General features: G+C 40.0%; 1 protein-coding gene across 3 annotated transcripts; it reads left to right on the plus strand.

Moving 5' to 3' along the window:
- The first annotated feature begins 9,375 nt into the window (after positions 1-9,375).
- Positions 9,376-35,870, plus strand: LOC103697614 (Tetratricopeptide repeat (TPR)-like superfamily protein). Of its 3 annotated transcripts, XR_602593.6 has the most exons (11): positions 9,387-10,098; positions 10,177-10,648; positions 11,002-11,040; positions 12,703-12,824; positions 13,703-13,849; positions 13,965-14,054; positions 14,141-14,265; positions 15,365-15,570; positions 15,878-16,002; positions 33,909-34,086; positions 34,179-34,762. XR_602593.6 is itself a non-coding variant. In XM_008779520.6 (10 exons), the coding sequence occupies exons 1-10, from the start codon at positions 9,460-9,462 to the stop codon at positions 34,365-34,367; spliced, it is 2,154 nt and encodes a 717-aa protein (XP_008777742.3). In that variant the 5' UTR covers positions 9,376-9,459; the 3' UTR covers positions 34,368-34,762. The 3 variants fall into 3 exon arrangements, 2 of the variants coding, with proteins under 2 accessions (XP_008777742.3, XP_026657105.3); XM_008779520.6 differs by lacking the exon at positions 33,909-34,086 and having other exon boundaries at positions 9,376-10,098; XM_026801304.3 differs by lacking the exons at positions 33,909-34,086; positions 34,179-34,762 and adding an exon at positions 34,842-35,870 and having other exon boundaries at positions 9,400-10,098.
- The last annotated feature ends 36,219 nt before the right edge of the window (positions 35,871-72,089 follow it).

The following is a 72,089-nucleotide window of genomic DNA, read 5'->3' on the forward strand; positions in this document are numbered from 1 at the left end:
CCAATTGATGGTACTTGATCCAATTGGATTGGGCTTGATCCAAATCAATTAGAAAATCTTATTTGATGAGGATTATGAGTCCAAATAATCAGAATTGGATAAGAAGAAGAATCCCTAAATTTTAGGAGCATATCCTTATCTTCTTGGAGAAGAATGACATCTTAATTTATTCCCAATATTTTATATGCCTATCCTCTTTATTTTTGGCCAAAAATTGGCGTGAGAAGAGAGGAGGCGTGGGGCTATAATTCCTATAAAAATGGCGCCTTAAATCTTTCTAGAAAGATTTAGATGAATTTCCTAATTTGTAGGGATTGCATGGTGCATGAAATAGGGTGGTCTATGGCTGAACTTTGGATGCATGAATTCCTATCTTTTAGGAATCTAAAATGCATGAAATTTGGATATGTTTATCTCTTCTTAGCTGCCAAACCACCAGAATTTTTTGAGAATTTTATAAGCCAAATTAGTTGGCTAAATCAGGTGTGATACGTGGGGGGATCTTTTGGCTATAAAAGACCCCCATGCCTTGGGTTCAAAATATACCATATTTAGAGGTTTCAAAAAATTCTGAAAAAATTTCCTGAGGACCTCCATCCCTTCTTCTCCTTCTTCCTCACGTCCATCCTCCATCTCCTTAAAGAACAATCAAAGGTTGAGTGTTTAGAAGGAGAAAGCTTCAGCCATTGCTGCGTTCCTGCACGAGCTAGCACTCCCGTGGAAGACGATCTACCTAGGGTTTTGCGTGTACTTCTCATAGAGGCCATTCGTGTACGTGGCTACGAAGTCAAGGATCAGATCCATAAGTTTCTTCCATCATAAAAGGTATTAATCCCACATCAATATTTTATTTTGGAGTCAGGGTCTAGGTCTGATTCCCCGAGGCTTTACCCTCCTTTGAGGCTCCTCACGGAGTTATCTCCAGAATCCATTCGATGGATATTCGGAGATTAATTGGAATAGAGTTCTTGAGTTTCAGATCTGATAGTTAATCATGCATGAAAGTTTTAGCATAATTGTTTAAACGATTCTGGCATAATCCTATGTGTTCTTAAGGTGCTAATTTCTAGATTTGATCTTGTAAGCATGCATGAATTAAATTGTTTGATTCGATTTTTCCGCTGCGTTTTAAAACTTAAAAAGAACTACGTATGGCTTGATCCCCCTTATGAAGGGGTACGTAGGCAACCCGATCATGTTCAGCCATGGTTTTAAAAAAAAAAAATCAGCATGCTTAACACCGAAGAACCTAGGAATTTCAAAAATATCATAAGAACAAATAGAGATTTGTATGGTTTAATCTTGGTGTGGTAATGAGCGTTAGAGCCACTCTGCTAATATATCAATTATCAACGGTGTCTAGGCATATGCTGCTGCTAAAATCACCTATATCCTACCAAAAATGCTAAAGAAAAACTCTAAGATAATCATAGAGTCTAGAGAAAGAAATTGCTAAGATAACATAGGCTACAAAAGAAAGTTAGGATGCTTCGGCTCATTAACTTTCAAAAAGTCCAGAATGTCAATATATCACTTTGAGAATGAAAGTACTAAAGACATCCACAGAATACAAATGAAGGTTGAGTTGCTTTAGCTCATTAAATTTAAAAAAGTCTAAAATGTCAATATAGCAATCACTTTGAGAATAAACATACTAAAGACATTCCATTGAGAATTCTTTACTCATGTTACCATATGCTTGACTAGTCAAATTTTCTCTGTTCCTTCTCTATTGCTTAAATCTCAGCCCCAGCCATCTTTATCTAAAGCCCCAAAACTAATTGATTTTGATTTAGTCAAGTTAGAGACACTACAATTGATTTTTTTTTGATCTAATTGTAGGTTGGTTGTGACTTCGGCGGTTTGGCCTCTTCTCGCCGTCGAGTTCGGCACTATTCAGCCTCTTCTTGCCATCGAGTTTGGCACTACTTGTCGGGATCTGAGTTCGTTTTTCTTGACACAAGCAAGTTTTATCATTTTCAACTTTTTTATATTTTAATTTGTTTGTGGTGATTTTTTAATTGCTTTGTTTGATAATATTATTTTTAGATTAAAATGTCAAATAGAAAATATGAATGTGAGTATAAAAAACTCAACAAAAAAAAGAAAATTCGATAAACTCATTCAATCTCAAAAAGAAGCTCTAGATAGATTTGTTGTCATAAATAAAATTTTAAAGTATTTTATACTTATTAAAAAAAATTATCATTTAAATAAAAAAAAGGTCTTTTCTAGTAAGTTCGCCTTTGGTCCTCAAATGTATTGAGCTACCCTGCCGAGTGCTACTAGTGGTATGCAGTCAGTGAGTTCAGCAGAAGAAAATATGAGCAGGAAGGAGGCTGCCCACAGTATCATCTTTGCTCCAATGAACCTTGCTCGAATGCCTTTTTAGAAGAGACCACTTGCTATGCCTGAAGGAGTTTATCAGTGCACTCTGTCAACTTGTACATCATGTGATCCAGAGTCATGAGGAAGCAGCTTTCCAGGTAGAGTGTACATTTATATTTAAAATACGAGAAATTATGACACTTTTCCAGGTAGAGTCTATCCTTAAAAGGGTTATACTTACCATGTATTGCATGTTTCATGCAGGAGCTGACAAATGAGAGGTGGTCCAACTTTTGTGGATTCAAGGCAAGATTCTCAGGGAAACTCTATCACGGCCGCAGCAGTTGGTGCATCACTTGGAGCTAGACTTGGCCTTGTAATGGCCATAGTAATGGTTGCAGCATCTGCCTTGGTTTTGTGCAACAGTTAGTTATCTACATTGTCATTCAGTTTGGGCAAAAGCAACGCAATATGGTAGTGTGGAGATGTTCGATAATGTATGCTTGAGATATTTTGGAAGATTAGATTTTAATTAGCTGTGCTTTTTTCTGAGTTTAGTTTTGTGCATGAGTGGGATTATGAGTTCCCAAGACATGCAGCCTGCATTTTCTTTCATAGAGCTCATCTGTACATATAGAAATAGTGAACATGGCGCCTTGTGGGAGGGTGTGGTGTGTAAGCATCAGTTTTGCAACCCATTCTTTGAGAGAGAGAGTTAATTGTCTTGAACGTATATAAGTTATGAGATGATTATATGTTGTAAATACCAATTAGTCGGGTAATTGTTATTTTTCTTTGTTTTGTTTTGAAAAGGCACGTGAAAACCTGCGACCTGTATCGAGCATTCCCTAGTGAAAGGGGCTGCTATGCGGGTGGGCTAGTCCCTCCCCCCTCCCCCGTACGCCCCCCCCCCCCCCCCCCCCCCCCCCCCCCCCCCTCCTATTTTTGACCCAAAAAAAAAAAGTATCCCTCAAGTTGCATGGTGGGTATACCCATCCATGGGCCAGCTCGGGCTATCCTTTGCCCAAATGTGATGACGATTGATTTAGGCCCGCGCTTGGCCTGTCCCTCATTTGGGCTTTGGGCAAGGCTGAAACTTTATGGCTATTTTTAAATTTAAAAAAAAGATAATTATGAATAATTAAATATTGCCAGCAACTTAGAAGATGTCTATTATTCTAAGTTAACACAACAATAATTGTTAATTAAGTATACAAATATATCAAAGAAAAAAAAGTTAATGTTGCGTCAGGCTCATGCTAGGTTTTAATTGGCTGATCTAGGATCTTTCGTGGTGTGTGGTTTGCTTCACAGAACGTTGTAAATCACTTGATTGCTGCCACTAAGAGATGGATGGGTATCAACAACGATACGCTGTGTATAGCACGTAAGATTATTTTATTTGATAGCTATTCATCTTTTGATGGTGGCACAACACTTTATGGTGCAAAAAACAAGCTATATAGGATTCGTGCTCTAATTCGCAAGCTCGAGTCTCTAAAAGACTGGATGATCACTAATAAAGATTCTCAAAGAGATAGTTTGCCTATCGAACTCGGTGTAGTTCTTATATAGATTGATCACATTTTTGCTAAAGGTGCTAATAGTTTCTCCACCAATTTTATTCGTAGCTAATAGGGCAGAATTGTCTCTTGATTAAAATTTTGAATTCCCTCTAAGTCATATTAAAATATTATTTTTTATTATATGGGAATTTCACCAAGGATACAGCTGGAAAGTTTTAAAGGAGCAAAAGCAACTTTCTACACAATCGCATATTCTTACATAGAGTGTGTTTCTAATTGATCTATCCATTTGTTCAGCTTCTTCGCATGAACTGATCTATCACACATAGGTATCTTAATTCATGCTTCAAATTTGAAAGGATGAAGTAAGGGGATGTTGAGTTCTTGTGGGTTGATATTCTTCTTCACTGATTGTTTGGGGAGCATCTCTAGATGTTGGAGTAGTTTTGCAATAGAAATTACAAGTATTGAAGGTATCAATTGAGATATGAGCTTAGTAAGTTGAGCGCCCTACTCCTCTTGTTCAACAAGGTATCCTTTTGCATCATTATCTCCTGAGACAGAAGCAACAACCATCCTTGCCTTTATCCTTCAACATACTTTGAGCACCAAAAACATTCTTCGATTTGATTGTACTGCTTACAGGTTTAGGCTATAAATTAGAGCTTCGTAGAGTTATAAGCCTAGCCTCTAATAGCCACTTGATATGATCGAAGAGGGAAGGAAGCAATTCCTTTGATTTGCTCAACTCAGACCTCTCAAGAAAAATAATAAAGAATTAGAAAATCATGAAAATATGGTTCTAGTCTTCTTTTTTTTCATTTATTCTTTTTTTGAAGAAATGATTTACAACTCTATTTATACATTGAGGTTTGCTCTTTCAGAATCCGGATTAGATTTCTTTCCTAGTTAAAAGACATGGAAAAAGAGGATAATACCCTCTTTACTTTCTTTTCATTGATATATATATACAAACCTATGGTACAAGGTATCTATTTATATTAGTGAGGTTTGCCCTTTTAAAATTCGAGTCAGATTTGTTTCCTAATTGGGTTCTTTTTTTTTAAAAGAAATATTATAAAAACTCTCAATTTTAAACAAAAGCTATATTCAACTTCTATATCAACTTTGTTTTCTATCGCATCACCAATTTTCTCTAAGTTTAGAAGTCATGGCTTCTCAAAATTTTAGTTCATGATCAAGTTCTAGATGTAGTAGGTCTTGATCCCAAACCCCATCTAGATCCCTAAAAGTGACCTAATGCATCCACAGGTTGGTGAGCCCCTTATGGATCATTCAAACAAACCCTACTCCTATAATCCAAAAAAGTCCACTTATGACCTTAAACCCTATTGAACATGAAATTTGAACCTACATTTCTTGGTAGAATTTCTGGAGATTTTATTAGCAAATTAACACCTTCACAAAGGTTTGGGAAGTTTAGAAATCTTAGAGAAGACCTTCTATTGTGTATCCCATTGCTTACAGGCTCTTTTAGTAATTAAAAAAGAGAGAAATTCTGCCTAAATCTTACCGATCATCGTTATTGGATGAGAAAAGTTTATTGAGCTATTTTATCTTAATTCATGCATCCAAGAATCCTATAATCATCACCACCTTCCAAATAAATCTCAATCATTTCCTACCTTAGGTTCTTCTTCACTACTAAACCCTAGTTCCTACTTAGGCATGTCTTCATCCACTGAAAATATATAGCAAAGGATGAGAAAACTAGAAAAAATTAGCAATCTTAGGCAAATTCTACCCACTTAGGGCATATTGAAAATTCCTATAGGATGAAGTTGAAAATCATGTAAGATTAGTAGATGGAGTCGCTCATTTAAGCATAGTTCTATTAACCAGGGATTCCCTGGCTAAAATTCTATAGGAAGAAAAAAAGACCCAGGCCGTTAGAAGATGCGAGTTGGGCCATTAGGCTTGATTTCTATAGTATTTTCAGTCCAATCCTGTAGAAATATCTAAATAGGCCCTTAGGAGTTCTCTTATATTTAAGCTCTCCAATATCGACTCTCTTTCATGAACTCACTTCTAATTAACACTTTCACCCTTCATAAAACTATTGAAAAATGCACATCTAAAACTTTATTCTTCCATCTAATTTTTCCATGGGTCAACCCCATCCAAATTTATACTATTATACTAACCAAGAAGGAGAGAGAAGATGCAAGTGGCTAAAGAAATTTTCTCCTTTTTTTTCTAGAAAATAAGAAATGGAGAAATTTTTTAGTGTTGTGAATGATATAGTTGTGACACAGCAATATTACATAGCCATGGCCCTCTTCCATATAATTAATTTTTAAACTAAAATATAAAACTACCCTTAATCCATTCTTCATGTTCTACTTTTTTAATTAGATTCTTTAATCCCTCGAATCTCTCCAAGTCTCTCTTTAATCCATGCATTATACTCTTTCATCCTTTAAATTAGCCACATCTTCCTAACTCTGTTTTTTCTTTTTAAATTTTTATCTATTTAATCCCCTCTTCTCTAAGCTATTTACCAGTCCTCCACTCCATTTTACTAATCAAAATCTCTCTATATCTCTTTCTCCCTAAAATATCATTCTCAAATTATGGCCTCTCAATTCCTCTCTCTTCTAATTCCCTTTGTCTTCCCTCTACTTACTAGATTTACCTATCCGACTTTTATCAACATCCCCATAACTCTGACTTCCTTCTTATTTTAATAATTTTTTAATGAGTTTCAAAAAAGTGCCCCAATAGTTAAGTCATCTGTTCCTCATTAATTGCCAACCCCTCTCTTAAGACATGAATTGCCAACCCCTCTCTTAAGAAAGACTAGTAGTACGGTATTTCTCTCCTTGCCAATATGATAACATGATGGAACTAATCAAAATAAACTCGTTTTCCTTCATAATAAATCTACAGGTGTTTCATCATCCTTTTTGCTTTTTAAAAAAGACAAAAAACTCATGTTCTCCTCCTTTTGTTCTTAATCTCTAATCTTTGAATTAGGTTAACTTCTTTTTGTCTGCCCCCTCTCTATCTCCATCTTGTAGCTATGTAAAGATCTTGGGTAGGTTGTTCAAATCTTTTGAGTTCATATTAATCTTTTCTTTAGTTTTAGATTTTTCCAAGCTTATACTTTTCTCTTTTTTAGCCATGTAATAATGTATTGTTTAATGTTTATGTTTTTATTCTTTAAACCTTAATACTTCTCTTAGGTTATCTTGTTCCATATCCCCTTTGCATGGTTATATTACAACACTATAAATATAAGGCTGAATTCAATAAAGGTTATTCAACACTTAATCTTTCTACTAATCACTTAGTTCTTTTTCTATTTTTTTTTGAATAATTGAAGTCCTCTCTTTCATTTTTTTCTATTTTATTGTCACATAGTTCTTTTTTCCCCATGTATCCTGATCCTTCGCTTTCTCATGTTTCTCGTAAAACATAGTTTCGGTCTTCTTTTCTCCGACCACAACATAAAGATATTACTGTAATAACTTTATCTTTTTAGTGAAGTAGCAATTACTCTTAAGTTACTTTTTTAATCTACTTTTTTCTCTTTTTTTGTTATATGCAAAACCATTATTTTATTTTCTTTGTTAGCATAAAAATATATTCATTTTCTTTAATATATCTTAATTTTGTGGTCTAATCGAAAAGACATTTCTTCAATCTGATCAACTCAAACCTTGGAAAAAAAATAATAAACTATGAAACTAGAGATTGTTTTTGCTTTTCTTAACTCATCATAACTGATACATAGGTTTTCCATTTATATTAGTGAGGTGAATCCTTTCATAATCATGCCGAATTCCTTTTCTAATTAAAAAAGATGAAGGCTTTTCTAATATAGTAAGAAAATACTATAGGAAAATGAAACTTATCTTGGAGCTAGATCTCACTTCTATATCAAATTTGTTTACTATTGTCATCTAATTTGTCTCTGGTTTGAAGGTCTACCCCCAAAAAAATGTCATCCAAATAGAAAAGTTATTCTTTGATTAGCCCATTTCAAGATACACATCCACCAAACTCTCATATTATTATGATCGGATCAGAGAAAAGGAAGATTTTTCTTGAAATCCTTCTGGATTATAGTGGGACAAGAGTATATCATTTGCATACAAAAAAGATTCTCATTCCTTCGTGTGAATCTATTGTTGGATCATCAATGGATTGTTTTAAGATTTGTGCCGACATATCAATGAGGGAGTTCGGAGTGCTTTGAGATCTATGTGGTAGGTGATTCAATGGTGGTTTCATACAAAGGAAGAAAAATCCTTCTTTCACGTGAAAGATACAACCCGATGGTATATGAGAGTTTTGGTCTCTAGGAGTTAGAATTTGTGATTGAGTTTTGAATGTGCTGACTTGTTTTTAAACCCTATTCAAATCTAATAAAGTGGCCAAAATACTCCACAAGAGGATTGGTGAGTTTTCTGCATCACTTTTTTTTGAGAACTCTGCAATGATCTTTATTGGTTCAATCAATCACCTTAATGGACATGTGTTGAGTGGGAAAGGGTTGAGAGAAAAACAGCATTCGAGAGGAACACAAAGTACCAACTCCTTTGCACACTTGTTCTCCTTGATATAGCATTAATTTTAATATCCCAAAACACCTCCATATCTTCATATCCCTTTTACTTCACACAAGTCCTAGTAGGATTGGAAAGGAAAAGATGCATCATCTAGTAGAAGTATTTTAGAAAGATATATTTATGATCTATTTAGAGAACAATCATAGGCATCTATTATCAAAAGGTCTTTCATGTTCTTATCAAGGAAAACCTTCTGCTGCAACATTATCATTACCCTCAAGTGATTCAAGAAAAAAATGAGAGATAAAAATCATAGCTAGGAGAAACCAATAAGTTTCTTTCATTTTTTCTAGAAATAATTCTAACATATCACATGCATTGCACATGCTATTTATTTCTATTGAACATGGGTTAGTAATCTTTGTTCAATATTTTAACATAATAATTATTTTTTTTCTTGTTATTAAATTTTTCTAGAAAGTATCTAATCATTTTCACTCATTCTGCTATATGGAGCTTCCTCATCCTAAATTAACACAAAAAATTACTAAGATAGCCTAGCTTATAATGGCTGGATGCAAAAAAGAATTCGAACATTCAAAAGATGAAAGCATATGTAGATGGTCGTTTGAAAACACTTTTCTACAAAGAAGTGCATATGAAATCCTAGTTGCTTTCTCCCATGTGCATTACTTAGAATTCTGCATGAGGTGATTAACATAAGAGAAGAAAACATGGATAATATATTAGCTCACCTCTTCATGCAAGTGGTTTTCTAAAATATTATTATTTTTCCTTGACAAGGTTTCTAATGAAATATAGATGGTGGAATATCTCTTCCAAAGAAGAAGAAACATATAATAGATTTTGTGTGATTCTCTCTTTTGTGCTAGCAGGGACCCTTTCATTTAACTAAGAGAGAGGTCCATGGGTTCTCGTTTCCCGATTCCCATCATATTTCACACCCTTGTCGCTTCACCCACTTTTGGTTTGAGTAATATTGGAGTAGCCAGTATTTGACCCCCATCGGCCATCAGCGTAACACTGCAGCAGAGAAGAAAGCGGCGGCGATGGGGATGGAGGCGGTGGTGGAGGGGCTGTGGGCCCTTGCGGAGGAGGCTGAGCTCCACCATGACTACGGCGGCGCCGTCAAGTGCCTGGAGGCCGTCCTCCAGTGCGGCGCCTCCCTCCTTCCCCTGGTGGAGATCCGCACCCGCCTCCGCCTCGCTTCCCTCCTCCTCTCCCGCTCCCACAACCTTAACCACGCCAAGTCCCATCTCGAGCGCACGCTCCTCCTCCTCGGACCCGCCCCGCCCTCCGCCCTCCCCCTCAAATTCCGCGCCCATTCCCTCCTCGCCCACTGCTACCACCTCGTCGGCGCCATACCCCCCCAGAAGCACATCCTCCTCCGCGCCCTCCAACTCCTCCACCAGTCCTCCCTCCCCTCCGGCGCCGCCTCCCTCCTCTGGTCCTGCAACTTCCACTCCCAGCTCGCCTCCGCCCTCGCCATCGAGGGCGACTACCCCGGCGCCCTTGCCGCCCTCGCCTCCGGCCTTGCCGCCGCCTCCGAGCTCCGCCGCCCCGAGCTCCAGATGTTCTTCGCCGCCTCCGCGCTCCACGTCCACCTCCTCCACTGGGACGACCCCTCCTCCGTCGATGCCGCCGTCCGCCGCTGCTCCGAGTTCTGGGACTCCATTCCCATCGACCAGGTTCGACCATTTTCCCCATTTCTCCCTCTTAAATACCTAATCCCTCTCTGATTGCTTCTTCTCCTTCTTCTTCTACAGAGAAGGCACTGCCTCGGCCTGTTCTTCTACAATGAATTGCTCCAAACCTTCTTTCTGCTGAGGATTTGCGACTATAAGAGCGCTTCGCAACACGTCGAGAAGCTGGATGCCGCCATGAAGGACAATGTGCAGAAGGTTAATGTTGTCAAGGGATTGGTTGGTGAGCTGGACGCTGTGAATCGGAGCCTCTCGCAGTCTAATTTCCAGAGGAGGGAAAGGTTGTTGTTGTGCGAGAAGCAGGCTCAGCTGCAGGAACAGTTGAAAGCTCTTACCGGGTTGGACTCGGACCACCTAAGCAGCTGGGAATTTGAAGATAAGTTGCTGTTGGCACCTCCGCCATTGGATGGGGAGTGGCTCCCGAGGAGTGCTGTATTTGCTCTGGTGGATCTCATGGTTGTCATGGTGGGGCGCCCGAAAGGGGTGTTTAAGGAGTGCGGGAGGAGGATACAGTCTGGGCTGCAATTGATTCATGGTAAGTGCAAGTAAAATTAGGCAAAGCATAACATGTCTGCTGCTTTTCTGTTGTCTGTCTTGTCGCTTTGCTATAACTGACAAGCCAAGTTAACTTGGTTATTTGGTAGCTCTTGGGATCTCATCTTTGTGGTTTGCACTCCTTTGCATGGAAAATTCTTGTGCTAGTATCTGTTTTTGAGGTTTATGACACATAATTCTGAATCTTTGGATGTTATCATTTTCTGTGTTGAATGACTTGTTTTGCATGACTGATGAATTGGGAATTTGTTCCGATGAACGCAGAAGTTAAATTCTACTATAGGTATATTACCTACCTGAATTCTTACAAGCTGATTCTTCTATTGTCTGCAGAGGAACTTGTGAAACTGGGTATAAATCATGGTGTGAGAGGTATGGATTTCTTAAATCAATTCATGTTCCAGTTATGTATTTTACTAGAAATCATTAAACTAGAACACTGGCACTTCCAAATTATTTTCATAATATTATATAATCATATGCATTATGTTTAGTTGTATGTTTATTGATGCCCAAGGTTCTTGCAACTTATTTCTTTCTAACAACGTCTCAATTGTTCTTCTCTTTCCTCTTCTTAATCCTTGATATTTTTTATCTCTGCGAATGCTCAAATTCATTCAAGGCTGTGGCCTTTGTAAAGCTGCACATGACACAGCCACATCATAACTTATTCTGTGCTCATACATTGTTTTTGTGTTACCAATATAGTGCTAAAAGTATGGTAATAATGGTTGTTAGCTTTTGGGAAAATTCCTTTATGTATGAGAAGACATAATAGGAACACAGTAGTCTGTGAGATAATCAGACCTAACAGAGACCATCCATTGCATTCACATCCTAGCCTCTCAACTATTTAACCATGCTTTACGTTTGTTGACAAGTACTCATCCAAGTGCCAGTTATCAACTTCAGCAAATAGGCACAAAACATGGATGATGCGGTGTGATAATTGTCGGACAGATTAGCCATATTAGAATGCAGATACTGACAGTTGTGTAAATAAATAACTTCAATTTATTTTACAAGAAGTAGTAAACTGTAATTGGAGGAAAGAAAATATTCTTAAGAATACCAGAAAATTTAATTTATTTATCATTATATGCATTTAAGAAACAAGTGCATGAATAAGCTATCTTCATTAAATATATAAAATTTAGCTGATCAAGACATTCTATGATTGAACCGAAGAGCTGCTCCATTTTGTCTAGATTTCTAAAATATTGATGCTTCAAACCAAGCTACGCTATACTGTACCGAGCTAGACAGTGCGGAGCATACCATACCATACATACCATGCCACCAGTACCGAGTTAGCATGTGGTATAAGAGGCGTACCAACACTTGGTACAGCAAACTTGCCCCCGTACTGGGCGTATGGACATAGTAACAGCACTAGTATGGGGCTCGGTACTGAGATGGCGTACCTGCTTCAAACTAATCAAAGCTGTAATCTCCTGGTACCACTGTAGATGAATGATCAATAATCTCTCTTCCTCCTCCTTACCTGAGGCAATATTGTTCTGACTTTAGATATGTCAGTATCTTTCCTAGTTCCTCATCATCTTTTACTAGCTAGACATCTGCCAAACATTTTAAATCTTAGCCAGATGGCAGAGCACAGTATTAACCACACTTTGCACAAACTTGTGGGGTCTTAACACTTAAGAGGTTTCTGTGCTACTCTACTTTAACTTTACAATTTTGAAGATCACGTATGTAAAGTTTAAAACAGTTCTTTTCTTCAAAGATGATATACACATTCTTCATGAAATTTCATCACTGTAATTTATAGGGAAAAAAACAGAAAAATGGTTGCTTCAGAAACTAAATGCAAATCATGTAAATACGTTTATCCAATCCTTTCTTTAGTTGTCCTTATATGCAATAGTCGATATTATTAGAAGAATATTAGAACTGACAGCCTAATTTAGGTGTATCCCATCTCTAGATTGATTTAATTTTTCTGCTTCTTCTGTCAGGATTAGCTTCCTTATTTAGGTTATTTGTCATGAAAAATGATCACATGCTGTGCAGAGGTGGATTTACAACACTCATCGATCTGGATGTCTGGGTTGTATTTAATGCTTCTAATGCAGTTCTTGGAAAACAAAGTTGCAGTAGAACTTACGCGATCAGAATTTGTTGAAGCTCAAGAGGTAAATTATCTGAATTATCAACAAACTAACAATCTAATTTCATATTTATGTGATTCTCCATGTTTACTAGAATACATGTTTACCGGTGTACAAAATTATAAGATAGCCTATGTTGTTTGGATGCTGGTATGATATTAGTCTCAAACTCTAAACAAGGTATTGGAATTTGTACCAAAAAAAAACAAGGTATTGGATTTTGTACCCAAAAAAAACAAGGTATTGGACTATCAAAACACCAAAAATATGATTTGACAATATAACCATTAATGATTTGATATAGATACCTGCACGAGTTTTAATTAATAGTCAAAACAAACCTATTGTCATTATACTCAAAATATTAAGAGATATTAAATTAGGCATAAATATAAAATAGTTTCTTCTACGCCAAAAATCAATCCATAAAAGGGAACATGTAGGATAATTAATCCATCAAAATTAAATCCATATGAATCTTAATTCCATACTTGTTGCATACATTTGCTTTTGCTTAGATATAAAGCATGCTCCTCAAATATGTTATAATAAGGTAATAGAGAAAAAATAAAAATGTAATGAATTGTTAAATTTGATTGTATTTGTTATAAAGTTTCTGGATTCTTGCCTATAAAGTTTACATTTAAATTTGGAATTATATAATTAAATCAAGCAACTGACACTGGTGTAGGCTTAAAGGTTAGATTTTAAATTTAGAATAGTATAATTAAATCAAGCAAGTGATACTGATGTGGGTTTTAATGTGTCTGGCATTGATATCTTTGCCCAGCAAAAAAACTAAAGTAACATGGATGAGAATTAATTGTCCTGAAATTCCATGGACTTTTTGATTGCCATTATACTATTAATTCAAATTTCATGGTTCAATTTCATGTTTGCAGGCCTTAGTGCAGATGAAAAATTGGTTCGTTCATTTCCCAACAATCTTGCAGGGGTGTGAAAGCATTATAGAAATGCTTAGAGGGCAGTATGCTCATTCTGTTGGCTGCTTCCATGAGGCAGCTTTCCACTTTATTGAAGCTTCAAAGGTCTCTCCTTTTCTTCATTTTTTTTTTTTAACTTGCACATTGATATTTTCCTTAGAGGAGTGTTTTGAATATTCAGGTGCTTCTGATCTAACTAAAATATGTTAGTAATTTTCAGCTGACTGAAAGCAAATCGATGCAATCGATGTGCCAAGTTTATGCAGCTGTGTCCTATATCTGTATTGGTGATGCAGAATCATCTTCACAGGTGAAGTTCTCTTGCTGCACTTTGAATTCTATTAGTATCATCATTTCTATCTACAACTTCTAGCAAGGAAGCTTCTGTATGTGCAGGCACTAGATTTGGTTGGCCCAGTTTTTAGAATCATGGACTCCTTTGTTGGAGTGCGAGAGAAGACTTGCATTGTCTTTGTTTATGGGCTTTTATTGATGAGGCAACATAATCTACAGGAGGCACGGTAGGCACATTGAGGTGGCATTGGCTGAAGTTAATGTTTGTAAAGAAATTGATGGCCTACTGTATTTCATATATTTCATATTTAGTCTACACACATTAACTCATACGACTGTTATATCTTCTCTTCCCAAAGGTTCATCTGGTTCTTGAGTTCATTCATTAACCTTGAATGAATCCTTTGCAAAAGTTAGATGTTGTTAATCTCAACTGGTGTTTCATGTATCTTCGTTAACTCATATTTCTTGCACCTAATATTATATTTTATGTAACATGTAATATGCAAAAATCCATATATGGGCACTCATCCATGTACCGTATGGATAATATAAATGGTTCAGCAATTCTGATAAAATTGGATATTGTTTAGGTGACTAATAAATATTTGAATGCATATATCTTCAAACATTGTCCAAAGATTGAATCATATGCAAAATTACAACAAAATTGGATGGATCTAGTTGTAAAAACGAGTCAAGTTTTCTCATTCTCATAAGAATTGCTAATTCAGATCAAACTTTCGAATAAAAGAGAGTAGTTATAGCCTAGCTATTGATATTGAGGTTTGAGCACAAGAATTTTAGAGACTTATGTAGATACCATATTTGAAGAATAAACTTAAAGAGGTATGCACATCTTCATTCCATCTTCAGAACTACATAATTAGCAAGCAATACCTTTATATTTCTGCATTAATATGATGTCGTATATCTTATAATCTTTAAAAAATAAATTTAGTGGAATTATATTTCTGATAGTAGGCTAGGTAATATGTCTATTGTTTTTTGTTTAATAACACATATAATACTAACAAGCAAGGCATCCTTTTCTGACTAGATGTCTGTCAGAAATTAATATGATTTTGCATTTTTTTAAAATCTTGCATGAGAATATAGTAGTTTTCTTATAAGCTTGACTTTGAAGTTTATATTCTATCCACAAGCTTATCCTTCACAATAAAGATATTTGGACAATTTTCTTTGTTTTGGTCTATTTGGCTTATTATATCTTCTTATTTTCATGGTGAGCAACAAAATTGACTGTATTTGACTGTCTTGGCTAGCCAGTTTTTTTAAATGCATCGGTGTTGCTATGTCATGCAGCATTCGCCTTGCCAGTGGCTTGAAGATAGCACACCAACAATTGGGTAATATTCAACTTGTTTCTCAGTACTTGACAATCCTAGGTACGTTAGCACTTCAACTACATGACACTGGACAAGCTAGGGAGATACTGAAGTCATCATTGACATTGGCAAAGACACTATATGATATTCCAACACAGATCTGGGTGCTCTCTGTTTTAACAGGTATGCATCTTTCTAAGCATATTTTCCTCTTATTAAAATAAATTTCTCCTTGATATATAACTGCACAATTGTGCTTAGCATTCTGACTCTAATAAATCTTGATTTCTTGGCTGATGGGAGCACTATGTATGCTCGTGTTTATAACTAAATTCCTTTTGTGTTATTCATTTCTAGTAGGTAGTTCCAAAATTGAGACAAAACTGCTATAGCAATTAAATTTTTTGGTTATTTGACATAGTACTTTGTTAAGTAGAAAAGAAGCAAGGGTTAGTAGTTCAAATAAGCAAGTGATAGAATTCTAATGCAGCTTTATATCGAGAAGTGGGTGAGAGGGGAAATGAAATGGAGAACTCTGAGTATGAAAGAAGAAAGGAAGATGATTTGCAAAAGAGGCTATCTGAAGCTCATTCATGCACTCATCACCTTGACTTGGTATGCAGTTACCCTCAACTCGGACTTGACTTTTGTATTTATTAGAAGTGCTGTATACATCTATAAAGTCATATGCTGTATATTTTTTTAGACCTCCGTAAGATTTTTAACATACAATCATGTTAAAAGAGTCTTAGAATCCTTTAGTTTCCATTTTCTTTTACGTTTCTTCTTCAAATTAACAAACAAGGACATGTTTACAGCTTGTTCATAATGTTTCAAGGAATTTCTTGTACATGAGACCCTAGTATGTCTTGATTGAGCACTACATTCCGTAGTAGGTTTAATCTTTGGAAAGTCCTGTTTCAGGTGAAGAACATATTAGTATAGAAGGCTATGAGAAGATCAAGTCTAAGAATGTGACATTTTCCAAAGACAAATTGTTTCTCTATTTTGACAGGAAAAAAGATAAATATTTGCCAATTACCATCCATGTACCTTTGTGGTTGTGAACCCTTATGGATGGGTGAACTTTGATGTGTATTGCTACGGAATCTGGAAAACATAAATAAGGACATTTGTCTTGCTCTCTTTAGACATGTTGGAATGTGCATGTTTGACAAAGCTAAGGTGCTATCTAAGGGTTTTGTTATTTTAAAAAGTTGACAGTTTTCTTGATCTCTTGATAGAAGATGACTGTTAAAACATCTTTGAATGGATTTTAGCAAGTAATCTACTTGGGAAGATCTTCATATCCTCAGTATAGTTAAAGGGCAGTATCTTGGTGGAGTAAAACTACCTTTGACCGTGTAGAGCATAATGAGGAGAACAAGTATAGTGGTTGATTTTCTTTGATTCAGTCAACCAACTTTGCAGAAGATGTTGCCATTGTCAGTTCTCTTTGTTTTAACAATATTTTACTTGTCAAGAAAGAAGCCCGCCCATTCTTGGTTACATGTTAAACCTTAGAAGTTTAGGGAAATAATACAAAGATTGCATTTATCAATGGTTTGTAGGCTTGTATATCTAGATTCGAGGGATTCTGCAATTTGTATTTTGATTTTAATTGTTATGTAATATTTTTTGTATTCTAGAAATATTAAATTTTCTTTAATTCTTCTCTTCTTATTTCACCTTTCTTTTTAGTCATGCTTGTCTCTTAATTTCCTTTTTTCTATAACTTTTGTCTTTCTTATTGTCCTTTCTCTTCTGCCATTCCATTTTAACTTAAAAGTTTTTAACCAACTTTTGTTGTTCTTCTTTTATTTTGTCTTTTGTCATCTCATCAATAATGAAAGGTAGTTGGAGAGATCAAAAGTTCCTCTAATGGGCTCCCATTGTTTGGGTAATACTTATCAGAATCAAATTGGACCAATAGTAAAATCGAAAAATGGACCACATCCTTGGCCTCTGATTCCTCTAAAATATCAAGGATGCAAGAAACTTGGCCCCAGTATACCAACTGGTTTCTTCACCAAACTAGTGGCCTAATTAGTTCTCAAATAATTGGCACTTTTTTTCCCCATCTGATGTTTTAAAAGTTGGTTGCAATATGCAGATTGGTCAAGGGACCACATAGTGCATACGTATTATGTAGGTTGCATATGCGACTTAGTATTTTAAATATTGAATATATATGAAATACATTACATGCAGTAATAGTAGTAATGTTTTTTATAAATAATAGCAATATTAATAACAATTATATTTACCAATTAGTCTTACTACTTAGAACTTGATTCTTACTAGCAAAAATTATGGCATGATTAAAGTATTGATATGGTCAATATACATGTATCCGACCTGCTTGAAACCCACATCCAATCCAACCATTAGCTTGGACATGCCTTATTCGCATAGGCTTGTGTAATAGTGGCTAGATACAAGGTTTGCCGTCTCAGCATTGGACCCTGTATTGGTGCCACGCTAGTACTGTGTTGCTACAGCATGATACAGAGTCTTTTCGGCATACCGATTGTTGATATACCACCAGTATCGGGTATCGGTACCAAACCGGTATGGTACGGTATGCCCCATACTGTCCGGTTCAGGCCGATACGACGAACTATGCCTAGATATGTGGTTGCACAATGCTAAAAGAATTGTGTATCCAGTTACATTATGATAGCTAGGCTTAATGTGCAGTCACACAATGTTAACCTATTGTATACGTACCTATAGAGTATTAAGCAAACAATCTTTTTGGTCCGTATACAGCTCAACTGCATATGATAACTGCATATATGGTATGTGGTGCAATCAAGGGTGTGCATGCACACAGGCGGCTGCATATATGGCCTAATGCACTTTATTTTAAAACAATGTTCCCATCCACCAAATGATTATTTTATCCTTATTTTTTAATCCTTTGATTTTCACTTAAGAGGGCATAAGGTTAATTGGTTATCAAGGAAAAATAAGAAGAAAAATAAAAAACCCCTAAATTTTCATGGTTACCACAAATCTCTCTTCCTCTCAATTTTTGGCTTCTATGCCCTTCCTACTCTCGGTTCTTGACTAATGATGATATCTTTGGCAACTATGATGGTGGATGAAAACATAACCTAGTTTGGTACTCTTTCTCAATCTTCCCAATGTACCCACCATCTCCCCTCCATTGGTTTGGCTTCTATGCCTTTCCTACTCTTAGGTGTTGGCCAGTGATGATATCTCTGGCAACCATTATGATGGATGAAGACATGGCTTGGCTTGGTACTCTCTCCCTCTTCCTAACCTGCCCACCTTCTCCCCTCTAGTTTGGCTTAGGCTCTGCTATGCCGGAACTGGGGCCTGGACCGGTTTCCCGGCGACACAGAATGGTATGCTCTTGTATTGTTCCATGCTGGCCCTGTACCGATAGAGTAGAGGAGGCGGGGAAGAGGGCAAAAGGGAGAGAGGAAGAGAGAGAGAGAAGGGGGAGAGAGAGGGAGAGAGAAGAAGGATGGTGGAGGCCTGCGGAGGGCCGACGACCTGGGCGGAGGAGGTGGAGGGCTCTGCGGTCGGGCTCCTGTTTCGTTCAAAACAAGGGTCTGACCTCTTTTTTATTTTTGTGACTTTCAAGTGAAGTTGGCAAATTGCTTGCCAACTTCACTTCAAAATCGTCAAATTAAAAAGGGGTCCGGAGTTCCTTTTTCATTTCGCGATATTTAAGTGAAATCAGCACTTAAAAGTTGCGAAATAAAAAAAAGAGGCCGGACCACTTTTCGAATGAAATAGGGTACCTGATCGCGGAGCGCTCCTCCGTGCAGCTCGCTGGCCTCCGCTGGCCGCCCTCCACCTCTCTCTTCTTCTTCCTCTCCCTCTCTCCCCTGCTTGCTCTCTTTTTCTCTCTTTCCTTCTACTTTTCTCCTTTTGGCAACGGATTTCGTTTTCGTTGCCAGAACTGTCTCGGTCCACCTCCGGGATGGCTCGATACAACCCGAATTGCTCGGTTCCGGACGGTTCCGCCGACCCTGGTTTGGCTTAATTTTCTCTACTCTAACATATGATCCTCTAACTCTCCTCTCCACCTACCATTTCCCTAGCTAAAAAATGATATCGCTTAAGCCCTTAAGCCCTAACCTTTGACACTCATACCCTCTTTTGGTGTTTTGGCAGCCTGCAACTCGTTCGTCCTCACCTATGCTCTCCCCTCCTTTGGTAGTTCAACCTAAGTCCCTTTCCCTCAGCATCCGACTCTTATCTTTCCTCTTCAGCCACCTCTACCCTCCTTCGGTGGTTTGGCTTGATTCCTTCCCTAGGGTTTGAGCAAAGAAATAGATAAGAGGAGAATGGGATATATTAAGATCTTTGTTTTTCATTTTTTATTTTTGTGAGGAGGATGGGAGGAGAACTATGCTAAACAAATATGATGATTTACGACCAAGGAGGTGACAACATCTATTTTGGTTTTGAGGATGTTGAAATCCTCAGGAACTACTAATATAAATGACTATTGGATTATATATAGTTTGGCCAAGAGAATAATAACTTTTATATTTTTTTACATTATAACAAATATTGTATATTATTTTATTTTTTTTAAAAATTAATATGTTTCCATGCGAACTAGTTTCTTTGGTGGTTGGATCAGTGGCCTACTAACTTGGCTACTTGAGTGAGTTGGTGTTTAGTTCATTTATGATATCTATATTGGATTGCTAGTAAGCTGGCACATATTTTACACTTGCTTAATGAAGATACAAAAAATATGAATCTATAGGATGGAGGTTCTAGAAAAGTCAAGAAATAATAGCCCATACATGTTTTGAAGTTGGTATGAATATTAACATGATTTTCCATGTATATTCATAATAAATATGGCAATCTTATCTTTATCTTAACTACTCAACAGATAAGTGACAAATCTTTTGAGCAGGTGCTTGAATTGAAGTTGAAAAATGGAAATGGACATGAAAGCATGTGCTGTATAGACCTTCGTAATTTATGTCATCATTATTTCCTGCAAAATAATATTATTTGATTATCAAATATGAATAGTATTGTTATTTTTCATAATATGGACTGATAACAGCCATTTTAATAGATAAAAAGATGCAGAGTAGGGTTTTGAAGTTTTATGCCAAAGTAATTCTTCATCACAAATAACAATTTAATATTGGTTTTGGTGCATGATCATATATTTTTAGTGGTTCATAACTGTTGATTTGAGCTGGAATCTTGGCTTTTGGATGACATGAAGTTTGAAGTCTCGCAGCTTTATATTATGCATCAAAATCATCAACATTGTAGTTTGATAACTATGCCATATAAGTATAGGATAATGAAAATAACTGTCATTAACTTTTTTTTTTGCCATTCATCAGATTAGAATGATATTTCTAAATTCAGATTTCTGTACCAATATGTACATATACATGTACGTATGTGCGCATATATCTGTGAATGTGCGCCCATCTGGTAGGATCGGTCCAACCATCACACATCATCGTTAGTCTATATGTGAGCCACTTGCTCTTGTGTGAGGAAAGCCACTTCTCTAGTTCCTTATTGTTGTCAAGAAGCTCGCCATAGATGTTCTTTGGTCCTTGTGGATCTACACTGGGACCGATAGCCTGTATGGAGAAAATGGCAGACTTATAGTACGTATTCGTTGGGATGTGGCTGAAGTGGAATCGGGATCCAATAACTTGCCATATACCCTCTACTACTATGAATTCTTGCTGGAACGATATGCGGATCTAAATCATGGATGGCTCCTGATGGAATCTTTCTGGAGAACTTCTTTCTGCTACCAAAAGTGTCACGCCCCAAACCCATCACTCGGGTCCGGCACGTGACCGGCCGCATTAGCCCTAGAGCAGTGCCCTAAAGATCATGCAAGGCCTAAGATAAACAACAATTCAATAAATCCACAACTAATTAACAAATTCAAATTGACAAATCCGACATGTCCAAATAAACAATCGGTTCAATTACAAGATTTTCAAATGTTCATCAATAAAAGATAAGCTGCTTCTATCTATCTAGCAGTCTGACTCTAGATCGATCTCACTTCTTGTCCCAACCGACTGATCCTACGAATCCAGTGCCTCTGAAAAAAATATGTAAGTGTAGTATAAGCTTTTCCAGCCCAGTAAGAATCCCAACAGCCACACACAGTAATAATGGTAAAATCAACAAAGTAACAAATAAATGTCATTTCATCATTTCAAAAGCTCAACAAACAAGTATATATAACCAGTACATATACATAAATCCTCTTTACACATTATGTGATTCACTTTCGTATTACTCTGATCCCCAAGTTTTAAGACTTTTCACTTCTGGCTTTGGACTAACCAAGTTCATGTCCCAGTCCAAGACTGCACAAATCCCATGCATAAGCTCGTGGCAGCTATCCCACGCGTAAGCCCGTGGAGGCTATCCTACGCATAAGCTCATAGAGGCTATCCCACGCGTAAGCCCTGGAGGCTATCCCACGCATCAGCTCGTGGCAGCTATTCTACGCATAAGCTCGTAGAGGCTATCTCATGACAAGGTTAGTCCAACCCTTTTTTACATGTCTAGTTTCACATGTTTAATCCAATTTCAATCACATCACATATTTTCATAAATTCTCAAAAATATGTTAATTCTTCCCAATTGAATTATTTCAATATTTTCATAATAAACAAAATGCACACCTCATATGTGTCATATCAGCTCATAAAACAAATAACAACATAATTATAAAATAAATCCAACGATAAATCAAATATATGCATAGAGGTGCTCAGATGTGGGGATTCTTACAGAAATTGTAGACTGACACAAACACGGATTCGAATCACAACTTACGAGCTGGGGTGCTGAGTCCCCTGATCAAAACCTCCTGGCTCCGCTGACTCTTCCCCTACAATATCAATTATAAATCACAACTAAATTATTTAATATTTAAATATTCTAAACCATAATTCACATCTACGATGGGGTTCATCACCAGGTCCCCAAACATCTCAATCCTTCCAGATCTAGGGCAGTCGGGGTGGCCCGACCCCCACCCTTGTACCACCGGCCTGTATCGTCGCCAGCCGGGGCCGCTGCCATGCCGGCGACGATGGCCGGTCACGGTGAAGAGACCAAGAGAAGGGTGAATGAGAGAGAAAGGTTCTTCCCTTCCCTTCTTCCTTCACGGATGGGAGTACATCTCCCATCCTCCACCTTTTTGGTCCAAGGGCAACAGCCATGGTGGTTGTGCCCTCACCTTCCCCACCCTTGGCCACCACTGGCCGAACCATCGCCGGCCGCCTCTGCTGCAGTCGCCGGCGATGGTGGCCGGCCAAAGGAAAGAGAGAAGAATAGGAGACCTCTTCTACTTCTTACTTCCAAGAACCGAAAGGTTTTTCCCCCCCCTCCTGCATCATTGACAGAAGGCCCGCACGGATCCTCACAGCCACCGTGATGGTGGCTCGGCTCCCCCCCACCCGATAGCAGCCACGGTGGCCTACGACCGCCGCCGTCGCCGCCGGTGGCCAACCGACGAGGGAAGAGAAGGGGAGGACGGGATCACGAGGAAGAAGGCCTCGGATCCACCATCCCCCATCTTCAAATAAATCATAAAACCCCTCACAAATCCAACACACAATCCCGTTCATCACAAATGTTATGGAGCTCGGCCAATCCCGGCGGCCGACGGCAGCAAAATCCGGAAGAGAGGAGCCGAAACAAGGGTACCCTGTTTCGGACCCTTCTCTGACGATCTCACCGGCAAAATCCCCACCAAGGCCCTAGCCCTAGCAAATGCAGCGCAAAGGGAATGTGCCTCGCTTACCTCCGTCCGTTGGGTGTTCCGGCGACCTTTCCGCCGAGGAATCGGTGGAGAAAATCCGTGAGCAACCCGAATCAACGCGCACGACTCCAAGCTCTCTTCACCCGATTTGTGGGGATCTTCACCGAAGGGAGGGGCTTTCGCGGCCGGCCGGCTCTTGGTCGCCTCTCCCTGGCGCTCAAATCCCTCCGGTGAACCCTCTCCAACGCCGCCGCCCTCTCTCCCGTGCCCCTCTCTACCACGATCGTGCCTAGGGCACGATCGTAATAAGGGGATGGGCCCGGTCTTTTCGGGCTGGCCCGTCACCCTTTCCTTTTTTTTGGGTTTTACATTCTCTCGTAAAAAAAATTTCGTCCGCGAAATTAACGTACCTGGAATATCAAAGAGTTGAGGGTGTTTAGCTTTTATTTCTTCCTCGAGCTCCCAAGTGGCCTCTTTTTCAGAGTGGTTGCTCCATTGCACCTTTACATAAGGAATGGTCCGACGTCGCAACACTTGATCCTTTCTATCCACAATCCGTACTGGGTACTCGTCATAAGTCAGATATATTTTCTCAACATTAAAACATGAAATACATTATGTACACCTGATAAAGCTGGTGGTAGAGCCAAACGATATGCTACTTCTCGAATTTTATCCAGGATCTCGAACGGACCAACATACCTAGGGCTCAATTTGCCACGAACCCCGAACCTCGTCACACCTTTTGTAGGAGATACTTTCAAGAACACATGATCACCAACCTGAAACTCCAGTGCTCTTCTCCTATTATCAGCATAACTCTTTTGTCTACTCTGAGCTATAAGGAGCCGTTCTCTGATCACCTGTATCTTATTCACAATTTGCTGTACTATCTCTGGACCCAATACTTTTCTTTCTCCCACATCATCCCAACAAATTGGAGATCGACATTTCCTGCCATACAATGCCTCAAAAGGAGCCATCTGAATGCTGGCCTGATAACTATTGTTGTAGGCAAACTCAACCAGCGACAAATAACTATCCCATGCACCACCCAAATCCATGACACAAGCCTTTAACATATCCTCCAAGATCTGAATAGTGCGCTCCGATTGTCTATCAGTTTGTGGATGAAAAGCTGTACTGAAGTCCAGTCTTGTACCAAGAGCTTTATGAAGGCTTTTCCAAAACTGTGACACAAATCTAGTATCTTTGTCAGACACAATTGAAACTGGAATCCCGCGCAGCCTCACAATTTGCTCTATGTACATACTTGCCAATTTCTCCAAAGAAAAGCCAACTCTAAAAGGCAAGAAATGTGCTGACTTGGTCAGTCGGTCAACAATCACCCACACTGCATCATTATCCCGAGGAGTCTTAGGCAAAGTAGTCACAAAATCCATGGTGATATGCTCCCACTTCCACTGAGGAATGAGAAGAGACTGTAATGGTCTAGCAGGCCTCTGATGCTCAGCTTTCACTTGCTGACATACTAAGCACTGTGCAACATACTGAGCTATATCTCGCTTCATGCCATACCACCAAAAATTTTTCTTCAAGTCCCGGTACATTTTAGTACCTCCTGGGTGCACTGTATAAGCTAAGTTATGGGCCTCATCAAGAATCTCTTCATTTCTGGTACTTTTGGCACACATACTCTGTTCCCGAATCTTAAAGAGCCATCTTCATGCACTCGGAATTCTGACTGCACACCTGACTCTACTGTTTCTCTGATCTACTGTTTCTCTGATCTTCTGTAACTCTGATCTTGATCTTTTCAATCAGAGTAGGCTGCACTGTGAGGGTAGCCAAATGTACCTTAGGATCATGTAGCCGTATCTCAATCCCTGATCTCTCCAAATCTAATAAAATATGCTTCTGTGTAGTGATTAATGCTGTCAGCCCACTTGAGGATTTTCTGCTCAAAGCATCAGCCGCTACATTTGCTTTTCCTGGATGGTAACTAATAGTCAGGTCATAATCCTTCAGCAGTTCTAGCTATCTTCTTTGCCTCAAATTCAACTCTTTCTGTGTGAAGATATACTTCAAACTCTTATGGTCTGTGAAAATCTCACAGTGTTCTCCATACAAGTAATGCCTCCATATCTTCAAAACAAAAACCACCGCTGCCAACTCTAAATCATGTGTAGGGTAATTCTGTTCATATGACTTTAACTGTCTAGAGGCATAAGCTATCACCTTCCCATTCTGCATCAGAACACACCCTAGTCCTTTACGAGATGCATCACTGTAGATGGTGAAGCCTTCTGTTCCAGATGGAATAGCTAGCACTGGGGCTGTCACCAGACGCTTTTTCAGCTCTTGAAAACTCTGTTCACAGTCATCTGTCCATTCAAACTTTACTTGCTTCTGAGTCAGACGACTTAAAGGCATGGCAATACGGGAGAATCCCTCAACGAATCTTCTGTAATATCCAGCCAATCCTAAGAAGCTACGCACTTCAGTTACATTAGTAGGTCTACACCACCCAACTACTGCCTCCACTTTCATTGGATCAACAGAGACATCTTCCTTGGAGATTACATGCCCAAGAAAAGAAATACTATCCAACCAGAACTCACACTTTGATAGCTTAGCATACAGCTTTTCTCTAAGAATTTGCAATACTACCCTTAGATGTTCTTCATGTTCCTGTGAGCTCTTTGAATACACCAAAATATCATCAATGAACACTACTACAAACTGATCCAGATAATGTTTAAATATCCGATTCATAAGATCCATGAAGGCAGCCGGTGCATTTGTCAAACCAAAAGGCATGACCAAAAATTCATAATGCCCGTATCTAGTCCTGAAAGCTATTTTGGGTACATCCTCTGCCTTTATTTTCAATTGTTGATAACCAGAACGAAGATCAATCTTCGAGAAAACCTGAGCCCCTTGCAGCTGATCAAATAAGTCATCAATTCTTGGTAGTGGGTATTTATTCCGTACTGTTACCCTGTTTAGTTCCCGGTAGTCCATACAGAGTCGGAGACTACCGTCTTTCTTTTTCACAAATAATACAGGAGCGCCCCAAGGAGAAACACTAGGCCTGATAAAACCTTTATCTAGTAACTCCTGTAGTTGTTCCTTCAGCTCTTTCAATTCAGCTGGAGCCATTCGATATGGAGCTTTTGATATTGGACCAGTGCCAGGAATCAAGTCGATGGAGAACTCAATCTCCCTATCAGGGGGTAATTCTGGCAATTCATCTGGAAACACATCTGGAAACTCTGTCACCACAGGGATATCCTCTAACTTGGGCTCCTCTTTCTGTGTGTCTAACACGGCAGATAAGAATCCTTCACAACCTTTTGCAAGAAGCTTCTTAGCCTGTAGAGCTGAGATTAACTTCATTTGATGAGGTGACTTGCTACCCACCAAGCCAAACACTGGCTGACCAGGGATCTGAAACTTGATCGTTTTCTCAAAACAATCCACAGTAGCATGGTATGCTGCTAACCGGTCCATTCCAAGAATCAGATCAAAATCATTTATCTCTAAAACCAACAAGTCTGCATTCATTTCCCTGTCCTCAATGCCCAAAATACAGTTCTTGCAAACTGAATTAACTAATATAATATCTCCACTTGGCGTTGAGACACAAAGGTCAAATTCTAATGGCACATGTGATATTTCAGTATTCTTTCTAACAAAATTGACCGATATGAATGAGTGGGTAGGACCAGAGTCAAATAAAACATTCACATCATAAGACAATAACCTAATCATTCCTGTAAACATGGTAACAAGGCACCTAATCACAATCTTTAACCATACATGCACAAACATATATAACCTAACAAAATTTATGACATGCCAAACAAGAGAGAGTATTAGGGATGGATTTATTACCTATCACCACTGAATTAGAAGCCTTGGCATCCTGCTCTGTGAGTGCATAGACCCGCCCCTGGGTCCTAGGCCTCTGCTGCCCTCCCTCTTGTTGCTGTCCTTCCTGAGGTGCTCGGTTTACAGGAACTCTTTGAGAGGACTGTGGTGCCTGTCGCCTCTGCGGTTCTTTCCCATTAGGACAAACAATAGCCTTATGCCCTTCTTGTCCACAAGAAAAATATGTCCCTCCAACCCAAGTGCAATCTCGCTTGAGATGAGGTCCTCCACAGCGGTAGCATGTAATAGCACCTCGGGCTTGTCCTCTGTCCCTTGTGACAACTTGATTCGGTCTCTGATCCTTCGACTTGAAAGGTCTACTGTTTTGGCTCGGAGAATCAGTGGGTCGAAACCTTTTCTTCATATTCTTTTCTCTGACAGCTTGGGCATTGTCAAGTCCTTTTTCTATCACCAGAGCTTTGTTAACCACATCTTTATAACTAGACAGTTCAAAAGCAGCGACTTGTTGAATCCGTCCCCTAGTCCGTTTTCAAATTTTCTTGCTCGATCACTATCCTCTGATATCAAGGTCGGAGCATATCGGGACATCTCTTCAAACTTTGCTGCATACTGGGCAACTGTCATATCACCATGCTCCAGTCGGTCAAACTCCCTATATTTCTGGAATCGGATACCCTGGGGAAAATACTTCTCATGAAAAACCTTTTTAAATTCTTCCCAAATGAAGGGGGCATCATCCGGACCAAGCTTCCCTTTCTCCATCTCCCACCAGTCAGCTGCCTCACCCTGTAACATAAAGGTGGCAAAAAGGACTTTCTCCTCATCAGGGCACCTCAGAGCTTGAAAGACTTTCTCTATATGTTTCAGCGAGCTCTCAGCCTCCATCGGGTCAGCCGTACCTTTAAATGCTGGGGGTGCATATCTCTGAAAATCCAACAGACTGACTCGGTGCTTTGGCTGAGCTGTAGTACCTTGGAACTGCTGTTGCTGCTGCTGTTGTTGATATATTGCTTGCTGCTGCTGCAACTGTTGCTGCAAGAACTGTTGCTGTACCTCTACCATCCTCATCGTGTCTGCTCTGGCAGCAGCTTACTGTTGCACCATCATTTGCATCAACTGTGAAGCACTTATCGTCTCCTCAAGCTGAATACTTGGTCCTTCAGATGTCCCAATCTCCGGAGCTCCCATCTCTGGAGTACTGCCAGTAGGGTCAATAGTGTGCTCCTGCTGTGGCACACCCTGAGTCGGCGTGGATGAGGTACCTTCCTGCTGTCTAGAGGGAGCCGTGGAGCCGTCCGCAAATCGGGTCGGCCTTCTGGCACGCCCCCGACCACGCCCTCGCGCCATATCAACCTACACAATTTTTCCAGCATCAAGATTATCAGATTGAGAAAATTTTGCATCCTTCATATGCTAATCACACCATTTTAATATCTTACGTGTTTAGTGATTTTCCCCACTCAGGCTTACTCGAGCCTAAACCCTAGGATTCCTAAACCAAGCTCTGATACCAAATCTGTCACGCCCCAAACCCATCACCCGGGTCCGGCACGTGACCGGCCGCATGAGCCCTAGAGCAGTGCCCTAAAGATCATGCAAGGCCTAAGATAAACAACAATTCAATAAATCCACAACTGATTAACAAATTCAAATCGACAAATCCGACATGTCCAAATAAACAATCGGTTCAATTACAAGATTTTCAAATGTTCATCAATAGAAGATAAGCTGCTTCTATCTATCTAGCAGTCTGACTCCAGATCGATCTCACTTCTTGTCCTACCCGACAGATCCTACGAATCCTACAAATCTGTCACGCCCCAAACCCATCACCCGGGTCCGGCACGTGACCGGCCGCATGAGCCCTAGAGCAGTGCCCTAAAGATCATGCAAGGCCTAAGATAAACAACAATTCAATAAATCCACAACTGATTAACAAATTCAAATCGACAAATCCGACATGTCCAAATAAACAATCGGTTCAATTACAAGATTTTCAAATGTTCATCAATAGAAGATAAGCTGCTTCTATCTATCTAGCAGTCTGACTCCAGATCGATCTCACTTCTTGTCCTACCCGACAGATCCTACGAATCCTACAAATCTGTCACGCCCCAAACCCATCACCCGGGTCCGGCACGTGACCGGCCGCATGAGCCCTAGAGCAGTGCCCTAAAGATCATGCAAGGCCTAAGATAAACAACAATTCAATAAATCCACAACTGATTAACAAATTCAAATCGACAAATCCGACATGTCCAAATAAACAATCGGTTCAATTAGAAGATTTTCAAATGTTCATCAATAGAAGATAAGCTGCTTCTATCTATCTAGCAGTCTGACTCCAGATCGATCTCACTTCTTGTCCCACCCGACAGATCCTACGAATCCAGTGCCTCTGAAAAAATATGTAAGTGTAGTATGAGCTTTTCCAGCCCAGTAAGAATCCCAACAGCCACACACAGTAATAATGGTAAAATCATCAAAGTAACAAATAAATGTCATTTCATCATTTCAAAAGCTCAACAAACAAGTATATATAACTAGTACATATACATAAATCCTCTTTACACATTATGTGATTCACTTTCGTATTATTCTGATCCCCAAGTTTTAAGACTTCACTTCTGGCTTTAGACTAACCAAGTTTATGTCCCAGTCCAAGACTGCACAAATCCCACGCATAAGCTCGTGGCAGCTATCCCACGCGTAAGCCCGTGGAGGCTATCCTACGCATAAGCTCATAGAGGCTATCCCACGCGTAAGCCCGTGGAGGCTATCCCACGCATCAGCTCGTGGCAGCTATCCTACGCATAAGCTCGTAGAGGCTATCTCATGACAAGATTAGTCCAACCCCTTTTTACATGTCTAGTTTCACATGTTTAATCCAATTTCAATCACATCACATATTTTCATAAATTCTCAAAAATATGTTAATTCTTTCCAATTGAATTATTTCAATATTTTCATAATAAAAAAATGCACAACTCATATGTGTCATATCAGCTCATAAAACAAATAACAACATAATTATAAAATAAATCCAACGATAAATCAAATATATGCATAGAGGTGCTCAGATGTGGGGATTCTTACAGAAATTGTAGACTGACACAAACACGGATCCGAATCACAACCTACGAGCTGGGGTGCTGAGTCTCCTGATCAAAACCTCCTGGCTCCGCTGACTCTTCCCCTACAATATCAATTATAAATCACAACTAAATTATTTAATATTTAAATATTCTAAACTATAATTCACATCTACAATGGGGTCCATCATCAGATCTCCAAACATCTCAATCCTTCCAGATCTAGGGCAGTCGGGGTGGCCCGACCCCACCCTTGTACCACCGGCCTGTATCGTCGCCAGTCGGGGCCGCTGCCATGCCGGCGACGATGGCCGGTCACGGTGAAGAGACCAAGAGAAGGGTGAATGAGAGAGAAGGGTTCTTCCCTTCCCTTCTCCCTTCACGGATGGGAGTACATCTCCCATCCTCCACCTTTTTGGTCCAAAGGCAACAGCCATGGTGGTTGTACCCTCACCTTCCCCACCCTCGGCCACCACTGGCCGAACCATCGCCGGCTGCCTCTGCTGCAGTCGCCGGCGATGGTGGCCGGCCAAAGGAAAGAAAGAAGAAGAGGAGACCTCTTCTACTTCTTACTTCCAAGAACCGAAAGGTTCCCCCCCTGCATCATTGACAGAAGGCCCGCACGGATCCTCACAGCCACCGTGATGGTGGCTCGGCTCCCCCCCACCCGACAGCAGCCACGGTGGCCCACGACCGCCGCCGTCGCCGCCGGTGGCCAACCGACGAGGGAAGAGAAGGGGAGGACGGGATCACGAGGAAGAACGGATCCACCATCCCCCATCTTCAAATAAATCATAAAACCCCTCACAAATCCAACACACAGTCCCGTTCATCACAAATGTCATGGAGCTCGGCCAATCCCGGCGGCCGGCGGCGGCAAAATCCGGAAGAGAGGAGCCGAAACAGGGGTACCTTGTTTCGGACCCTTCTCCGATGATCTCACTGGCAAAATCCCCACCAACAAGGCCCTAAACCCTAGCAAATGCAGCCCAAAGGGAATGTGCCCTGCTTACCTTCGTCTGTTGGGCGTTCCGGCGACCTTTTCGGCGAGGAATCGGTGGAGAAAATCCATGAGCAACCCGAATCAACGTGCACGGCTCCAAGCTCTCTTCACCCGATTTGTGGGGATCTTCACCGAAGGGAGGGGCTTTAGGGCTTCCTTCGCGGCCGGCCGGCTCTTGGTTGCCTCTCCCCGGCGCTCAAATCCCTCCGACGAACCCTCTCCAACGCCGCCGCCCTCTCTCCCGTGCCCCTCTCTACCACGATCGTGCCTAGGGCACGATCGTAATAAGGGGATGGGCCCGGTCTTTTTGGGCCGGCCCGTCACCCTTTCCTTTTTTTTTTTGGGTTTTACAAAAAGCCTTTAGTATAGATGCAATTCGCCACAGCCTCTACTTGGCCTCCCTACTGAGGAGGTTCTCCTGAACTTTGACCTGCCCTGCTGGTCGCAGAACCGTAGTCCAACTCGTAGTGTGAGGGCCCAAATCGAGCCCTATATCTGATCACCTCATGCTACTGCCACTGATCATCTAGGCTTGCCTGAATAGCAGCCTGAATTTGTGCCTCGTCATTTGGAGTGGACGCCTCCTCTGACTCTCTGAAGTGATAAGAAGGTGGCTCTGCCGCTTAACGATCTGCTTTCGCCCTCTTAGCAACCCTCTTCTTCGCTACTATGACATCAGCAAAATGTTTCTTCGTCAGCTGCCAAACCTTTTGTGAACATTTCTAGCATATAAATAATTCGGATAACCACCAATTAGGTGCTGCTTCAACCTAGTTACTCCTAGTTTGAACTCTGTTGCATTAGTTGCACCTCTAGTGGTGTCGACCCAAGAGTGTTTGCCCATGATTCCAACGAATGTCACGCTTTGGATTCATTTTCCTCGGTGGTTCCATCCTTGCAAATTTATCAAGCACGTCAGTTTATTAATTATTTAAAAATAATAAAATTTTGTTATGATAAAAAATATTTTCAACTTCAGAAAATACATGACTTATTTAATACATAGTATTAATTTTCAATATTATTTTGATTTACTTATATATTTTTAATAATTTTCAAATTTTAAAATATATTTAAATATCATAAATTTAGAAAAATATGTTTTCTATTTCAAAAGATTTTTCTGAAATATGTAATATGTACTACTATTTTTTCATAATTTTTTGTACTAATCATATATTTTTAATTATTTTTTAAATTAAAAAAATAATTTTTAAATACAAATTTCTGAAAATTAATTTGGGTTCAGATCTATGTAGAAACTCCATGGATACTACATATATTTTTCTAAGCCCGTGAGCATGCTTCAAAAGTTATTTATTTATTTTTTAAAATTTAGGCTTAGGCCATTATGCACATGATCGCTTCAAAACTTCAATAAGCGGACACCAAAATTAGCTGAATTTTATTTTATTTTTTTAATTTTTAATCCAAAATATATTTTTTAATTTAAAAAATTATATATATTCTAAAAATTAAAAATTTTAATGGAATTGTGTGGATCATCCATAGATCTATAATATAGCATGAAATTATGCCAAAATCAAAAATTTGGGCTTGATCTTTCCTTATTTTGGAAAGTTCTCAGTATTTTTCGGCATTGAAAAAAAAGGAGGAAGAGGTAGGGGAGGGGAAATATACCTTGTTTTGAGTTCGATCCTTCTCAGGCCTTCCCACCACTTAAAAAGAGAGAGAGAGAGGGAGAATCGGTTTGGACCGGTTCGAACCGGTGTAAACCGGACGGTTCGCATAAGTTCCTCTCGAAACTGGTCGGTTCGGATTGGAGCTGATTCCAACTCCCACAGCAGAACCAATCTGGTCCATGTTAGGTCAGCTTGGTACGGCTCGAACTAGTAATTCGGCCCGATTCAAGTTTTGGAGAGTTTGAGTTTATCTTGGAGGAGTTGGTGTTTATTTTTAGATGTGTCTATTTATTTCTGTAGGAGAGTACAAATTTTTGTTTATCCATGGCCAGTTTATATTTACACTTAGAAACTAATGAAGTAGGTCCCAACAATTAATGAAGTGGCCGGTCTGCAGATTTTTTTGTGAAATGATGGTACTGAGGGACGGGGACAGGCATGGGCAGTGCATCTCGTCCCACTAATGCTTCACTTTTTTTTCTTAATGGCTCCAATTAACAAGTTAATGGGGGCCCTTGTTACTTTGGGATTGGTGCAAAATTAGACGGCTCTAGAGGTGATCGGATTTGCTCCCGGGATCCATTCAAATGGAGCATAGTATATCTCCATATTTATATATACTAGTCATAGGTACATATATACATGCATATATACACAAAACAAAGCCCTACAACCTAGCCTGTTCTCTTCTCTCTTGTTTTTTTTCTTCTTTTTTTTTTTAATTTTCCATTAGTGTTTCATTTGTTCTTTTTTCTCCCCTTCTTTTCCTTTCTTTCATCTGCTAACGTTTAGGGGTTGGCAAGAGAGAAAGGACCTTGTCCATCATGCAGCCATGGTGCCCCCATTGCCTAATCCTTATGGGACATGGCAAGGAAACCCAAAATAGGCCATATTTGGGCTACACTGAATATGTAGAAAAGTCATCTAGAATTGGGTTTGGAATGGGTCCTTTATGCATACAAGGCAACTGACATATTAGATTGACAATCTTGAGTATTAACATGGTTTGAGTTTCTAGTTTTGCATGGTTCTGCCTCCTTTACATTAAGGCTGCCTGTACAACCAAGGATTTTAGCATAGCCTTCATGTGGAACAGATTGACAGTTCTAATTTGTGCATTCTGATATATTGGCTACCGTCTTGACCATTTATCCTGTTCACAGTTTCTTTCATATTCCAAGGTGAAGAAACAGGGAGAGAAGGCCTTCTATTATCACCTTACTCCCATATGAAATTTCCTCGATATGGTATTAGTAAATTAACACTATTACTGACCAAGAGAGAGCTAGATTCTGAACTGTCCGATGACAAGAAAATACAATTGCTTATTTGATTCCAATAGTAAGCCTTCTATGGTGCAAAAAATATTTTTGAGCCTTTTCTAGCATGCAAGTTGTTTTGCCAGTTTAAAGTTATTGTGAAATCTGATACAGATTGAGAAGGCTAGGATCAAAGTTCTGCCCCTGCATGAACTAGCTATCAAACGAGCAATTGCTGGCCCATCAACAAAGGCCGATCTTGACATCCCAGAATCCATTGACCTGCCGACTCCCCCACCAGCGGCCTTATCATCAAGGTTACGTGACATCGATTCAGTAAAGCGTGGTAAAAAGAAGATCTAGCTATATTTAAGAGAAGCCTCACGGCGCCACCTTGGGTTCAGCTGTACTGAATCATACTTTGCCTATGGGAATTTATGTCTGCTTGGAAACTACTGTCTTATTCAGCAAGGGATAACAGCCAAATTCTTCATTTACCTATTAGGAGGGTGAGTGCAGCATTATACTGATTATGAGAAGCAAGGCAATCATGAAGAGTACTTGCTGTTATATCATCAAGCTGCGGTGTTTGTTTTGTTTGTTCAGCGATGCAAAATGTGAAAATTACAAAGTTAGGTACTTTATTCAGCAATTATATGCAGGCCTCTGTATAGGTTGACATTAACCTGGAATATCTCCATGTGTATTGTACCCATTTGACTACTTTGTATAAATGTTTTTTGTTGTGTTTGTACAAATGTTTCTGAAAATCTCTTTTTTTTTCTATAAATTTAATGAAAGTATTACATGCAATTTCTAAGGTCCAAACTTGAACAGGAAAAGTTTCTTTCATAAGCTTCGGTCCCGGCTCCAAAATTGTTGGAAGTGAAGCTCGGTTCTCTGGCGCTCTCTCACCAAGCAAAGGAGAGCTGGATGCGAAACTTCAGATCATGATCGTCGCACAATAACTTCGAAACTGTGCAATCTACTCAAACCAAGGTAGCTGCTTAAACTAAGCTATCTATCTATCTTCTCCTGCTCTAGCGCTCAGACGTTTGGAAGCCTGCTCTCTAGCATCAGCTAGGGGTATGGGAGTTGGATCAGGAAGTATGTAGGAAGTCCATTCCTTTCTCTCGGACAAGGCAGGCAATGTCGGAAATCACATCGACAGCCTGTTTGCCTTCTCAGAAACACATGGTAAATCTGAGAAACAAGTCCCAACATGCAATGGAATGGATGTCATAGAGGCAAGGGTGATTGCAGTGGGATTTGTATTTTTCATCCGAACCCAAAGTATTGGGAAGCACTAGATTTGGAGGAGCCTGTTAACCTTGAATAATCTCCGGATTGCGGTCTTTGGATACAAGCCATGCAATATAACACGCTTCTGGTCTCTTGTCTTCACTTCGGAGCTCTGTGGAGTGTTGGTAAAAGTCAAGCAGAGGTAATGCCAAACACAGCTTACAGGAGCCAGAAGGCACCCCTCAACCCAACTTGTACGTTGTCTATGCTGCAGCAGCCTTTGGACAGAGAGAACATGCTGAACATTCTCAGATGCATCTTGATGTTCCAAACCCAACTGATAGAGAACAGAGTCCATGCTGTTTCTGATCTGATCATAAACCTTGGCCATCATCATTCTAATGGCTAACACCTATAGCTGGGAAGTTAACCACTTAGTATGTTTCCATACCAAAGCTCAATCCAATCAAGTATGTAAATTTCGCTATATCCTCTTTTGATTTGAGACCAAGATCCAGTTGAATTCTACCCATCTTTTTCATTTATTTTCGAGCTATTGAATTCATTGGATAATGATTCCCCCGTGGAAAAAGTTTATGCTGCTATTTGATTTTTTTGCCTATACGCTATTAGTTTATTTCTATTGGATGAGCCTTATTTCAATTGAAAATGATTGTATCATTGATGTATCTGCAAAAACAACAGATCAAATCAACATTCCAAGCAGAGTTTGCCAAGTGGTTTTTTTGGGCAGGCTGACCGAGTTAGTCTCGGCCTTAGGCCGTCCAAGTTGGACTTGGGTGGTCTTCAGGCATCATCCGAAGGATGTGGGTGTGGGTGACATTACTCTCTGAGACAAGGGCCCAAGAATGTTGAAAGGACAATGGACATTTAAGAAAAGAAGAGAAGAAATTTAAAATCCCTTATTTGGATAGTAAGCTAGGATAGAAGAGAAGAAACGGAGAGAAATGATTTCTCTCCAAACCTCTATCTTAATCTCTCCGTAAGTAGATTTTTCTGGAGCGAATAAACTCTCCTCTCTTCTTTATTTCATGTTCCAAGTTCTTTTTGTCCCTTTTCTTGAGTTTGAGATTATCTTCTGTTTCTTGTCTCTTCTCATCTCTTATTTTGTTTCTTTTCTTTTTAGTTCTCCCCCATGCATCCAAACAAGCCTAAATTTTTCACCTCCTGGGATCCTTCGAGAAAGATCAAAGCACTCCTGTTTTAACACCCTCTCTCTCACACAAAAACACACACGTGCTCGCATGCACATACACATACAAAGAAACATATGATTTTTGAAGGGAAAGATTATTGAATAGTTTCATCAAACAATCAAAAGACAAAATACCCAAAAATAAAAAAGTCAAAAGGTGGATTGTGAGAGGGTGATACTACAGGTAGCTGGTTATGCACACCAAAAGTTCATTGACCATGTGGCATGACAACTAGTATGGTCAGAAAAAAAAGTAGTGCCAATCATGATAGGTTGGTTGATTGTGAAGCTACTAACACAGCATTTATGAGCCCAAGAAACCTTTCATGTACACATTGGTGGTGTCATGAAGGATTTTCTGTAGGGAGACGGTCATCATGGAGAAGACAAGAACCAAGAGTCCCAATTCTGTATAATCACAGTGTATAGTTCAGACTTATAACTAGTATGGCACTTAAAGTCAAAGACTCCTCAAATGAATTATTTAGTCCCATCACTCAAGTTTTATTACGGAACAGTACACCGTAATTAGGTATTGGTCCCTGCAATGAATTTTATTGCATAAATGATCCATTTAGAGGCCAACTTTGGGGACCTTATTGGGCCAGATCTATGCGTGCCCATTGGGCCATGTCTGATGTGGGCCCTATCAGGCCATGCCCATTATGGGCCAACTCTAGGCCCTGTTGGGCCGTGTCCCATAGTATTATTTTTTGTTTTGCTTAGCTCTGAAATTAACAAAGGAATTAATTAAATTTAAACAGGTAAATCTGATCTACCTTCCTGAAGTAGGAGTTAAGCGAGAAGAGGTAAGCAACTTAATGCTGAGATATGCCCCGTTCGATGCGACGTTCGCAGCGAAATTCGAACGGAACGTCATTCATCGTATGAACGTGCCTCGGATTGTAGAATTTAGAAATTTTTCTGGATCCAAATTCAGAAGTTCTTTAAACTCATTAGGAAGGGGAGATTAGGATATGAGGAGGGTTGATTATGATTTATAAAACTAAAACAAAAATCAGAAGTTGTAGATTTGAAGATCTCATTTTCAAAAATTCTGCAGGTGTAGAACACCGCAGCCTGATGATCTTTCTAGGTTCCTAGTTAAGCCGCACACATGTCCAGCCTCTACAGGTATCCACACGAGGATCTAATCATCTGAGATAAGGTCTTACCGGAGTGCTAGCTCCTTGCAAAGACCTCTCATGACTATCATAATATTGGAAGAAAAATCTGCAACTTACCTCCTTGAAGAAAAACCCTTTCTTCTTCAACCTTACTCGCAACGGAAGAAGAGGAAGGAGGAACCTTTGCCACGTGGATCTTCCTTGCCTTGATGCCGTGGAAGAAGAGGATGCAGAGGACCCCCTTGCTGCCGTGGAGAAGGAGGAAGAATGGGCTTGGGCGTGGAGGAAAGAATTCCTTCTTTCCTTGGGCGAATTGATTTCTTCCTAGGTTCTTCTTCTTTCTTTCTTTCCAACACTTAGAAGAAGATGAACTTGATCTCCCTTGCTGCCATGGGAAGAAGAGGGGAAGCCCCTTGCTGCCGTGGGAAGGGAGAAGAAAAGAGAAAGGAAGGCGTGGAGAGGAAGAGGAGAGAATTAATTCATAACTTCTCCCTTGCTACCCTTTTATAGATTGGGTTTAGGGCTCCTCCTAATCTTATTAGGAGTATGGGACTATAACCCATCCTTGGATTAACGCCAAGTGTCCAATCCTTGTGCTCATAGATGCATGATATGTGTCTACTTAATCAATTGATTAATTTTCTAATCACATTAGGACTCCTAATCTTATTAGGAGAATTAATTGATTTGGGAGGATGCATCCTACGATGCCATGTGGACTTTAAAGTCTGCATAGTGTGAACATGACTTAAGTCATATTCATCCTACGACAACATATGGTCTTTAAAATCCACACAAATCTTGGTTTAATCAAATTGACCCAATTATGAACCCAAATCAATTTGGGTCGAACCCAATTTAATTTGGCTCATTAAATCATCCCAATTGCAATCTAATTGCAATCAATTCCACTTAATTCTTCTTTCATTAACTCACTAACACTTAGTGGGTTAATTCAATCACCAATCATATTGATAATTGACTTCAATTGAGATTCTAAATCACGATTATGATAGTCTGACTAATTAAATCCTCTATTTGTGTGACCCCATTGGTTCTATTTTGACTGGTAGTGAGACATATTGAGATCTCCATCTCAATATCACTGAAACTCCTTTCAGTGGACTGAAACGATTTCAGTTCTACTCTTAGGGTTCACTGATCACCAAGTGAATGCCTTGGAGCCTCACAATCTACTAGTGACACCTAGCAGTATGTGGTGGCAACCCAGCAGAATGAAATATCTGAATCTTTTGGTGCAGTTAGCGTATGATACAGTTCCTCTATCATGGATCTCAATGTGACGGAGGTTATGGATATCTCGTAAAACCCCATCGTCCGTCATATGTCAAATTTATACGACTTTCAGTTCGAGATATGGAAAACTCTTTTTCCAAAATATCTGGCTAGGAATTTATCGAACTCAGTCTCATAAATCACATAGGATCACTCCTAATCTATTAAGGTCGATAGATCCCATCTAGATGCAACCCTATTCCAAAATGAACTTACTGTAGCCAATCCGCACTACAAGGACCCGAATGGCTAGGGCCCAAGTTCACATGCTCTTCAAACTAGAGCAACCTCATAGTGAATAGCTGAGGCATCGTAGGTCAAAGGACCAGTCATACAACTGTAACATAAGTAGTCACTGACGAGTGGATAGACATCCATATGACTATTATCTTTGGTCACGCTTAGTACCTTGTTCTCTAACAAGTACTCGCATAATCACTCCAGTGTCTCTACACCGTGGACTCAAAACTCGTCCATCTGACTAAGTGATTTGTGCACTAATCTCAACGGATCGATCACCGTTCCTCGTGATGGATCCATCGATCATGAGCATTTAGAAATTAATCCCTAATGACACATGCCTCAAATTCTCAACTCCTTGAGAATATGTATCATCATCTATTAATTTCTTGAATGATTCATGGACACATACAAACATGAATGAAAAATAATTTGCCCAATCTTATTTATTAATAAGTATCAAATTACAAATTTATGCCTCGGATTACAAATATGCGTCAGCCATGTTGGTTTTTAGGGCATACTTCTAACAATCTCCCACTTGCACTAAAGCCAATCAGACACGTATTTAAGTCCCATTTTTTCATGATGGACATCTAATTTCTTCTGACTCAGCTGCTTAGTGAATAGGTCTGCCACATTATCAGTGGAGTTTACTACCTGCACCTCTACATACTTCTTTTCGAGGTAGTCGCGAATTAGATAAAATCGCCGCTCTATATGCTTGGACTTCTGGTGAGACCTCGACTCCTTAGCCAGTGCTATGGCGCCGTTGTTGTCGTAGAAAAGGGTTATGGCATCTGATGACATGACTCCTAGCTCTTCGATAAACTTCTTATACCAGAATGCTTCTTTTGCAGCATCTGATGCATCAATGTACTCTGCTTCCATGGTAGAATCTGCAATAATCGTTGCTTGGAACTCTTCCAATTTACCGATCCTTCATTGTATAAGAATACATATCCTGATATAGACTTTCTATCATCAGGGTCAGTCATGAAGTCTGAATCAGTATATCCTTCTACCTTTAATTCTGTGCCTCCCTCAATGACCAAAAATATATCCTTAGTCCTTCTCAAGTACTTAAGGATATTTTTCACAGCTATCCAGTGCTCCTCGCTTGGATTTGACTGATATCTACTCGTGACACTCATAGCATGTGCTATATCAGGTCAAGTACATAGCATGGCATACATGAGGCTCCCTATTGCCGATGCATAAGGGATCCTACTCATGCGCTGAATCTCTTCAGATGTTTTGGGGCACATCCTTTTGGAGAGATTTATCTCATACCTTAGGGGTAACAATCTCCTCTTAGAGTTTTCCATGCTGAATCTCTTCAGCACTTCCTCTATGTACATTTTCTGTGATAGGCCAAACATCCTCTTAGATCTATCTCTATAGATCTTAATTTCCAAAATATAAGATGCTTCACCTAGGTCTTTCATGGAGAACTTCTTTAGACATCCATAACTTGACCGATGTGAGCATGGAAATATCATTTCCAATTAGGAGTATATCATCCACGTACAATACAAGGAATACTATAGCCCTCCCACTGATCTTTTTGTACACACATGGTTTTTCTTCGTTCTTGATGAAATCAAACGATTTGATCACATCATCGAAACGAGTGTTCCAACTCTGAGATGCTTGCTTTAGTCTATAAATAGATCTTTGCAGCTTGCAGACCTTGTGATCACCATCACTGGAAGTGAAACCTTGAGGCTGTTCCATATAGATATCTTCCTCAAGATATCCATTAAGAAAAGCAGTTTTGATATTCATCTGCCATATCTCATAATCATGATAAGCTGCAATGGCAAACAATGTTCGAATGGACTTCAGAATGGCTACCGGTGAAAAGGTATCCTGATAGTCAATGCCTTCGCGCTGACTAGAACCTTTTGCCTCCAACCTTGCCTTATAGGTCTCTACTTTGCCATCCGAACCCATTTTTCTTTTGTAGATTCATTTACACCCAATAGGTACTATACCTTCAGGCGGATCTACTAAGGTCCATACTTGGTTGGAATGCATGGAGTCTATTTCTGACTTTATTGCATCCATCCATTTTTCGGAGTCGATGTCTAACATCGCTTCGTTGTAGATCTTGGGATTATTACTATGTGTTAGAAGTATGTCCTAGAAGCCAATTTGGCTGACGCATTATTATATTTTGAGACATAAATTTGTACTTGACCTAATTATAAATTTATTAAGTTGGGCATTCTTATCATTCATATTCTTATGTGTCCATGAATTGCCCAAGGAATTAATAAGATGATGACACATATTCTCAAGCGTTGAGAATTTGAGGCATGTGTCATTGGTGATTAATTCCTGAATTGCTCCTGATCGATGGATCATCACGAGAACGGTGACCGATCCGCTGAGATTAGTGCACAGATTGCTTTCTTTGATGGACGAGTCTTGAGCCCACAGTGTGGCGACATTGGAGCAATTGTGCAAGTGCTTGTTAGAGAACAAGGGTACTGAGCGTGACCATAGCAAGTAGTCACTTGGATGTCTATCCACTCGTCAGTGACATACTTGAAGCTGCAGTTGTATGACTGGTCCTTTGACCTGTGATGCCTCGGTTATTCACAATGAGGTTGCTGTAGTTTGACGAGCACATAAACATGGGCCCTATCCATTTGGGTCCCTGTGGTGCAGATTGGCTGCAGTAGGTTCATTGTAGGAGTAGGGATGCATCTAGATGGAATCTATCAATCTTGATAGATTAGAAGAGATCCTAAATGATTTATGAGACTGAGTTCGTAAATCCTTGGCCAAGGTAGCTTTTGGAAAAAGAGTTTTCCAATCTCAAACTAAAGTCAAATAAATTTTACATATGACAGATTAAGGGGTTTGACGAGTTATCCATGACCTCCATCCTGTTGGAATCTACGATAGAGGGACTGTATCATACGATAACTGTACCTAGAGGTTCATCTTTTCCATTCTGCTGGGTTGCCACTACTGTTAGAACCCGCCCATGCCGCTGATATTTCAAAAACAAAATCAGATGGCAGCGGAAGGGGCATGTGCGGGATCGACGTTCATCTCATGAACATCGTTTGATAACCGTTCGTAGTTAGGTAAGGATTAAAAATTTTTAATAACTTTAGGAAGATCAGATCTTCACCTTGTGCGAGTAGATGATCACCGCAAACTGAAGTTCGTGGTTTTGGAAGAAGGTTCGCTTGAAGCCGTTCAAGTGTCCGGCCTCTACGGGTATCCACACGAAGTAGGAACCGATCCAAGCTTTCTTGTCTTCCCGGGGTGCTAGTTCCCTTGCAAAGACTTCTTTTGATGGCTGATTTCCTCCCTTTCAATCAACCCTTGATTGTGCTTGGGAGGAGGAAGAAGAAGGATGAAACTTGAAGAAGAATCAAAGCCCTTGCAGCCTACTTCCCTTTCCCTACGTTGGAAGGAGGAAGAGAGGAGGAGGAGGCCGCCAATGGCTTCTTCTTTTCTTCCCTTTGCTTGCGACTGAACCAAGGAGGAGGAGAGGGAGGCCATGGCTTGGAAGGGAGAACATTCAATCTTTCTTAGGGCGCCGGCCCTTGCTCCCCTTTTGAAAGCCATCTAGGGCTCCTACAATTTAGGAGCCCTAGAGTTATTTCCTAAGAGGGGGCGCCGGCCCCCTCTCTTCATCCCTCACCACATGGAAAGGGGAGGGGCGTACGCCCCTCCTCATGGTAAACCCTAATCCACATTAAGTAGGGTTTGCAATGCCCTAATGTGGTCAAGTCCTAATCCAATTAGGCTTAGCCCAAGGGTGAACCAATTTGGATCCAATCTAGGTAAGTCCTAATCCAATTAGAACTTAAATCAATTTTGACTCAATTGAACTCTTCAATCCTAATCCAATTAGGAGTCTTATTGATTCATTAGATTAATAATTAATTGTGACTTAAGAAACCCTAATCCAAATTAGGACATATTTAATTTTAGTCCTAATCCAATTAGGACTCTAATTGAATCCGAAGTCCTAATCTAATTAGGATTTCTAGGAATCCTATTCTAAGTAGGAACCCAAAAATGAATTCAAAATCCTAATCTAATTAGGATTGTAGGAATCCTACTCCAAGTAGGAATTCCAGTCCTACTCAAAATAGGATTCCCAGTCCTAATCCAATTAGGACTCTAGGAATCCTACTCCAAGTAGGATTTGTGTTTTAAGTCCAATTAATCAATTTCCATTGTTCCTTCTTCAACTGAATATCAATCAAATTGATTACTTGTGATTCCTAATCACTATTCAACCATCGGATCGGTCAATACTTCTAGTGTGTGTGACCCCATATGTTCTATTCTGACTGGTAATGAGATATATTGTGATCTCTATCACAATATCATTGAAAACTTCTTTCAATGGATTGGAACGATTCCAACTCTACTCATTAGGGTTTATCGATCATCGAGATAATCCCTGTGAGTCCCACCATCCACCAGTGACACCTAGCAGCATGTAGTGGCTACCCAGTAGAATAGAATGATGAACCTCTAGGTGCAGTAACATGTGATACAGTCCTTCTATCGTAGATCCCTATAGGACGGAGGTCATGGATAACTCGTCAAACCCCTTCGTCTGTCATATGTCAAGATTTATTCGACTCGAGTTCGTTAGTGGAAAACTCTTTCTCCACTTTATATTACTGCCCTGGTCAAGGTCTTAGAACTCAGTCTAACAAATCACATAGGATCACTCCTCTTCTATCAAGGTCGATAGATTCCATGTAAGTGCATACCCTACTCCTACAGTGAACTTACTGTAGCCAATCTACACTACAAGGACCCATATGACTAGAGACCATGTATACGTGTAGTCAAACTGCAATAACCTCACTGTGAGTAGCTGAAGCACCGCAGGTCAAAGGACCAATCATACTACTGCAACATCAAGCAAGTCACTGACGAGTGGATAGACATCCAAGTGACTTCTTGTCTTGGTCACGCTCAGTACCCTTGTTCTCTAACAAGCACCTGCACTTCAGTGTCCCCACACCGTGGACTCGAGTCTCGTCCATCCATAAGGAAAGTAATGTGTGCACTGATCTCATCGGATCGATCACCGCCCTCGTGATGATCCATCGATCAGGAGCATTCAGAAATTAATTACTAATGATGTATGGCTCAAATTCTTAACTCTTAAGAATATGCATCATCATCTTATTAATTCTTGGACGATTCATAGACACATAATCAATATGAATGAAAAAGATGCCTTTTATTTATTCAATAATAAAGTCAAATACAAATTATGTCCCAGAATTAATAATGTGTCAGCCAAAAATTGGCTTCTAGGGCATACATCTAACAACTACATGCTGCTAGGTATCACTGGTGGATTGCGAGACTCAGAGGCATTCACTTAATAATCAGTGAACCCGAATGAGAAGAGTGGAAATTGTTCTAACTCATTGAAAGGAGTTTCAATGATATTGTGATAGGGATCACAATATATCTCACTATCAGACAGAATAGAATCTATGGGGTCACACACATTAGAGGTATTGACCGATCCGATGGTTGAATTGTAATTTGGAATCACAAATAATTTATAATTATCAATTTGATTGATAATTGTTTTAACTCACTAAGAGTTAGTGAGTAGAAGAAGGAATAATTACAATTGGATTGCAATTTAATTAAATCAATTGGACTTAATTAATTGGGCTTGATCTTATTTAATAAGAGTCCTACTTGTAGTAGGACTCCTAGAGTCCTAATTAGATTAGGACTTTAAATTAAATTAGAGTCCTACTTGGAGTAGAATTTTTAAAGTTCTAATTGGATTAGGACTAAAATTATATGAGTCCTAATTAGATTGGAATTTCTAAAGTCCTAATTAATTTTGATCTAATAAATTAAGATGACTCCTAATTGGATTAGAATTGAAGAGTTCAATTGAGTCATTATTCAATTGGGTCCTAATTAGATTAGGACTCTAAGAGTCATAATTGATTTAATCTTATGGATAAACATGAGGGGACTAAAGCGGCTGAAAGTGGAGCCCACGCACCTCATGAGATGAGGCTTGGGCGTGGGGCATGAGAGGATAAAAGGGAGGGGCGTGCCCCTCCTTTTGGTTTTTACGTGAGAAGAAAAAGATTAAAAAAAAAAGGGAGATAGATGCGAGCTCCTAATTTGTAGGAGATCACACCTAGGGTTCAAAAAGGGGAGCATGTGGCCCCCTCCTCTCATCAAAAATAAAAGGATACGGCAGCCCCCTCTCCCAGGTTGTATACAGCCGCAAACAAACACAAAAAAAAAGAGAATAAGGGGTGGACCCCGCAAAGAAAAAAAAAGGAAATTCCATGCCGTGAGATCCCTCTTCTCTCCTCCCTTTGTGCCGTGAGAGTGCCTCCCCCTCTCTTGTTTTTTTTGTGCCATGAGAGTGCCTCCTCCCCTCTTGGTTTTTGTGCCATGGGAAAGCCTCCTTCCTCTTGAGTTTTCAGCCGTGAGCATCAAAGAAAAAAAATAGGGTGGTGTGTGGCTTTCTCTCTTCACCCTTCTTCCATCCACAAGAATAAAAGAAAATGAGGCAGCAAGATGGGATCTTCTTCCTCCCTTTCAAGTCCTTCTTCTTCCTCTTGAGATCTATCAAAGAGTTGATAAATCAAGAGAGGATTTCAGCCATCAAAATGTATCTCTGCAAGGAAGCTAGCACCCCAGGGAGATTAGAGAGTTTGGATTGGTCCTCTGCCTCGTGTGGATATCCGTAGAGGCCGGACGCGTGTGCGGTTTCAAGCGAACCTTCCAACAAATACCACGATCATCAGATTGTGGTGAATATCTACCCGCACAAGGTGAAGATCTGATCTTCCTAATCTTATGTAAAAGTTTTGATCCTAATCCATCTACGAACATCGGTTTTGAAATACGTTCATGCGACGAACGGGATCTCGCGCATGCCCTTCCGCTGCGTTCAGAATTTTTCTGCGGCGTGCAACGGATCCCAACAGTGGTATCAGAGCTATGGTTGCGTAGATTAAGATTAGAATTAGAAGATTAAGGCATAATAGATCTGAAAATTTAAAAATTATGCTTGCTGAATTTTTCTGCATGCAGAATTTTCAGCTTGCTGATTTTTTTGCATACTGATTTTCTATGCGATTAGATTAATGATTCTATTGATTGGTTAATAAGATTACAAATATTTAGAATCATATCTTGCATGATCAGCAACTCATAAGATGACATAATCAGTTAAATATTCAGATCTATAAATTATATTTAATGCATGAGATGCGTATGGTGATGATCATGGATGGACCCTTTACATGTGTCGAAATGTTCTGCGATGTTCTGTGATGTTATGTGATGGCATGTAAATCAGATTTTCAGATGCCTGCGTGCATCTTATATTGATTTATTGGAGACCTGCGTGTCTCATAAAAAAGGGTTGTAATTATTATTTAATTTTATTTAATTTTAAAGTTATCTAGGATGTAATCTGTGATGTGTTTGCACGTCAATGGTTGATCGGTGCATGCCTCTACAAGTACGATTTGCGCGGATCGAGATCAAGGATTGTTTGATTTGGATCATGGAGTTGATCTTAATTGGACCAAGGGTGTTCAAGATCGAGTCAAAAGTTGAAGACGATCTAACCAATTGACGTGCATGTGCTTGTACTATGACCCCATCCTGGATCCATGATCATCACTAGTTATTTTATGATTATACCTTATTGTTTATGTTTATGTCTATGCATAGCGGGTAGATAATTATTTGCATGAGATGTAGATAATTAAATGAAAGAGACTTAAATTAAATCTCCTCAAAAATATTAAGTCTAGTGGTTTTCCACCGTAGTAGAGCTGCTAAAGTCTTTCCGGCGTTGATTTGTCTCGGCTGGATATAGTGGGCAAGTTGCATCAAGGAACCGGACCTCTCTATAGACATGAGATGTTATAGGGGTAAAGATGGGGTTGGGCCCAATAACTGTTAGGTGAGGGACCCAATGACGGATTTACTTCTGCGGTTATACGGTGGGTTCGACTTAACTAAAGAATGGAGCCAATAACTGTTAGGTGAGGCTTTCATGACTTAGAGACCGGATAATGCTGCAATTTGCTTGAGAAGCATTGTACAAGAGTTGTATACTCATCCTTTTATGTGTCGCCAATAACTGTTAGATGAGGTGGCATGTAAATTGGTGGGACTGTAGCACCCCACTTGAAATCTAGAGTCGCAGGTTTCCGTTTCTCTACCAGAGGAGTGTAAGATATTCGAGGAAATAGTGGGAGGTGTTTGTTTTAAAAGGCCCTAAAACAAATAGAGTTCAAGTACAAAATCCTAACTAGAATTTTTACTCTCTAAGGATTATAAAGTCAGCTTCTAGACTCTTAACTCATATCCTATAGAACAACCGTTTGACCAAACCCAATTATAAAGACTAGCTCAGCAAATTTCAAAATAGTTTTGAATTGTCAGAAATTTGGATATGTGCTAGACCATGGAATTTCCATGTTACCAATCCGTTCGATCACTGATAAGCGTAAGACGCATGCTAAGTGGACGAACAATGACAATAAAGTTAGGTGCTGCACAATGGCATCTATTTCCAATGAATTACAATGCCAGCATAAGAACATGAAGACTGCCAGGGACATATTAAATCACCTGCAAGAGTTGTATGGTGATCAGAGTCGCACAGCATGGTTTGAAGTGTCCAAGAGGCTCTTCAAAGCCAAGATGCGTGATGGGCAGTTTATCCAGGATCATGGTTTGACCATGATATAGGACTTAGAGAAGCTTGAGAAGCTCGGCATGACCATGCACAAAGAAATTGCAAATGGATTTAATCCCGCAATCCCTTCCAGATTCATATGAACAGTTTATAGTAGACTACCATATGAACAAGATTGTATGCACCAAAAACAGAATTGTTAAATAAATTGGTAACTACCTTAGGGACCTTGAAGAGTTCAAGGGGCATCATTTTCGCTGTCGAGTTGGTTTCTACTTCCAAGAGAGAGTCTACCTAGAAAAAGAAGAAGCCTGCGAACAAGCAGAAGACCGAGAAAATGCCAAGCCAGGAAGTTCCAAGAAAAAGGCCAATTGCAAGAAAAAGTGTTTCCATTGAATCATGGACGGCCATTGGAAGATGAACTGTCCTACATATATGGGAAGCATAAAGAACATGAAGGGTGACAGACCTTCAGAAGGTATGTCAGATATGCTCAGGATACTTAGGGACTGTTACCTGTTGCTAGCAGAAATTTGATTTCTGTATCTTGTTTAGTAAAGAAAGATTTTTATAAGACTACTGTTCCATTTATTTGAAAAATAAATTGGTTCAACGTGGTTTTATGATTGACAGTCTCTATCACATACATATGGATGTATCTGTGAATGTATCTGAGCAAACAGTGAGTACTATAGGATCCAATAGATCCAGAGATGAGATAAATCTAAAGTATTTGTGGCACCTCAGGCTTGGCCATATAGGAGAAGACAGAATAAACAAATTGGAGAAACATAAGCTTTTGGGCTTATTGACTTCCGAGTCATATCCGATTTATGAATCCTGCCTTCAAGAAAAGATGGCCAAATTATCCTTTGTAAGACATGGAAGAGGTCCACTGAGATACTCACCCTAGTACACACTTATGTGTGTGGCCCATGCGATGTGCAGGTTAGGAATTGTAATTTTTACTTCATTTATCGATGATTACTCATGGTATGGATATGTGTGTGAGACACAAATCTAAATCTTTTGAAAAGTTCAAATAGTTCAGATATGAAGTAGAAAAACAAACAGAAAAACTCATTAAGGTTCTTCGATCGGATCGAGGAGGTGAACACCTTAATAGAGAGTTCCATGATTATCTCAAGAAGAATGGTATAGTTTCATAATGAACCCTTCCTGGTACACCTCAGCTCAACGAAATGTCGGATAGGAGGAATCAGACCCTATCGGATATGGTCAGGTCCATGATGAGCTTCACTGATCAACCCTTGTTTCTTTAGAGAGATGCCCTATTTTCAGCTATTTACATATTGAATAGTGTTCCCTCTAAGTCGGTTCCTACCACACCGTATGAGATATGGAATGGTAAGAAGTCGAGTCTTGGTTATCTCAAGATTTGAGGATGTCCAGCTCAAGTCAAGCGACAACGGGCGGACAAGTTAGAGGATAGGATAATTAGTGCTCATTTTATAGAATATCCTAAAAAGTCATTAGGATACAATTTTTACGTCCTAGAGAATCACAAAGTGTTTGTGAGCCGACATGCTATCTTCATGGAAAATAGTTTATCCTTGATAGAGACAGTGGGATGAAAATTAAGCTCGAAGAGAAAGTCTCTAAAGAGCAATGAGCCATTGTGCCTATAGAACCTATTCATATTGAGCCAGTACATATTGTACCTTCTCCACCTCGTAGATATAGTAGGATCTCTCATCCTCCTGAAAGGTACTTAGGTATACTTACAGAGGATGTAGAGGAAGTATTCCTTATGGGAGATAGGGATCAAGGTTGTAATAACCCCAAAATTTTTTTTTTATATAAAAAGGGATAGAATAGTCCTTTAAAATTGATATAAGGGGTAAAATGGGAAGGAATCAAAAGTTAATGGCATAACTGTAGATCCGTTGAAGTGGCAAGGGCAAAATGAAAATTTTCAGAGTTTGATTTGACTTAAATGGGGGTTGTCTGGCGGTGGGTTGGCTGAGAAGAGGAAATTGAGACAGAGAGGGAGAGGAGGTCTCAGGCGTGGAAACAGAGAGAGGGAAAAAGAGAAGAAAAAGAAAAAGAAGAAAGTATAGATCTCATTCCCTTCTACGCAAGGACCCAAGTTTTACAAGAAGAAAAAGGTAAATACCCATCCCTACCTAGTATTCTAAAGAATTTATGCTATAGAAAGGGTAGATGATAGTTGTAAAGGGTGTTAAAAGGGGAAGAATCGGATTTCGACAAATTTTTCCGGCACTACGGAAAAATCGTGTCAAAGTCCCAACTTTGGCAAATTATTTAGGAGGTCAAACGGCCTCCGATAGTGATGCATGTTACCTTTTTGGAATTTCTATGAGTGTAGAATGTTAGGTAAAAATTTCATCAAATTTGGAGTCTGGAAAGTGGATCAAACCCGGGATGAAGTAACCGGCTGTCGGTCCGGGTTACTGTTCATCCGGGTGGAAAATAGGGGATTTCATGCTATAATAGGGTATTAAGCCTAGATCAAGCTAAAAGAGACCTTGTACTCGTGCAAGGGAGTCCTTAATACACATAAATGATGAGTTAATTAATAGAAAAAGAAAAAGAGAAAGAAAAGAAAAGATTTAGGGAACGGGGGAGTTGAATCAATTAAAGTTCCCTATATTATAATTGGCACGTAGATTATAGCCCTTGATACAAAACTAAATATATTGTAAATGCATGTCACAGTTGGGCAAGAAGCTAGGGAACAAGAGGAAGAAGTCCCCTGCTGCCTACTGTAAAATTCTAGAGGCGTATCGAGGCCGTGCCGGATTGGCAGGTGAGTGGGAGTCATGTACTTTGCACCATGAGCATCCTTAATTCATTTTCATGAATACCGCCAAGTGTGAATTGATTCCACTTGTGCATATTGATTGATATTGTAGTAGATTCCTCTATAATCTTGTTTCTCCATACTTGATTATCTTGTGCACGCATTTGAGGGAATACTGAGAGGAATTACAAGGGGCGGAAAAGTAGTCAAATTGGATCTGAATTGTGAAATGATTTTTTTTGTAAATTGATTTCATTTCCTCCATTTCAAAGACTTGTGAGTGGTATATTGAGTTGCATTGCACACCCTTGACCCCTCACTCCCAACCCTGATGTTAGTTTATGATTGGGTCGGAGTCGAGTGAGTGGTAGTCTTAATTATGCTCCTTTTTAGTAGAGTATTGGGAGGGTGCATTATGGCATTCATGCATGGCTTGACAGTATCTGCAGGACACCTATAGTCGATGGGGTTGAACATCGGCCTTTGTGCACATAGTAGCCTTCTGGGTGGGCGGAGCCCAGTCCCTTCCTAGGGGGGACACGGCCCTAGGCGTAGGATTGGCCAGTCCTACGACTTATACTCTGCTTGCCGCCGGGCATAGTAAGACCCCGCGAGGTGCAGTATGGCTTTCCGCGGATGTAGAATTCCCGCGAGGTGCCGTTTAGTATATAGATGTGAGATGGATTTCTGTTCTGGATACTGGCTTGCATTTATATTATCAGTATGGTGTCTTATTCTGCATATGCATGTGATATTGGGGAGTTGTTGCTGGTTCGCCTGGGGCGTAAAACCCACCTCCCGATAGCTATCTAGCATTTATATTATTGGTATGGTGTCTTATCTTGCATATGCATGTGACAGTAGGGAGTTATTGCTGGTTCGCCTGGGGCGTAAAACCCACCTTCCAATAGCTGTCTTGTTGATGATTCAGCATATTGACACCTGATTTGTATATTCCAGCATTATGATCTGTTGAATATATTCATGAGTAGTATATATGTTTACTCGATTATTCCATATATGCTTCAGATGAGTTGATTGTGATTGTGGTGATATTGATGATTTACTCCATATTCTTTATGTTGAGTTCATGTTCATCTTGTTATTGATCTTGAGATTTCATCTCGAGCCATGATTATATTCTGTCTCATGTGCATAGTACTCTCTACTCCACTCACTGAGTATTTATATACTCACTCCCCAGTTTGGTGTTTTTGATTGCAGGGCAGGTATTGTATAGAGAAGAGCAGGGTTAGAGATTGCCTGCTAGCTGTGCCGCTCCATAGTATAGTATAGTATAATGTAGATAGAGGTTTATACCTTTTGGTGTATTATAAACCTTCTATTGTATATAGTGCATAGTTACAGTCATAGATCCTGTTGTGGATATGGGTTGGACCATGGATGGATTGGGAAGCAGGTATATATATATATGTGTGTGCAAATCAGTTGTGTGCCTGTGATAATGTATTGCTATATATTGTCCAGGTTTATTATGTGACAGATTATGTGATTAATGCTCTGACAGGTAGTGTGTTGTATGTATTGAGATAATCCTGACAGGTCACTATAGGAAAAGTGATCATTTTGTGCATGCATCATGCCAAATTTTTTTAAGATTTATTGATAATTGATAGGTAGTAGGGTTCTACGCGGTGGCTGGTGGCCTTATGCCTACCCGCACCCTAGGACCGTAACGGCGGCCCGCCGGGAACGGGGCGGGGGTCGTGACAAGAAGTGGTATCAGAGCAAAGATTAAGAAGAGTCCTGTCAGAGCAATAGGGTGAGTCAGGATTAAGTATAGGATTATACTATGGAGCATAGAGTTTTTCTATATGTTATTTTATGAGTCATATACAATTCTGTAAAATATATTTGGGGATGAGACTTAAGAGTTCTTTTTGGCTCTACTTGAGACAAAATTGTATATCATTCAGTTTACAATCAAGATTTATATTTTGACAGAAAGTCAATTAATAAATTCGGAGGATATTGATCAGAGTTGTGTAGCGAAAGTATAGTGGAATCATCAATATCACCATAGCAGATCCCAAAGCCCGCACTTACTCTAGCAGATCCCATAGTGGGCCCTATATGAGGAGAGCGAGGGCATGTTATAGTTGTGGGCGGACTGGACACCTGGCACGTGATTGCCCATACAAGAGGAGGAATGAGCTCAGACCTCCTGTACCTGGTGAACAGAGGCCAAGAAGTAATGCTCGAGTTTTACACTGACCTACCAAGATGCTAGTGCCAATGACCGGGTGGTAACAGGTATATTACCAGTCAGCTTGATTGATCCCTCTATTTTGTTCGATTCTGGCACTATGCATTCCTTTATTTCAGTTAGTTTATCTAGATAACTACACTGCATACTTGAGGAACTAGAAGAATCACTGTGTGTTCCTACACCCCTATAGAAAACAGTAATTGTTGACATTAGTGCAAGAATTGCATAATTCAAATAGGGGTAGGAGAGTTAGTGACAAATCTTATATAACTTGACATGCAAGATTTTGACATCATTTTGGGAATGGCTTGGAGGTCTCAGTACCACACTCATATTGACTGCTACAGTAAAAGAGTGATATTCTGGATACCTGAAGAACCAGGGTTCTTCTTTCAAAGCGATGCACCCGTGTAATGTAATTCATCATAACATTAATTTCTGCCCTGAAAGCTAGGAAGGCATTAGAAAGGAGTATAAGACTTATTTAGTCTGTGTAATGGATACCTGAAAGGAGACCAAATTAGAGGATATTCCAGTAATGAATGAACACCCTGATTTTTTTTTTTCAGAAGATCTTCCTGGTTTGCCACCAGAGAGAAAGATTGAATTTGCAATTGATTTGATTCCCAATACCATACCAATCTTCAAAAACCCCCTATAGAATGGCTTCAACTGAAATAAAAGAATTAAAGGAAAAGTTGCAAGAATCGCTTGATAAAGGCTTCATTCGACTTAGTGTGTCATCTTAGGGAACTCTAGTATTGTTTGTAAAGAAGGAAGATGGAAGTTTGAGGTTATGTATTGGTTATCAAGGATTGGACAAGGTAACAATACAGAACGAATATCTTCGGCCCTGTATTAATGAATCTTGTAAGGTGTATACTGATCATAAGAGTTTAAAATACCTTCTTACCTAGAAGCTACTCAATATGAGACAAGAAAGATGATTGGAATTGATAAAAATCATGCCTTGTCTATACACTACTCTCCGGAAAAAGCTAATGTTGAGGTAGATACACCGTGTTGAAAAACTTCTGGTAGTATTGCTGCTCTACTCACATCCGAGAAAAGCTAATGTTGTGGTAGATGCACTGATCAGAAAAGGTGTCAGTGATACAAGAAAGGTTGAGGACAGTGTTTAGTAAGCAGAAGAGCTAACGCAGATGTCAGAAGGAGAGATGTGCAGTTTGGCACGGGAAATCATGTGTTCCTAAAGATCTCTCCTATGAAAGAAATAATGAGGTTTGGAAAGAGAGGCAAGCTTAGTCCTAGATACATTGGCCCCTTGAGATATTAGACAAGGTTGGCACTGTATCTTACAGATTAGCACTGCCTCCAAACCTCAGTCATGTGCATTTAGTATTTCATGTATCTATGCTCCGGAAATACGTGCCAAATCCATCCCATGTGCTATCAGTGCAGGAAGTTACAGTAGAAGAAGATCTTTCTTATGAAGAACTTCCTGTCGCTATTCTTGATACTCAGATCAGGAAGCTGAGAAATAAGGAAATATGTATGGTAAAGGTCTAATGGCACCGGCACAATGTTGAAGAATGCACTTGAGAGTCGGAGCAAAGTATGAAGAGCAAATACCCTCACCTCTTTGAGTAATCAGATAATTTACCCTTTTAAATTCGAGGACGAATTTTATATAAGGGGGGGAGGATGTAATAACCCCAAAATTTTTTTTTTATATAAAAAGGGATAGAATAGTCCTTTAAAATTGATATAAGGGGTAAAATGGGAAGGAATCAAAAGTTAATGGCATAACTGTAGATCCGTTGAAGTGGCAAGGGCAAAATGGAAATTTTTAGAGTTTGATTTGACTTAAATGGGGGTTGTCTGGCGGTTGGTTGGCTGAGAAGAGGAAATTGAGACAGAGAGGGAGAGGAGGTCTCAGGCGTGGAAACAGAGAGAGGGAAAAAGAGAAGAAAGAGAAGAAGAAGAAGAAGAAGAAGAAAGAGGGAGGGGATTTGAGGTGCAAGGAAGCTCCGGTTGCGCTGCTAGCTGAAGGAAAAAGTATAGATCTCCTTCCCTTCTACGCTAGGACCCAAGTTTTACAAGAAGAAAAAGGTAAATACCCATCCCTACCTAGTATTCTAAAGAATTTATGCTATAGAAAGGGTAGATGATAGTTGTAAAGGGTGTTAAAAGGGGAAGAATCGGATTTCGACAAATTTTTCCGGCACTACGGAAAAATCGTGTCAAAGTCCCAACTTTGGCAAATTATTTAGGAGGTCAAACGGCCTCCGATAGTGATGCATGTTACCTTTTTGGAATTTTCTATGAGTGTAGAATGTTAGGTAAAAATTTCATCAAATTTGGAGTCTGGAAAGTGGATCAAACCCGGGATGAAGTAACCGGCTGTCGGTCCGGGTTACTGTTCATCCGGGTGGAAAATAGGGGATTTCATGCTATAATAGGGTATTAAGCCTAGATCAAGCTAAAAGAGACCTTGTACTCGTGCAAGGGAGTCCCTAATACACATAAATGATGAGTTAATTAATAGAAAAAGAAAAAGAGAAAGAAAAGAAAAGATTTAGGGAACGGGGGAGTTGAATCAATTAAAGTTCCCTATATTATAATTGGCACGTAGATTATAGCCCTTGATACAAAACTAAATATATTGTAAATGCATGTCACAGTTGGGCAAGAAGCTAGGGAACAAGAGGAAGAAGTCCCCTGCTGCCTACTGTAAAATTCTAGAGGCGTATCGAGGCCGTGCCGGATTGGCAGGTGAGTGGGAGTCATGTACTTTGCACCATGAGCATCCTTAATTCATTTTCATGAATACCGCCAAGTGTGAATTGATTCCACTTGTGCATAGTGATTGATATTGTAGTAGATTCCTCTATAATCTTGTTTCTCCATACTTGATTATCTTGTGCACGCATTTGAGGGAATACTGAGAGGAATTACAAGGGGCGGAAAAGTAGTCAAATTGGATCTGAATTGTGAAATGATTTTTTTTGTAAATTGATTTCATTTTCTCCATTTCAAAGACTTGTGAGTGGTATATTGAGTTGCATTGCACACCCTTGACCCCTCACTCCCTACCCTGATGTTAGTTTATGATTGGGTCGGAGTCGAGTGAGTGGTAGTCTTAAGTATGCTCCTTTTTAGTAGAGTATTGGGAGGGTGCATTATGGCATTCATGCATGGCTTGACAGTATCTGCAGGACACCTATAGTCGATGGGGTTGAACATCGGCCTTTGTGCACATAGTAGCCTTCTGGGTGGGCGGAGCCCAGTCCCTTCCTAGGGGGGACACGGCCCTAGGCGTAGGATTGGCCAGTCCTACGACTTATACTCTGCTTGCCGCCGGGCATAGTAAGACCCCGCGAGGTGCAGTATGGCTTTCCGCGGATGTAGAATTCCCGCGAGGTGCCGTTTAGTATATAGATGTGAGATGGATTTCTGTTCTGGATACTGGCTTGCATTTATATTATCAGTATGGTGTCTTATTCTGCATATGCATGTGATACTGGGGAGTTGTTGCTGGTTCGCCTGGGGCGTAAAACCCACCTCCCGATAGCTATCTAGCATTTATATTATTGGTATGGTGTCTTATCCTGCATATGCATGTGACAGTAGGGAGTTGTTGCTGGTTCGCCTGGGGCGTAAAACCCACCTTCCAATAGCTGTCTTGTTGATGATTCAGCATATTGACACCTGATTTGTATATTCCAGCATTATGATCTGTTGAATATATTCATGAGTAGTATATATGTTTACTCGATTATTCCATATATGCTTCAGATGAGTTGATTGTGATTGTGGTGATATTGATGATTTACTCCATATTCTTTATGTTGAGTTCATGTTCATCTTGTTATTGATCTTGAGATTTCATCTCGAGCCATGATTATATTCTGTCTCATGTGCATAGTACTCTCTACTCCACTCACTGAGTATTTATATACTCACTCCCCAGTTTGGTGTTTTTGATTGCAGGGCAGGTATTGTATAGAGAAGAGCAGGGTTAGAGATTGCCTGCTAGCTGTGCCGCTCCATAGTATAGTATAGTATAATGTAGATAGAGGTTTATACCTTTTGGTGTATTATAAACCTTCTATTGTATATAGTGCATAGTTACAGTCATAGATCCTGTTGTGGATATGGGTTGGACCATGGATGGATTGGGAAGCAGGTATATATATATATGTGTGCAAATCAGTTGTATGCCTGTGATAATGTATTGCTATATATTGTCCAGGTTTATTATGTGACAGATTATGTGATTAATGCTCTGACAGGTAGTGTGTTGTATGTATTGAGATAATCCTGACAGGTCACTATAGGAAAAGTGATCATTTTGTGCATGCATCATGCCAAATTTTTTCAAGATTTATTGATAATTGATAGGTAGTAGGGTTCTACGCGGTGGCTGGTGGCCTTATGCCTACCCGCACCCTAGGACCGTCGCGGCGGCCCGCCGGGAACGGGGCGGGGGTCGTGACAAAGGTAAGGATCCTAATACCTGCAACGAGGCGATGTTAGACATCGATTCCGAGAGATGGCTGGAAGCGATGAAGTCAGAGATGGACTTCATGCATTCCAACCAAATCTGGAGCTTAGTAGATCTACCAAAGGGTATAGTACCTAATGGGTGTGAATGGATCTACGAGAGAAAATTAAGTTCGGATGGCTAGGTAGAGACCTATAAGGCAAGGCTAGTGGCGAAAGGTTATAGTCAGTGCGAGGGTACCGATTATCAGAATATTTTTCCACCAGTAGCCATGCTGAAGTTCATTCGAACATTGCTTGCCATTGCTGCATTTCATGATTATGAAATCTGGCAGATGGATGTGAAAACTGTTTTTCTAAATGGATATCTTGAGGAAGATATCTATATGGAGCAGCCTTTGGGTTTCACTTCCAGTGATAGTGATCACAAGGTCTGTAAACTGCAAAGGTCCATCTATGGACAAAAGCAAGCATCTCGAAATTGGAACACTCATCTCAACGATGTAATCAAGTCATTTGATTTCATCAAGAACGAAGAGGAATCATGTGTTTATAAGAAGGGTTAGTGGGAGGGCTATTGTAATCCTCGTATTGTACATGGATGATATTCTTCCAATTGGGAATGGTGTTCCCATGCTAACTTAGGTCAAGGTATGGTTGTCTAAGGATTTCTCCATAAAAGACCTTGGGAAAGCATCCTATAGTTTGAGGATTAAGGTCTATAGAGATAGATCTAATAGGATGCTTGTCCTATCACAGAATATGTACATGGAGGAAGTGCTGAAGAGGTTCGGCATGGAAACCTCTAAAAGGGGATTATTACCCCTTAGGCATGGGATAAATTTCTCCAAGAAGATGTGCCCCAACACATCTGAAGAGATTTAGCGGATGAGCAAGATCTCTTATGCTTCGGCTGTAGGGAGCCTCATGTATACCATGCTATGTACATGACTTGATATAGTACATGCTGTGACTGTCACGAGCATATATCCATCAAATCTAGGCAATAAGCATTGGATAGCTGTGAAGAACAGTCTTAAGTACTTGAGAAGAACTAAGAACATATTCTTGGTCTTTGGGAGAAGATCAGAGTTAAAGGTAGAAAGATAAACATATATTGATGATAGAAAGTCTACATTAGAATATGTGCAATAGTGGTTCAGTAAATTGGAAGAATTTCAAACAACCGATCATTGTAGATTCTACCTTGGAAGCTGAATGAATCGCCGCCTCTAAGGGTGCAGAGGAAACATTTTGGTTTAAGAAGTTCATTGCAGAGTTGGTGTAATATCATCAGATGCCATAACACTCTACTACAATAACAAAGGCACCATAGCACTAGCTAAGGAGCCAAAAGTCTCACCAGAAGTCTAAGCACATGGAGTGGCGGTTTAACCTGATAAGCAACTACCTGGAAAAGAAATAAGTAGAGGATCAGAGAGTAGACTCCAAAGGAAATGTGGTGGACCCATTCACTAAGCAGCTAAGTCGGCAGAAAACTAAAGCGCATCTTGAAAAGATAGGGCATAGGTTTATGGCTGATTGGCTTTAGTGCAAGTGGAAGATTGTTAGAAGTATACCCTAAAAGCCAATTTGGCTGACGCATTATTATATTTTAAGACATAAATTTGTACTTGACCTAATTATAAGTTTATTAAGTTGGGCATTATTATCATTCATGTTCTTATGTGTTCATGAATCGCCCAAGGAATTAATATGATGATGACGCATATTCTCAAGCTTGAGAATTTGAGGCATGTGTCATTGGTGATTAATTCCTGAATTGCTCCTGATCGATGGATCATCACGAGGACGGTGATCGATCCGCTGAGATTAGTGCACAGATTGCTTTCTTTGATGGACGAGTCTTGAGCCCACAGTGTGGCGACACTGGAGCAATTGTGCAAGTGCTTGTTAGAGAACAAGGGTACTGAGCGTGACCATAGCAAGTAGTCACTTGGATGTCTATCCACTCGTCAGTGACATACTTGAAGCTGCAGTTGTATGACTAGTCCTTTGACCTGCGATGCCTCGGCTATTCACAATGAGGTTGCTGTAGTTTGACGAGCACATAAACATGGGCCCTGTCCATTTGGATCCCTGTGGTGCAGATTGGCTGCAGTAAGTTCATTGTAGGAGTAGGGATGCATCTAGATAGAATCTATCGACCTTGATAGATTAGAAGAGATCCTATATGATTTATGAGACTGAGTTCGTAAATCCTTGGCCAAGGTAGCTTTTGGAAAAAGAGTTTTCCAATCTCGAACTAAAGTCAAATAAATTTTACATATGATAGATGAAGGGGTTTGACGAGTTATCCATGACCTCCATTCTGTCGGGACCTACGATAGAGGGACTGTATCATACGATAGAGGTTTATCTATTCCATTCTGCTGGGTTGCCACTACATGCTGCTAGGTGTCACTGGTGGATTGTGAGACTCAGAGGCATTCACTTGATGATCAGTGAATTCGAATGAGAAGAGTGGAAATTATTCCAACTCATTGAAAGGAGTTTCAATGATATTGTGATAGGGATCACAATATATCTCACTATCAGACAGAATAGAACCTATGGGGTCACACACATTAGAGGTATTGACCGATCCGATGGTTGAATTGCGATTTGGAATCACAAATAATTTATAATTATCAATTTGATTGATAATTATTTTAACTCACTAAGAGTTAGTGAGTAGAAGAAGGAATAATTACAATTGGATTGCAATTTAATTAAATCAATTGGACTTAATTAATTGGGCTTGATCTTATTTAATAAGAGTCCTACTTGCAGTAGGACTCCTAGAGTCCTAATTAGATTAGGACTTCAAATTAAATTAGAGTCCTACTTGGAGTGGGATTCCTAAAGTCCTAATTGGATTAGGACTAAAATTATATGAGTCCTAATTAGATTGGAATTTCTAAAGTCCTAATTAATTTTGATCTAATAAATTAAGATGACTCCTAATTGGATTAGAATTGAAGAGTTCAATTGAGTCATTATTCAATTGGGTCCTAATTAGATTAGGACTCTAAGAGTCATAATTGATTTAATCTTACGGATAAACATGAGGGGACTAAAGCGGCTGAAAGTGGAGCCCACGCACCTCAGAGATGAGGCTTGGGCGTGGGGCATGAGAGGATAAAAGGGAGGGGCGTGCCCCTCCTCTTGGTTTTTACGTGAGAAGAAAAAGATAAAAAAAAAAGGGGAGATAGATGCGAGCTCATCATGGACCTGACCATATCCAATAGGGTCCGATTCCTCTTTTCTGACACTCCGTTGAATTGAGGTGTTCCAGGATGTGTCCATTGTGAAACTATACCATTTTGTTTGAGATAATCGTGAAACTCTCAACTAAGGTATTCTCCTTCTCGATCTGATCGAAGAACCTTAATTAGTTTTCCTGTCAATTTTTCTACTTCAAATCTGAATTCTTTGAACCTTTCAAATGCTTCAGATTTATGTCTTATAAGATAGACATAACTGTTAGATATATGCCCTAGAAGCCAATCTGGCTAACATATTATTAATTCTAGGACATAATTTTGTACTTGACTATTTATTATTGAATAAATAAAAGGCATCTTTTTCATTCACTATAAGGTTGCTGTAGTTTGACGAGCATGTGAACTTGGGCCTTAGCCATTTGGGTTCTTGTAGTGCGGACTGGCTATAGTAGGTTTATTTTGGAATAGAGTAGCATCTAGATGGGATCTATCGACCTTGATAGATTAAGAGTGATCCTATGTGATTTATGAGACTGAGTTCGATAAATTCTTGGCCAAGTATTTTGGAAAAAGAATTTTCCATATCTCGAACTGAAAGTCGTATAAATTTGACATATGACGGAAGATGGGGTTTGACGAGATATCCATAACCTCCGTCACGTCGGGATCCATGATAGAGGGACTGTATCATACGCTAACTGCACCTAGAGGTTCAGACATTCCATTCTGCTGGGTTGCCACCATATACTGCTAGGCGTCACTAGTTGATTGTGAGACTCGAAGGCATTCACTTGGTGATCAGTGAACCTTGAGAGTAGAACTGAAATCATTTCCGTCCACTGAAAGGAGTTTTCAGTGATATTGAGATGGAGATCTCAATATGTCTCATTACCAGTCAGAATAGAACCTACGGGGTCACACACATAGAGGATTTAATTAGTCAGACTATCATAATTGTGATTTGGAATCACAATAGAAATCAATCATCAATATGATTGGTGATTGAATTAACCGACTAAGTGTTAGTAAGTTAATGAAAGAATAATTAAGTGGAATTGATTGCAATTGGATTGCAATTGGGCTGATTTAATGAGCCAAATCAAATTGGGTTCGACCCAAATTGATTTGGATTCATGATTGGGTCAATTTGATTAAACCAAGATTTGTGCGGATTTTAAAGACCACATGTCGTCGTAGGATGAATATGACTTAAGTCATGTTTACACTATGCGGACTTTAAAGTCCACATGGCGTGGTAGGATGCATGCTCCTAAATCAATTAATTCTCCTAATGAGATTAGAAATCCTAATGTGATTAGAAAATTAATCAATTGATTAAGTGGACACATGTCATGCATCTATGAGCACAAGGATTGGACACTTGGCATTAATCCAAGGGTGGGTTATAGTCCCATACTTCTAATAAGATTAGGAGAGGCCCTAAACCCAATCTATAAAAGGGTAGCAGGGGAGACATTATGAAAAAAAATTCTCTCCTCTTCCTCTCCACGCTTCTTCTTCTTTCTTCCTCCTTCTCCATGGCAGCAAGGGGTCTTCGTCCTCCAATTCTTCCATGGTAGCAAGGCAAGGAAGATCCATGTGCAAGGTTCCTCCTTTCTCTTCCTCCATCGCGAGCAAGGTTGAAGAAGAAAGATTTTTCATCAAGGAGGTAAGTTGCAGATTCTTATTCTAACTTATGATAGTCATGAGAGATCTTCGCAAGGAGCTAGCACTCCGGTAAGACCCATTCTTAGATGATTAGATCCTCCTGTGGATACCTATAGAGGTCGGACAATTGTGCGGTGTTGGGTTGTGGAGCCTGATCCATTCCCTTTTTTCAAGACCCCTATGTGCACTATGGTGGTGGAGGATCAAGGGAAGACAAGCCGGAAAGAGTTCGAAAAGATTCAGAGTTGAATCAGCAAAGAAAAAATTTCAGCAAGGTCCGGAGTCGACTCCAGCAGACTTGGAGTCGACTCTAGCACGCAGGCAGACTTGGCACAGTCTTGGAGTCGACTCCAGATCCATAGGAGTCGACTCCCCAGTGTTGGAGTCGACTCGAGAACTCCAGGAGTCAACTCCCACAGGCAGACAGAGAGGCTTTTTCTGTGGACTGTGGCCGAGTCGACTCGCAGAATTGCGGGAGTCGACTCGAGCACGATTTTCACGCGAGGCTGAGTTATGAACCGGATTCAAGCCAAGGTTTTTTGAAGCCCTAATCAAAGTAAGAGATTGAGAGGTATATATAGACTTCTTGTGGGACACGAGAGGTGTGTGGCAACCTTGAGAAACCCTAGAACTGATCAACGAGAAGTTTCCAAAAGGAGATCCTTTGTGTGCATCAGGAAGACGACGCGTTGCTCGTCTTGAGAGAGATTGTTTTGCTGTAAGAAAGAGAGTTTGTTCTCTTCTCTTGAATCTCTGTAACTTTCTTTGATTATATAGTGAAGTATTGATCTGTGCGGCTGTGCGTTTGTTATTGTTTCTTGCCGTGTTCTTTTTTCTCCTACTATTTCTTATATTCCGCAATCGTAGGGTTGAATCCCTAACAACTGGTATCAGAGCCATCTGGTTCAAAGGAAAAAGTGGGAGCAATGGCGGCTGAAGAAGGCAAGGTCAAGATTGACAGATTTGACGGCAAAGACTTTGGTTTCTGGAAGATGCAGATCGAAGATTATTTATATCAGAAGAAACTTCATCTACCTCTTGAAGTTATGAAACCGACAGATATGTCACAGGCCGACTGGGATTTAATGGATCGTCAGGCTTTGGGAGTTGTTCGCTTGACGTTGGCTCGAAACGTTGCGTTCAACGTTTTGGAAGAGAAGACAACAGCAGGTTTGCTGAGAGCATTGTCGAATATGTATGAAAAACCCTCGGCCTCCAACAAGGTGTACCTGATGCGCCGTTTATTCAATTTGAAGATGAGTGAAGGTTCCTCTGTTACTGATCACATCAATGAGTTCAATCTGATTACAAGCCAGTTGAGTTCGGTGGAAATCAGTTTTGAAGATGAAGTTCGTGCCCTAATTCTTCTATCCTCCTTGCCAGAAAGTTGGGGTGCAACGGTGACAGCTGTAAGCAGTTCCTGCGGCTCAAACAAACTGAAGTTTGAGGAGGTCCGAAATCTGATACTCAGTGAAGATATCAGAAGGAGGGAGTCTGGTGTGAAATCTGGTTCGATTCTGAATACATCTGAAGGCAGAGGAAGAACTGTGCAACGCAGTGAAAACCGTGGCAGATCGAAGTCTAAGAGGAGGAGCAAGTCTAGATCGAAAGGCGATGGCTGCTGGCATTGTGGCAAGATGGGCCACACGAGGAAGAATTGTTGGCTTAGAAAGAAGAATCCAAGCAAGGGGCAGAACGAGGTGTCCGTGAATGCAACCACAGATGAAGCCAACGATGCTTTGATTCTCAGCGTGGACAGCCCTATGGAATCGTGGATACTAGACTCTGGAGCTTCGTTTCATTCTACCTCACGGAAGGAGTGTATGCTAAACTACACTGCAGGAGACTTCGGAAAGGTTTATCTCGCTGATGATGAGCCTTTAGATATTGTGGGGACAGGTGAAGTTCATATCAGGATGATGAATCAGTCAGTGTGGAAACTGAAGAATGTGAGGCATATCCCAGGCTTGAAGAGAAACTTGATTTCTGTTGGGCAGCTTGACAGCGAAGGGTATGTTACTACCTTCGTAGGTGGTTTATGGAAAATCACCAAAGGAGCTAACGTGATAGCACGTGGGAACAAGTTGGGGACTCTCTACATGACCAATGAAACCAAGGATACGGTGGCATTAACAGAAACAGGTGCAGATAGTTGTCTTTGGCATCGCAGACTTGGACATATGAGTGAGAAAGGTATGAAGATGATGGTGAAGAAGAACAAGCTAGCAGATCTGAAAACTGTTGATGTAGGTCTCTGTGAAGACTGCATATTTGGAAAGCAGAAAAAGGTTAGTTTCTCAAAGGGTGGAAGAACACCGAAGACAGAAAAGCTAGAGCTTGTACACACAGATGTGTGGGGGCCTTCACCGGTTGCATCTCTTGGAGGCTCACACTATTATGTCACGTTCATTGACGACTCTACCAGAAAGGTTTGGATTTATTTCATGAAGCACAAATCAGAGGTATTTGTCACCTTCAAAAAGTGGAAAAGTCTGGTGGAGAATGAATCTGGTGCAAAGATAAAACGACTAAGGTCTGACAATGGCGGTGAGTATGACAGCAGTGAGTTTAAGGAATTCTGCGCAGTGAATGGAATCCGAATGGAGAAGACAATACCGAGCACACCGCAGCAAAATGGGGTGGCTGAGCGAATGAACAGAACCCTGAACGAGAGAGCCAATAGTATGAGGATCCATGCTGGTTTGCCCAAGATGTTTTGGGCTGAGGCAGTCAACACCGCAGCGTATCTAATAAACAGAGGCCCGTCGGTTCCCCTAGATTGCAAATTGCCTGAAGAAGAGTGGACAGGAAAAATAGTAAATTTGTCACACTTGAGGGTCTTTGGGTGTGTCTCCTTTGTGCACATTAATGCAGAGAAAAGGGACAAGCTAGATGCAAAGTCCAGAAAGTGTTTCTTCATTGGATATGGTACAGATGATTTTGGTTACAAGTTCTGGGATGCACAGAATCAGAAGGTCATCAGAAGCAAGGATGTGATATTCAATGAGCGAGTTCTCTATAAGGACAAGAATACTTCAGATCTTGAGAGTGCAGGGGAGCAAAGCAAGGAAAAACAGCAAGTTGAGCTGCAAGAGATTACAGAAGAAGATGTTGCCAAAAGTTTTCAGAAAAATCCTGAAAATTCAGAAACTGTTGTGGCACAACCTCAACCAAGTATACCACAGCTGAGAAGATCAACAAGAATCTCGAGACAACCGGATAGATATTCATCCTCTTTACATTATCTGCTATTGACAGATGGAGGTGAACCCGAGTGTTATGAAGAAGCCATGGAAAGTGAAGATTCGGTGAAGTGGGAGTTAGCCATGAAGGACGAGATGAAGTCCTTGGATAGAAATCAAACTTGGGAACTCAGTTCACTACCAGAAGGCAAGAAGGCTTTACAGAATAAGTGGGTCTACAAAGTTAAAGAGGAACATGATGGCAGCAAAAGGTACAAAGCAAGGTTGGTTGTGAAAGGCTTCCAACAGAAGGAAGGTATCGACTACACTGAGATTTTCTCTCCGGTAGTCAAATATTCAACAATCAGAGTGATTCTGAGTATTGTGGCAGCAGAAAATCTATATTTGGAGCAGTTGAATGTTACGACTGCATTTCTCCATGGAGAGATTGATGAAGACATCTACATGCAGCAACCTATCGGCTTTGCAGTCCCTAGCAAGGAGAACCTTGTATGCAAGCTGAAGAGAAGTTTGTATGGTTTGAAACAGGCCCCGAGGTTGTGGTACAAAAAGTTCGATGGATTCATGATCAACAATGGTTTTGTAAGATGTCAAGAAGATCATTGCTGTTATCTTAAGGTACTTGATGGCAGTTTTATCATCTTACTTTTGTATGTTGACGACATGTTGATAGCCGGACCGAACCTACAAGAGATTGAAAGATGGAAGAAAGAGCTACAAAGGAAGTTTGCAATGAAAGACATGGGTGCAGCAAAACAGATGCTTGGGTTGAGGATTGAAAGGGATAAGGTGGCTGGCACACTGAAGCTTTCTCAAGCTAACTACATTGATAAGGTGTTGAATAGATTCAATATGACAGATGCAGATTCTGTGAAGACACCTTTAGCGAGCCATTTCAAACTTTCAAAAGAGCAATCACCCAAGGATGAAGAGGAGCTGAAGAAGATGTCAAGGGTACCATATGCTTCAGCTGTAGGCAGCTTGATGTATGCTATGATATGCACGAGACCCGACATTGCACATGCAGTGGGAGCTGTGAGCAGATACATGGCCAATCCGGGTAGACAACATTGGGAGGCTGTCAAGTGGATCCTAAGATATTTGAAAGGTACTAGAAATGTAGGCTTGTGTTATAGAAAAGGCAGTCAAACACTACAAGGTTTTGTGGATGCAGACCTGGGAGGTGATACTGACACTAGAAGAAGCACCACAGGGTATGTTTATACCATAGGCAGAACAGCAGTGAGCTGGTTCTCACAATTGCAAAAGATCGTTGCTCTTTCGACAACAGAGGCAGAATATGTTGCCATTACAGAAGCCAGTAAGGAGATGATTTGGCTACAAAACCTTCTGAAAGAGCTGGGCAGAGAACAGAACTGTAGTGTACTATTCTGCGACAGTCAGAGTGCTATTCACTTAGCTAAGAACCCAATGTTTCATGCGAGAACGAAGCACATACAGCTGAGATATCACTTCATCAGGAAGTTGCTAGAAGATGGCAGTTTGTTACTTGAGAAGATTCAAGGAGCAAAGAATTCAGCGGATATGTTGACTAAGACAGTCACTACAGAGAAATTGAGGCTATGCATGGCCTCAATTGGCCTCCAAAGCTAGTTGAATGGAGGTGCCGCACAGAGAATACAGATCAAGATATAGAAGTTTGTTTATTTTTCAGAGAGATGCACAATTGGATGTATCAGTCTCCAAGTGGGGAGTTGTTGGGTTGTGGAGCCTGATCCATTCCCTTTTTTCAAGACCCCTATGTGCACTATGGTGGTGGAGGATCAAGGGAAGACAAGCCGGAAAGAGTTCGAAAAGATTCAGAGTTGAATCAGCAAAGAAAAAATTTCAGCAAGGTCCGGAGTCGACTCCAGCAGACTTGGAGTCGACTCTAGCACGCAGGCAGACTTGGCACAGTCTTGGAGTCGACTCCAGATCCATAGGAGTCGACTCCCCAGTGTTGGAGTCGACTCGAGAACTCCAGGAGTCAACTCCCACAGGCAGACAGAGAGGCTTTTTCTGTGGACTGTGGCCGAGTCGACTCGCAGAATTGCGGGAGTCGACTCGAGCACGATTTTCACGCGAGGCTGAGTTATGAACCGGGTTCAAGCCAAGGTTTTTTGAAGCCCTAATCAAAGTAAGAGATTGGGAGGTATATATAGACTTCTTGTGGGACACGAGAGGTGTGTGTCAACCTTGAGAAACCCTAGAACTCATCAACGAGAAGTTTCCAAAAGGAGATCCTTTGTGTGCATCAGGAAGACGACGCGTTGCTCGTCTTGAGAGAGATTGTTTTGCTGTAAGAAAGAGAGTTTGTTCTCTTCTCTTGAATCTCTGTAACTTTCTTTGATTATATAGTGAAGTATTGATCTGTGCGGCTGTGGACGTAGGAGCAAGGGACTCTGAACCACATAAACTTGGGTGTCTTGTGCGTTTGTTATTGTTTCTTGCCGTGTTCTTTTTTCTCCTACTATTTCTTATATTCCGCAATCGTAGGGTTGAATCCCTAACATGCGGCTCAAACAGGAACCTAGAATAGATCATCAGGTTGCGGTGTTCTACACCTGCAGAATTTTTGAAGATGAGATCTTCAAATCTAATATTGATTACCATATTTTAAATATAATTTTTAAAGGAATTATGCTTGCTGGATTTTCTGCATGCTGAAATTTCAGGTTGCTGAAATTTTCAGCATGCAGATTTTTATTTGCTATGATCTTGCAAATTATTTTAGAATTGCAATTAGATTACAATATTTTAAATCAAGTAATGCATGATCTGAAATTTAGAGAATAGCATAATAGGTTTAAAGTTTCAGATCTAAAAATATACATAAGATGCATGTAATTATAATGTTCCTACTTGTTTAAGGTTATGTTTAAAATAATGTATGCATGAGATGTTTGTATTAGTTAAACAAAATTTATTTGCATGAATGTAAATAAAATTTTTAAACAATAGGACATTTATATAAGATGTAAACTGAAACGATTATGTCATTTACATAAGATGTAATCGCATAATATATGAAAGAGTTTCATAATTACATAGGATGTAAACTTAAACCAATATGACATTTACATAAGATGTAAATCGAACGACATATGGTATGGGGTAGATTGTTACATTAGATGTAAATCCCAAGAGACCTAAAACCTCCCTAAATCAATCGAAAGTGAACGATACATTAAGCTAGCCATATTTGATTAATTGATCTAATTGGTGTCTAGGAAAGCTCAAAGGTGGTTACTTAATTAGGACCTTACTCTCTGAGTAAGGAGAGCCTCCCACCTGCTTACCTGGCCAATTGATCGATTACCTCCTATGGAAAGCTCAAAGTTGGAATCACTAAAATCTGATTACCCAATATTAAGTCGATTGGTCTTCCACCGTAGTAGAGTTGCTAAAATCTTTCCGACGTTGATTAGTCTCGGCTGGATACAGTGGGCTAGTTGCATCGGAGGATTGGACTCTCTATTAACATGAGATGTTGTGGGGTAAAGGTGGGGTCGGTGATAAGTGCTAAATAATGTATAAATTTATCTATTTTACATAGCACTTATTATTATTGTTATGCACATATTTTAAATTTAAACATAAGAAAAAGGTGGGGTCATTGCATTTTAATAAATTATTAGAGGTAATTCAAGTTTGGTTTAATTTTCTATATTGATTTAGTCTAATGTGTGTGCAGGTCAAGTCATCCCATTCACGAACTAGTCCCAATCTGTTCCATGTGTGGACTACTTTCTCTCACATGTGCATAAAGCTACCCATTCCTTTGTCCACGTCATATTTTCCGTGTGTACCAAGTTTCCCAACTTAGCAAAACAAAGGCCTCTTCCATTTTCTCCACTTCCAAACTTCCTTTATTTTAGATTCAGAACAAAGCCCTTCCAACCTACCCGAGTGGACCCCAACCACTTTTCTAAAAAAAAAGAAAAAAGAAGAAGAAATATAAATAATAAGAAAATTCACATATCCTCCCTCATTCCCGTGTTCATCTCCCACATTATTATTATTATTTTTTGTTTCCCTCATCCCCTGTTCCAGAACAAGAGCCGAGATCCTCTCTTTCCTTCTCTGAATTTCCCAGCATCCCAGCCGATTCTAGAATCCATCCTTTCCGTGGATTGCATCCCAACATCCTCGTTCCCTCCTTCCTTGATCCTCCCAGATCCTCTCATGAATAACTCCCAACTCCGTGATCAACGCGGTGCACCAGCGCCATCAGCCCATTCCAGCCGCATCAACCGCATGCCCACTGCATCCAGCTCCTCCGTCTTCTTCCGCATCCACCTACGCGGCATCGTCTTCATCCTCGGGTGTTCCGCCATCAGTCGATGCAGCCAGTGACCACTCCTTTGCAATCCTAGCCGGCTACAATCAACGAGCCTTTCCAGCTCAGCCAACATTTCTGGATTAATCTCCTTCCCAGCAGCCGGTAACCCAGCTCCTCCCGGATCGGCATCCGTCTCTAGCTCCGTTCCCGTCTTCTCCGAGATCCCAGACTCCCATGATTCAGCCACCCAGCCAGCTCTTTTCCGGATTAGCGCCTCCATCCCACGGTCAGCTCCATCGATCCAGCCGATCCCGTGGATTCCGTCCCAACGATCACGCACGCGTTCTTCCTCCTCTCCACGCGAAATCATGGATCCACCGCTGGCTGATCCTTGGTGGGGATCTATAAAAGGAAGAGGGGAGGAGAGGGGAAGGGGGGAGGGGGAAGAACAGAGGAGGCTCTGTTCGGGAGAAAAAAAGGGCCAAACCAGAGAAAAAGAAAGAAAAAAAAGAGAAAGAAAGGAGGGGGGGAGAGAATATTTTGGGATATTTTGGGAATAATGGGAGCGGAAGATTTTCACATGAAGATGGGAGGTTGTCCGGAAGCCATGCGCAGCTAAACATCTAGTCTAGGACTGGATGAAGCCCTAGCAATGTAACAGGGCAATTGTAGTTCTTACTTTTTTTATTTTTTTTTGGAGCTTGTTTAAATTCTAATTCTCAATGAAATATTCCTTTATGATATTTAAACTTTGAGCATGCTAGTTACTATTCATGTTTGCTAAAGTAGTCTAAGATGATCCATGCCTAGGAAGAAGAGGTGTACTGCACCCTAGGTTAGCATAATTAAGTAGATACTTCTTGCTATACCTAAGATGGATTTTCTTAGAACTCTTTATACTTTTATTTTAAAAAGCTTGTAGCCAATATTGCATGCCTCTCCAAAAGATAAAAAAAAATAAAGAACACAAATCCTGATGCAATGCTATGTGGTGGACTCCAAACCCTAGATCTATTTATTCTGATAAATTCTAGTTCGCACTCATAGTTTAATTTAGTTAAATCAAGTTAGCAAATTCTTCTTCTTGATTTATTTTTAAAAGAAAAATAACTTATTCTACAATCCCTGTGGACCGACACCCGTAATCACTATCCTACAGGATACGTGCTATTGCGTGGTTTATTTTTGAAATTGAAAGAACCGATCAATTTTTGGCGCCGTTACTGGAGATTGCTAGCATAGTTGTTTTTCTTTTCATTTTGTAAAAAAAAAACTTTAAATATATATATATCTAAAATAAAAATATTTTCTATTGTTGTTACTTTTTTATCTCTTTTTTTTTCTCTTACTAATTTTTAATTTTCTTTTGATATTATTTGATCAGGAATCGAAAAGAAAATCTGGGACGATCAAAGAGGGGACTGCAAAAAAGGAATGCTGTAGAGGTTTGCTAAAAAAAAAAAATTTGCTGGGGAAATTTTCTTTGGAAACTTCTAAACCTTTCTTTTTTAAATTGATTCCCAATTAGCTTAAAATTTTGTGGTCATGGTTTGATTTTAATTTTAGCAAAAGTGTGAATGCATGCTTGATACACATCCACCAATTAATCCACACTTAGTAAGGGCAATTACCCCAACAAGATAAGAGCCGGATTTCATCACCGGACTCTTGCCCAACTTAGGTGAACTCAATCTCACATAGTGTCACTTTAATTAAAATCAATTAGACGTTGGCCCCTAGGAACATTCGAGCTCAATAGGACGAAGATCACCAAAAGTTGCACCAATTTCGCTCTGTGGCTTAGTTGATGTCTAGGCAAGCTTTGTCCCTATAAGGAAGACAGTTCATCTGTTCGAGGCAAGTGGTTTTTAAGTGGGACCTTTACGAACGCATCGTGACCCTTCCACTTACCTGGGAGCTTACCTGGTCAACTCAGTTCATTAGACCGGATTGGAGGCTTAGGTACCCTCTTCAAACCAGTTAGGAGTTGTCTAGTGATTTTAGGGCAAATACAAGGATTTGATGTGTTTTTCTTTTATTGCATGCTTGACTGATCAAGTACTAGTGTATGCAAGGGAGTCGCTCTAGAGTACGTGACCTATTACCCTTTGACCCTGAAATAGAATGGACCCTTAGGAATATTCGAGCTGAGATTAGAACATTGGAATCACCCCCACCTCCTGAGATGGCTGAAAAACAATCCAAACTCCTGAGGGAGTACTTTACTCCCACCATTTACACTTTCCCATCTTGCATTCGATTATCTGAAGTAACAGCTGTACAATATGAAATAAAGTCTAGTGTGACCCAAATGCTCCCATCTTTTTATGGGCTCACCAACGAAGACCCATATAAATACTTAGATGAATTTCTTGAGATTTGCACCACTGTCAAGATT

Source organism: Phoenix dactylifera, chromosome 13, assembly GCF_051530095.1.
Source record: "Phoenix dactylifera cultivar Ajwa chromosome 13, Ajwa_hap1_PhDact_Kaust_v1.1, whole genome shotgun sequence".
Lineage (NCBI taxonomy): Eukaryota > Viridiplantae > Streptophyta > Magnoliopsida > Arecales > Arecaceae > Phoenix > Phoenix dactylifera.

What these genes read in the sequence shown, in the direction of transcription:
- LOC103697614 (XM_008779520.6), top strand. Translation starts at nt 9,460, where the DNA reads ATGGGGATGGAGGCGGTGGTGGAGGGGCTGTGGGCCCTTGCGGAGGAG. An exon ending in ACTTTATTGAAGCTTCAAAG is followed by an intron (nt 13,850 to 13,964) that starts GTCTCTCCTTTT and finishes AGTAATTTTCAG; the next exon opens with CTGACTGAAAGCAAATCGAT. An exon ending in CATAATCTACAGGAGGCACG is followed by an intron (nt 14,266 to 15,364) that starts GTAGGCACATTG and finishes TATGTCATGCAG; the next exon opens with CATTCGCCTTGCCAGTGGCT.